The sequence below is a fragment of the Bufo gargarizans genome, chromosome 10, assembly GCF_014858855.1.
Source record: "Bufo gargarizans isolate SCDJY-AF-19 chromosome 10, ASM1485885v1, whole genome shotgun sequence".
Taxonomy (NCBI): Eukaryota; Metazoa; Chordata; class Amphibia; order Anura; family Bufonidae; genus Bufo; species Bufo gargarizans.
In genome coordinates this window covers 26,657,141-26,710,676 of record NC_058089.1, presented here as the reverse complement: position 1 = coordinate 26,710,676, position 53,536 = coordinate 26,657,141, and the positions used below count along the sequence as shown (strand labels likewise).

The window sequence follows — 53,536 nt, the reverse complement described above, 5'->3', positions numbered from 1 at the left end:
CCAGTGCCGGTAACGGTGGCACACAGATTTGTTGTAGGAATAATTGAGGAACACAAGTTGCAGTGAACCAGAACTTCCTTTTACTGAACAGTTCAACTATTTACAGTCTTTAGTTAGTTCCACATGTAAAAGGTTGTAACAGGCAGGCTTCATATAAACGGCAGGCAAAGTGCTTGCAAGATACTCAGAGGAAATAACACTTACAGATTCAGGCTGTATTTTCCTCAGATCCTGTCTGGCTTTCTCAAAGGCCCGTATGCCCCATTGCTGGCTTCATCCTTGGGTAGGGAAACCTTCCTCTGGTATATATCTCCTTGCTGTAGAATACACTTCTGCCCTTCAGCTCTCGATTTGGCTGGATAAAACTTGGCTCTGCACTGTACTTTTAAAGGAACTTCAGGAGGCAACTTCTTCCCCTGGATGCAAGCTAGAACCCTGGACTATCTAGCTCAGGCATGGCCAACCTGAGGCTCTCCAGCTGTTGTAAAACTACAACTCCCACCATGCCCTGCTGTAGGTAGCCTGGGCATGCTGGCAGTTGTAGTTTTGCAACAGCTGGAGAGCCTCAGGTTGGCCATCCCTGATCTAGCTGCATGTTAGAAGCTGCACTTCAGCTAACCTCTAGCTAAAGTTCCCACTGGCTTCTAACTAAAACACTCCTTCACTCCCCTCTCCTCAACTGGACCTGACAATATATACTAGGGTGTTCCCTAGCTCCCTCTACTGCCTAGGAGGAGGAACTACCCCTAACAGGCCTGGTACAGGTGACAACAGGAAAAATACACATTAAAACACCATATAAAATACAATGACCATGTTCCACAAAAGGTGGGGAACAACGTGACCCAATTGACCCTTGTGTAGTGCCCACATTTACCTAGTGGGACACCACATATGCGCCATCGCTGCTGAGGCCATTGATTGGCTGCAGTGGTGACCTATGTACAGAGAACGTTATCGCTGCGGAGCGCAGGAAGAAGCAGGGGAGAAAGGGCGTGAGTATCGCGTCTTTTGTTATTTTACACCGACTGCCCAAGTTTTTATTTAACGCAGACAACCCCTTTAAGATAAGTAATTAATATGTTGTGGCCACATGTAGCCTGACAAACACATCCAATGTACCATCGGTGTCTCATCTGCTTAGATTATGACAATATTTGCCAGTTTACCGGGTATACCGCCCTAGATGTAACGATTTAGGCCCCATGCACACGGCCGTGTTTCACGGCCGTGTGCGGGCCGTGGAACCGCGGCCTGGATCCCTGCTGAGAGCAGGAGCGCACGGCGTCACTGGTTGCTATGACGCCGTGCGCTCCCTGCTGCCGGCACAGTACAGTAATACACTGGTATAGATCATACCAGTGTATTACTGTATTGCGGCAGCAGCAGGGAGCGCACGGCGTCATAGCAACCAATGACGCCGTGCGCTCCTGCTCTCAGGAGGGATCCAGGCCGCGGTTCCACGGCCCGCACACGGCCGTGTGCATGGGGCCTTAACCTTCCAAAAACTTTGAATGGATGTTGGCAGTGGAAAAAAAAAAAAACCTACTTCTTCAGTAATAATTTATCCAAATTTAGTAAATATCTATATGAACATACTGTAGGTTGAGCAAGGGGATGCATCGGTCCACAGGGGACAAAAAGCAGGCTTTGTTTATAGGGCTAATTTTACTTGATGAAAACGTAGTGGCATCCCGCCAGCGTAGAAAGGGCATTCACCTCATGTTTTGCCAAAGGAAAGGCCGGGAACAAATACTCTGAGGCTTATCTTGTGCTTAGGAGCAATGCAACACTCTTTAGTCGGTTTTCTAACTATACAAGCTAGCATTGTCCTTCACAAAGACTATAAATACTGGGCGTTGCCTATTGATAATACATTGCTTATTCTGGTTCATACAAGGAATAAGTTACTGCTGGTCTTGTGGTAATACAAGCCCCAGCATGCCCTGCTCAGTGTTTTTTAGGCATGTGCAGCAGTGAGGAGAGTGATCATCTATCTGTATAGCGCCACCTGCTGTTTGCTCTTTTTCTAATTTCTCTGTCCTGCTCACTAAGATAGAAGCACGTGCTCAGTTCCATCCTTTAACTGGCATCAGCTGTGGCAGAAAGGACACACCCATGAAAAAGGACATGTCCCCTAAGCTGCTAGCTTGAAATAAATCTAGCAGAACTGGAGAAATGAATGGCGAGATCTCTGGATCCTTGTGAGGTGCAGGGTTGGTTCTAAGTCTGTTAGGAAGAGACTGGCGTGTACTATGTGATATCAATTGCTAATTGGATAACCCCTTTAATAAACACAGACATCAGGAACTATTTTAGGGTAAAGAAAACTCTAAATTGCAGTTCAGTGGTAGATATTTCTTAAACTTGTCACCGTTTCTCCTGTTAGAACAGCATCTTGTGCTCTAGATATACACTAGACCTCAGAGCTGGCCTTCAGCTATGGCAGTCGCCTTTCCTGGGGACCTAAATTGTGTAAAGGCTGGACATCTGCATGAACATATATATCAAAACTAGCAGATAATGGGAATGTAAGAAAATTGGAACTCACCAATAGAGGACAGGAACCGAATGGTGATGGTGAAAGGATGATGATACTCAGGGATGAACAGATAACTGACCCCAACTGTCCCTGAATCTTTCCCTAGATCTGACCCTGAACAGGAAGGCCCCAAAGACAAGAAACTGAGCAGAGCTGACCTACAAGCTAGGCGGGGAGCAGGTAAGTATGATGTAAAGGAGGGCCCCCGGTGTTCTGGAGGTCATTATAGGGATTGGATAACCCCTTTAAATAAGTGTTTATGAGCTCAGGAGATCAGAGATATGAGCCATCAGAGACATTTTGCAAACAGACTGATTTTTAAACCTTGTATCTCAGAAACAGCTGAACATTTCTAATAAACGCCAATTAAAAAATATATAATTTTAGCCCAAAATGAGTAGAATGCAAATCATACAAGAAAAGGCCCCTGAAGTTTTTTTTTTTTTTAAAGAGAGACTAATCAATTAGGGACTCCACTTGTAAACGAGCCTGGGCTTTGGCACAGAGATCGGCTGTCCCATGCTAAGGGTCCATTCACGCGTCCGCATAATGGGTCCGCATCTGTTCCGCAATTTTGCAGAACGGGTGCTGGCCCATTCATTTCAATGGGGCCGCAAAAGATGCGGACAGAACACCGTGTGCTGTCCGCATCCGCACTTCCGTTCTGCGGCATTTCTATCATAGTGCTGACCATGTGCAGTCCACCAAAATGCGGACTGCACATGGCCGGTGTCCGTGTTTTGCGGACTACAAAACAGTTGCGGACGTGTGAATGGACCCTAATGGATCAGCTTGACACAGATGCATAGCAACTGCCCCAAACAAACTAATAGAACAGGAGAAGAGGAAACAGCAGGAATATTCCTGATGATCGTGACAAAAGCGGCTTGTGCTATTGTAATTGGATACAGGAAGCGTCAGTTATAGAAAAACCATTTGTTACAAGCATTTTGGTTTATGCTTGTGTCTTACCAAACTCTACAAAACCACTTGTAATTCCCCATGCAACGACACGGAGCAGCAGCATCGCATGTTATTGTCATGTAGATATTTGCTTACCTGCCGTTCAGCTACAAAGGTTAATGTTTTACATCTCCCATACGTCACTATGCACAAAGAGGAAACAACACTAGGCCAAAGGGAGAACTAAAACTCCACACTAGACTGTATTGAAGGGACTCTGTCCTTAGAAAATGACCTGTTGCTTAAATCACATTTTTACGTTTAACGCATGTTTAAAGAATATTTGATGTTATTTTTACATTTCCATGTCAATATTTATATTTAAACAAACACCATAAAATCCTGCAGTTTTTCCATTGTCCGCTAATCCTAATATTAGGTGCCACTTCTTGGTCTCACACTTTACTGCAGTTATCTGCTTATCTGTCATTTTAATCCCGCCTGTAATGATATCATCTCTCTGTACAGATAAAACAGGGTCCTCCATTCATAGGAGATTGTCAGAGCTTATCTATTCTTTCCTTGTACAATGACCTCTGCACAGGTCACAGAGCATGCCTAGAAAACTCTCCCATAGAAGTTGACGAGGTCCCCACCTGACCATCGTGTCTTTGGTCCATGGGGCTAAAGAAATTTTGTAAAATGCAGCAAAAGAACACCATCAAATGTGATAGTCTGAATACACTCTACTGGCTATTGGTCTTAAAGGGGATATCCCTCAAAAAACATTTAACACCTAGCCAAAAGATAGGCGAGGGCTCCGATGGAGGGACCTCCGCTGATCACTGAGCTGTTTGCTTGGGCCCCCACTGACATTGAATGGAGGGCACCGCACATTTCTGACAACCCCTCCACTCAAACTCCTCCTAACTGCAGGGAGCATGAACTACGATGGGTTGTACCGATCAGTGTTTTTATGGCATAACCGCTTTAAAGAGCACCTGTCAGCAGGATATGCTCCATTAAACCTGGCATACTGTCTGGTAGGGTTGATTTAGCTGATTAAAATGCTACAAGTCTTGTGAAAATCAGTTGTGACGTTCCTGAGAAAAAAGGACTTTTATTCTTTATGAAATTGAGAGCTTTGGCGCACCCAGTGCTATAAAACTGAGGTGCTATGAGGGGCTAGGCCCTGACCCACGTGACACCAAAGCCTTTAGGTCATTTTAAGCAGCAGGATCATCCCTACCAGGCTGTATGCCTGATTTAGTAGGGTTAAGCATGTTGACAGGTGCTCTATAAGGATAAATGCCCACATTATGTAACTCTCAGGATGTCCCTTCACCACAGATGGAGAGTCATTGGCAGGCCGCTGATATAAAGTATAATACTGTTACAGTAGTATACAGTAGTATACATTATTTACACCAGGCACAATGCCTTGCCTAGCTCAGCTGAATCTAATGATACCTTTCATTTAGCCGTCCATCATTTCATTATGGAGACAATGACCAGTTAGATGCACGAATGGAGGGCCCAAGACGGTCTGTGCACCCTTGCTCCTCCTGCTACTTGGATCTGTCCTTCCTTCTCCTTCTTGATTGACAGGGCCAGGTGAAATAACTATGCAAGAATGTGATGCTGTCAATCAATTAGCAGGGAGTGAGGCTAGCAGAGGAAGCAGCAGAGGAAACGGTGCACAAAATGTCTTGGATCCACCCTCAGTGCACTTAACTGATTATTTGCACATGGATAAAAAGTACTGTACTTTGTCTCCAGAATGAAATCATCCAGTCTAACAGGCCCTTAAGAACTTATATTTGGGTCGCAAAATAAAATGAGACAATTTACAGTAAATCATCTTTATATATAAATATACATTGAAATAAAATGTTCACATTTAGAAATATACAATAGATCTTTGGGTAAGTGAAACAGAACAGAATCTCATAGACGGCACCGTTTTAAGGTTGACACTCAGGAAACTTTCTAGTCTGGGATTCCATGATCATGTTTTTTTGAAGCCAAGGCCATGATTGGATTTTAAAAGGGGGAGACTTTCCTTTATACGTTTCCCCCATCGTGATCCGTTCCCGGCTTTGGCTTCCAAAACTTCCTCAGAAAACCTGAACGTGGGAACCCAGACTAACACTTTTACATAGTCACTCATCGCAAGGCGTCTGATCCAATCATTTCCAGTTGAGTCACATGGTAGATTCCACAGAAGGACTTTATTGCACTTTACCGTATACAGTAGTCATTTAGTCTTTTAGAGGTTATTTTCCAGTAATGTTCTCATTAACATGCACCTCCCTAATATAAACACAAGATTTATTCATGCTGCTTCAACTATAAGTGGGAGCATTTCCGGCCGTGGGGTAATGAAAATGAAAAATGAGGCAAATAGCCTTGAGTAAATATATCTCACCGCTTTCTGCCTGCAGCTCCTATGCAGACCTATGTATCCTCATAGTTACAGACTACAAAGTGTGCGTTTGTGTAGTCTGATCCTGCAGCCATGGGTTACTCCACTTCCTCTGACCCCTCTACTAGCCTACATTATCACACAATAGTCGGGCATAGGGTAAAAAACGTACCTAACTCAGGATGACGCTGAAAGAATTTTAATTTTAAGATTTTAAGATACTTGGGAGGGATCCCAGTGCCGTTGTGGAGGCTATACGGAAAATCCAATTACCGGTAAGAGTAATTATCTTTTCTGTACGCCTCCCCAACGGCACTAAGCAGGAGGATTAACAAAGGAACCAGACTAGGGAGGGACTGCTGCCGACAAGACTTTTCTCCTCTTAGATGGACTGAGGATTCTATGTGAGTCTCGGCCCAGGAGAAGATTGGGGACGCAATCATTCAGAGAATGTTGCTCTTTGTGAGCTCTTAGGTACACTACCGCGGTCCTGTTGTCTGACAGAATTTTGACATTTTGTGAGTGGATGGTTGGGGAAAAGGCTTTTAGTGCCAGAAATATTGCTAGCAGTTTCTTTGAATTTGAGGACATAGAGAGGAGATCTGGATCCCAGACTCCTTGTACCAGCTGATTCCCGCAGTGTGCTCCCCAACCAGCTCCGCTTGCGTCTGTTGTGATGACGACTTGATTTGGTGTCCGCCATAGTACTCCCTGGTTCTGATTCTGCAGGTTCAACCACCAGCCTAGAGAGTTCTTTACCCAGGAGGGAAGAGTCACTGTCCTGTCCAGTGAAAGCGCACTTCGGTTGCAATATTTCAGAAGGAAGTTCTGAAGAACTCTTCCGTGGAACTGAGCCCATTTGACTGCCGGTATTGTTGAACCTAGGATCTTCACGATACTCCGAAAGGATACTTTCCTGAGCAGACAAAACGCTGAAACGTTTGTTATAATATCTTTCTTTTGTTGCAGAAGAAAGGATGTCATTTGATGGGAATCCAACTGAATTTCCAGAAAAACTTTTACCCTGATGGTAGATAGATCTGATTTGTCCAGATTCAGCTTTCAGCCCAGTGACTGGAGAGTTCTCAGTACTATCTGTAAATGACTTTGGAGCAGAATCTGTAATGATGCTGGGATGAGAAAATCGTCTAGGTATGGAATAAATATAATTTATTTTTGATGGAAGATGCTTTCTGCCACTAACTTGGTAAAGCTCCTCAGGGCTGATATGAGGCCGAAGGGTAGGACCTGGAACTGCAGATGGGGACAAGTTGGTTTCTCAGGAAGATTGTGAACCGGAGATACTTCTGGTGATTGGGGTAAATTGGCACATGATAGTATGCATCTGCCAAGTCGAGAGCTACCATGTAGCAATCCTGGGTCAACAAGTTGATGGTTGACTTCGCTGTCTCCATCTTGAATTTTTTGTACTGGATGAATTTGTTGAGATGTTTTAGGTTGATAATAGCTCGGAAGGAGCCGTTAGTTTTTTTTCACCGGGAATATCGGGGGGGGGGGGGTAGAATCCTTTCCCTGTCTGATCTTCTGGCACTGGGATAATCGCTTCCTTCTCTATGAAAAATAGTATTATAGACTCTAGTAAATGATTATCTTACTTTTTTAGTTTTATTTTTTTTATAAAACTTTCTGGGGGAGGAGAAGAGAACTCCAGCCTGTATCCTTGATGAATTATATCCAGGATCCAAGGAGACACTGTGATCTTTTCCCAGGCTGAGATGAACCTTTTTAATCTTCTCCCCCACTGGATCTCTTGAGAATTTATCTTGGTTAAAGAGGAACCCCTTACCTCTACCTCTAAAGGGCTGCCAGGATCTCAAGTTGTCTTTTTTTTCCTATTGATCCGGACTGCCCCTTTTTTGAGTCAAAGGAATGTCACTGTTAAAAGAACTTGGTTTCAGAAGGGAACCCCTTTTTCCTATCGGATGCCTTTACCAAAATGTCATCCAATACGGACCCAAATAGTCTGTCTCCTTCACAAGGGATACCACAAAGTTTAGAAGTGGTGTCCCCTGACCAGGATCTTAACCAAACAGACCTCCTGCCGGTATTCGAAAGAGCTGCAGATCTAGCGGACAATTTGACCAGGTCCGAGTAAGCGTCAGCTAAAAATTTTAAAGCTTGTTTCAATACCGGCAGGGAAGATATAATATCTTTTCTAGGGGTGCCTAAAAACCAAATGTTCTTCCAACTGGGACAACCATAAGGACAGAGTCCTAGCTGTGTATGTGGCTACAATACTGGGTCTCAACATAGCCGTATTTGTCTTCCAAGATCTTTTAAGAACAAACTCAAATTTTTTTGTCCATTGTATCTCTTTAATAATCCTACATCCTCAAACGGCAGGGATGCCTTTTTGGATATCCTGGCTATAGGCGCATCTACTCTGGGAGTTTTTCCCAGTGGGCTGAGTCACCTTTATTAAAGGGATATTTTCTATTGAATACCTTAGAGGTTCCTGAGCTTTTTTCAGGGTCTTTCCATTCTTCTGAGATTCATTTTTTATGTTATTGTGGACTGGGAATACTCTCTTTTTCCTATCCCCTAGCCCTTTAAACATTTGATATTAAATTGTTTGGGTTTCTTTTGACTCTTTGAGGTTCATGATAGCCCTAATTGCTTTCAGGAGTGATTCCGTTTCTTCTATGGAACATAGGGGTCTACCCGCTTCGTCTTCAGAATAGGTGGAATCAGAATCTGAAGAATCATTGCCTTCACCAAAATATAAATCCAAATCCATATGAGATTCCGGATTTGATCTGGATGTAGAGGCTTTTTGTGGTATGGTGGCCATTTTGGCTTCAATGGCGGAGCTGACCTCCTCCTTAATAAGGGTTTTAAGGTTATCCACCAAAGAAGGGGCCTCTTCTGACACAATCTTAATTGTGCACTTTTGAGTGGCCTTTTACTGTGACCTGCCAACTGCCTTTTACATACTGCGCACTTCTTCTTTTGTTCAGATTCCCCACTTTTCCCAGCATCTCTGCCCTGAAAAATATAAAAACAACCCCTCACTAAGGAGTAAAATTAGAGTGGGGAACCTCCACCAGTGAAAAGGCAACATCCATGTGCATATACAAGGAACGTGTTTCTCCCGAGAGGAGGCTTACCGGGCTGAGGGCATTAGGGTTGTCGGAAGGTTTCTCTGCTGGGAGCGACATGCTTCTGGCTTAATTTGGGACGCGAATGGCACTGCACGCTGTCCGGATCTCCGTGCCGGCGTTTTCAATGAGTTACTTTCTGGTCACTTAATACGCGGTGCATGTTCTGTCCATGTGACCTGCTCTCACGAGACTCCGGCCCTGACGGAGAGTCGCGCTACCAGCATGTCTTCCATCCCCTTTTGGCTCCGATATGAGCCGTTCTTGTCCGGAGCTGCCCCCAGTGCTGGACTTATGCCAAAGCTAGTGGCGGGAGCAGTGTCTCGTCCCGGATTCCGCTGCTCTGCTACAGCCCTCCTGACTATTCAGGGACAACTTACCCAAGCAGGAGAGAACCCTGCTTGTTCGCCACTTAGTCCCGTGGGACAGGAAACAACTCGAGAAGGTAAAGGGGAGGAGGCTTTTAAATCTTTGTTTTCCACGTTGTTTCCTGTCCCTGGGAGGTGAGGTACCCTCGTGCTTAGTGCCGTTGGGGAGGCATACGGAAAATGGATACTATATCAGACTACATACAGGGTTTGTTTGTAGTCTGTAACCATGGAGACAAATAGATCTGCAAAGGAGTTGTTGACACAAAACAGTACATTTTTTAAACAAAATATATTTCCAAAGTTGCGTCATTTTTAATTTTAGATGCATTGGAACAGTAGGAAAATATTTTTTAAATTAATCTTTTGGCTGACTAACATACATACAGGGATTCTCTGAACAGCTAAAAATATTCAAGAAAATTTCCACAGGCTGATAGAAACATGCCCAAACATGTAACAGCCACAGTGACAGCTTAGAATACACTGGATGTGTACAGATCTAGCAAAATGTAACTTGAGTATTAATGTGTTAGGCTCTATCCACACTTCTGCTACAATTTCTATATTTTTTTCCCCACTATAGGAGCAGAAAAACGAAAAGTAATACAGTGCTGGATCCATCCTGTAATGGACACCATTGGCACTGTTCCTATCATGGTCACTGTAAATCAGTTATGGCTAACCACCGGCATACAGCTGTGGCGAAACTACGACTCCCAGCATGCTCCATTTTATTTCTATGGAGTTCTGAGAACAGCCGCCAAGCAAGTGTACATCTTGGTAGTCGTAGTTTTTCCACAGCTGACGTTCTGGAGGTTAGCCCATCACAGACCTAAATCATAAAAAATACTGAAGAGGTGCTGACAATGGACGATCATGGACAAGTCACATGGAGGAGGCATACAAAAAGATGTATTTTTGTCACAGCACTTGGTGAAATTTCCATCAGAGCCTTAACTAAACTGTTGCAGCAGTCAGGCCCATTGTATGGATTATACTTACCTGCTCTAACAATAAATTGAATTTACTAGATACAAGACTTACTATAGGTGGCTTCTATTCTTCTACTGAAATAAGTTCATCAATGAGGAGTGTTAAAAGTGCAATAAATAGTCTTTGAAGAAATCTACACTCTGGACATGGTAGTATTTTCTGAATATTCAGCACCTGAAGCTGACCACACACTTGAGACACAACAGCTGTGGGCCGCCTGCTTGTTAAAAGAGTTCTACAGGAATGATTTAAAAGGTCCAAAAGCAACCTATAATAGAAGGTGAGAAGGACTGGTTGCCTCCACTTGCAGAGCTGAATGGGAGTTGAAGGTGCATGTCCTCACTACACACTACCTACACTCTGGCACCTGCATATACTACATATTGGTGAGTTTTACTGTCAGGCTGCTCAGCCATGATGGCATATCGTAGGCAACATCACATCATTACCAGAGCTCTGTAGTGAGGCCTCCTCACCCCTCCTAGGCAGCGCTATAAGCTTTGAGGCAGGTTCTCCTCACATTATGGGACAGGTGGCTGGGGTTATCCAATATCAATAACTGCCCCCCCCCCCTCCCCCTTTGTGCTAGGCCCCTTACAGGGAATATACTTACCCTGCTCCCTGTGCATGGATGAAAACATCCGGTGTCAGGGGGAGCAGCCAATGGCAGGCGGGGATGAGCCTCCCTAGCGTCACTCACGATTCTAGGGAGGCTCTTCCCCGTCTACCATTGGCTGCTCTCCGCCGACACCGGATGTTTTCATCCGTGCACGGGGAGAAGCAGCAGCGGTGGTGCGGGGACCAGGAGCGGCACAGGAAGCAGGGTAAGTGTATTCCCTATGAGGGGCCCGGCACATGGGAAAGGGCTGTTTAGGATATTGGATAACCCTTTTGATTATTCCTGGAGAACCCCTTTAAGCAGACACCATCTTCTCCGACCTCCAATATACATACAACATCGGTGCATGTGTTCTGAACCTCTGGCATCTGCTTATCTGCCCGAGAACAAAAGGATTGGGCATGTTGAAATCCAACAGCCTGATCCTTATCTCCTGTCCATCTGCTGATGAAGGTCAAGATCCCCCTCCCTTCCCCCATACACATCAGTTGGCCGGACAGTTCTACCAAACTCGTCAGGTTTGGTCAATATGCACTATATCTAATGTGTATAACCAGTTATAGTGACTATATACCATATGGTCCCAAAGATTTCCTGGAATTTAAAATAGGCGTCAATTATCCCTACATTATAGGAGCTTCTGCTCAGCATTTAATAGGCTAGTGCCTAAAGCAATAATGACTCCGAGAGTAAGGGCTGTCACCGAAATGACATTTATAGCTGACTTTTCTATATAAAGCTATGAGTCGTTACATTTATATTGCACTTCGATATACTAATACCCATGTGAGATCATGGTTCATGGAATTACTCTAAAACGTATTCAAGCTTATACTCTTCACATTCGTTCAGTTTAGGGCTTAAAGGGTTTTATTAGTAGGACATGGCTGCTTTCGTTCAGAAACAGCACCGCTCTTGTCTATAGGCTGGTTCTGGTATTGACGCTCATTCCAGTTTGCTTGAGTAGGGCTCACCAGCAGTTACCACCCAAAACCTACAATCCCTTTAAACTCCCTATAAAGTAACTGCATAACAGAATTTTATTGATTTTTAGATTTCATGAGTGACTTTGCAGAATTTGTCATCTTTCAAGCATCACTTTAGTGTCGACTGCAGATGTTAAGGTTGCCTAGCAACCACCTGACTTTCATTCTGGGTGACTACAGTTTCTATACATGAAGCTATATATTTTGAAGTGGTCACAGGATAAAGACTGCAGCTCTGTATTACACAAGCATGTATTAGGTTGCTCCCACTTACAGGCGTACAGCTTTGGGATAAAACAGCACATGAGAACGGCGAGAAGTTTAAAGGGTTTATGCAAGAATGGGGGGGGCCTCCTACTCATCCAGGGCTGCGATGCTCCACTGGGCTCCCTTAATGCCAACATCCGGTTTTACATTGCTGCAGCCAATCACTGCCGTGGTGACCGGTTCCACTTACATCATGACAAATGGTCTCCTCCTTGGCCAGTGATTAGATGTTGAACTTGAGGGAGCCCAGCAGAGCATTGCAGGGCTGGAGGAGAAGGAGCGGGGAGCCAGCACTGGGAAGCAGGTAAGTAATCTTTCCTTTACAGGTCCTGCCAAGTGGAGGGTTGCCAACCGCTTTAAAGGGTATTACTAGCCTAAAGTATTTAACACCTATACACTGGACAACAATATACTTATTCGGCTAAAGGACACCTCTCCAGATCCTGAATTGGAGGGTGGAGAAAGCCAGTCCCAAGCATCCACGACAGGCATCTTTTCTACTCCCCCAAAAAAACTGCTCAGGTATGCTGAAATCCGATATGCCAACATCAGCAGTTACATAAGAGTTGTGATGCTCCATACACATTAGATAATTGGCCAATCTTGACAAAATTGGTGGGAGTGGCCAACCCACATGTAATGAGTATGACCAACTTTACGGAAGAGTACCCCTGTAGAGATGTCTGCTGATAGAACCTGATGGAAGTAGAAAATGTGAAGAAAAAAAAAAATCTATCTAGTCAGATATGGTCCGAACACTACATGCTTTTGAGATCCAATTCAGGAGGCCAAACAACTATGACATGGCTAAACTGCAGTCTATCCATGTGGTGGACATCTAAAAGGTCACAAAATCTGAAGCTAATAACAAAAGCAGTACTTTTATCCACAAACACGTAAATGTTTCTGGATGTTCTCAGAACTGGACAGACAAGAGATAAAGATCAAGGGGGAAGGGGGCTGGTATTTTTTCTGGAATGCCCATTACTAACTCCATAGAAGATTCAACTTCATAACACACATAGATAAGGAAGTCATCATCTTTACTGTCTATGTGGTGTAAATATTGAATATGGCTTCACCCTGTCATTTAATGTTGAATTACTCACTAGGAAATACACAAGCTTCCATAGTTACTAGTCTCAGACAGGTGGAATGTGGACTAGTAAGTGATCTATTGCAAGGACTTGATTCATCTGAGATGACAAGTTAAAGACCCCTTCCAGAATTTCAAGAATTCCCTGCTTGACTACAGGAGAATTGTGAAGATTTTAAATCATTCATGTTTCTGAAGCGTTAGTCTGATGACTGACTTTATCTATGGCTGTCCCTGCCAGAAATAAACATACTGGGGACCAGAAGATGGAGGATAGGAACCAGGATGCAGGACCAAAGCTGCCGAGAGCAGATGAGTAGGACTTCTTCAGTAGGTGATGCAGGCTAGTGGCCTTCCATAAATATTTCATATTCCTGCTACTTCAAAATACTTGCGCAACTCCAGTGCAACAGCAAGTTGCACACACTTTTTGGTTGCACGTGTTGTGACTTGATGATGCTCAACCACAGTTGCCGTGTAGCCCTAACCTAAAACTTACAATTTTAAAGCATAGTATATATAAACTTCTTCAATTTGTCTTCTCTCCAATTTTCTTGAAGCCTAGAGTTATGTAATATAAACCAAAATACACCATTTCTTAATGATGGGAACTTCTCTGAGTAGATAAGACTCATCACTCTTACCCATCACTTTCCTCAGCTTTGTTTTTTTTTACCTCTCGGTTATTTTTAGCTTAGTGACTGACATAAGCTGCTTTTGGTAATTATAGTTTTCCACATCTACCATGATAATTAGACATAATGTGGACATCAGGATGAACATAGCGTAATAAGCTGATATAAGGCGATTATTTTACTTTGCATTTGTCACCCATTGTCACAGCTTTAGCTCAATTGATTATTAGCTGCCTCCATTCTCTTCTCTTATTGATTTCCTTCTTTCATTGGTCACCTCCAATGTCCTTTATTTTTTCCTTCTCCATCCTATAGATCAGGCTCAGTGACCAGACAATAGTAATCTGACCTGGCTGCATAGTTCCTTGAACCTAAATCTGAGATGTCCACCTCTCCCACAGGTTCTCTGTCTGGGACACGTGCCACTGGGGCTATCCGAGGTGGTGGAGCTTTATAGAAAGATCTTCGAACACCTGAAAATAATGGACAGTAGTATAGAAATGGATAAAAACAGACAAATAAAGCATTTCAACATAACATACAAAGAAATACTGATGTACGGTACCTAGGTCTCCATCGGGGTCAAGATCTGCTGCTTCGCTGTTTACAGTCAGCATTGGATCCTTATCATCCTGACTTTGTGTCTGAGGATCACCTTGGCCTGCAGACAGTGAAATCTTGCGAGGGAGAGCAAGACGAAGCTCCTTCCAGAACTCAGAGGCTGGAGACTATATCAAGATATGCAATAAAAAAAGCTTCATTGACTTATTTCCACAGGAGATTATAGTTATGGGTCAAGATTTTTGGACAAATCCTTCTGGTTAGAAAGGTCCTTTGACAAAAATCCGATCACCAAGCCTTTCCCTGCTGGGACCCCAGTAATTAGATATGTTACCTGTGGGAAAACTTGGCAATAAGTGTTAATTTTCCCTGCAGCAACTCCACAGGGGAAATTGAGTATTGCACATTTCTCATTCAAATGGGTTGTCTGTGTAATTCAGGACAGTGCATGTCCTCCCGAGGAGATATACTCTTTGTAACAGCTCTCCACTCTGGCTAAGGGGTGATGATCCAAAACATGGGGTCCCCTTTGATCAACTCAAGAGGGTGTAAGAAAAAAGGTTTTATAAACTAAACACAACCACATTAAAATGGATCTCTGGGACAGGGGTGGACTGGTCATAGACGCTACAGGGAAATTTCTCTGAGGGCCCTATGTATTATAGTTACACCCATAACCACCAGGTGGGGGCTGGATTATATCAGTGAATATATTAAAAAGTTTATGCTCATCTAACAGTTTCTTAACCCCCACCCCCGCCCCCACCCCCACTTCACTAATGATGAGACGTACCACAGAATCAGTCTTCCACATCAGCATTTTCAGTGACCCTTTTTGACTGTTGAGCAGTTGGATCACTTCTACAGGGAGGTCCTTGTACTGATTCTCAAACAGGATGAAGATAGGTGTCTGAGAGAGTTCCAGGAGGCGAAAGAAACCATCCCTATGCACAAAAAATATATAATCCATTAAAGAGGTTATCTCATGTAATTAACGCCTGTCTATATGCCTACTAGGGCAAATGGACATCAGAGGCAGATTCCCCAGCTCAAGACCCCTCTCTATGGAGGCCACTCAGTAGAAGCAGCTTCCATTATGGTGGACTGGACATGTCTATGTCTCAGATGGACAGCATTTCATCTGCATTGTCATCATGTAATGCCAAATTTCTCATGCAGGGAACACTGGGACATGTGTTATTGCAGCTGCATTTTAAAAGAAGTTGTCCCTAATGAAACAATTCCTTTAAAGGGTGACCTGGGTGAAGGACAAGTGCCAGGGTCAACCGTAGAACCACTGAAGTGAAAAAGAAAAAAAACTTAATTTACCCTTCTCTTGGAATGGCCAGTTTTGGTTTTTATACAGGCTCTTGACTAAAGAAAGGTTGACTATACAAACATGCTAATTGTACTTGTGGTCTCAATGGGGAGATAGAAGAAAGTCGCCATCAGACTCCTCTACAGCTTATCGCCCTGGATTGGTAGTTTTGCTTTATACACTCATTGACAAAAAAAAAAACGCACCCAGATAGAAATGTCGGATTGCTGCAAAACTCAGGCAGATATGGAAATGATTGCAGGTGTTGTCTGATTAGACACTGGGCCTTGCCACAAGAGGGTGCAAAAGTCCTTCCTCAGTAGCTCTATAAAAAGGCTCTCAGAGGGTACTTTTGAGTAGTGCACCTCTTAGGCCTCATGCACACGGCTGTTGTTTTGGTCCGCATCTGAGACGCAGTTTTGGCAGCTCGGATGCGGACCTATTCACTTCAATGGGGCCGCAAAAGATACAGACAGCACTCCGTGTGCTGTCCGCTCCAATGCTCCGTTCCGTGGTCCCCCCAAAAATATAACATGTCCTATTCTTGTCTGTGCTAAGAATAGGCAGTTATATTAAAGGCTGTCCGTGCCGTTCCGCAAATTGTGGAACGCACACGGACGCCATCTGTGTTTTGCGGATCCGCGGTTTGCGGACCGCAAAACACACAACGGTCGTATGCATGAGGCCTTAGTGAGAGATCGTTGACTGCTAGACAAGCCCCTAAGATGCACTCAAAGACATTTTGCCTAGTTAACAGATGTTGAGAGGGGACATATCATTAGAGTGAGAGAAGCAGGATGGTCGTTTCAACGAGTTGCTTACCATCTAGGCCATTCTGATCTAACTATTAGGAGTTGTCAGAAGCAGTGGTTGCGTCAAGGCACACACATGGTGAAAAGGCTTTGGACAGCCCAGAAAAGCCTCCAGTAGACAGGATCGTTTTATCTGCCAATAAGCACTAGCAACTCCCACAGCTTTGCTGTCCACCATCTGGGCACAGGTGGCACCTTCATTACACATCCCTGTCTCTGCCATTTCCAGGGGCTCATTACGTGGCCCACAATCGACAGCCAGCCACCATTACCTTCGTTTGCAGTGGTGTCATAAACGAGAAAGGTGGAGACTGCTACAGACTGGAACCTTATTGTCTTTAATGACGATTCCTAATTCTGTTTTGCATGGAGTATGGAGGCCTCATGGTGAGAGCTTCAATCTTCCTTTTGCTGTGGAGCAACACAGTGCCCTAAATGCTTGTGAGATGATCTGGGGAGCCATCGTATACGACAGTCGGTCACCCCTAGTAGTGATACGTGGGCCGCTAACAGCTCAGTGATAAGTGCAGGACATCCTGCATGTGTTGCCTCTCAAGGCAGGGCTTCCACATGCAATCATTTTCAGCAGGATACTGCTTGCCCACACAGCAAGGGTTTCCCAGGAATGTCTCTGCTAGATTGCAACACTTCCTTGGCTGCCCGGTCACCAGATTTATCGCCAATTGAGCATTTATGTGACCAGCATAGACGTCAGCTTCAGCAACCTACGAGTGTTCAGGATCTACAGGCCCAGCTGCAACATCTGTGGGCAAATATGCCACAGGACACCATACGGAACCTGTATGCCTCCATGCCCAACTCCATTGCATCTTGTTTCTGGGCTAGAGGTGCCTCTACAGGGTGCTAGAGCCGTCTTTTAATTGTACATGTTTCCCCAGTAAAGGTCTTGTTGCTCTAATATTGTAATCACTTACATATATCATCATTACATTCACACATAGAAACTTTTATTCCTTTCCAACAACTTGTTGGTGCCTTATTTTTTAAGCCAATGAGTGTAAAAATCATGGTAGACCCTTTTGAATATTTCTTACATCTGGAATCACTAAGATTTTAAAAAAAATGTAAAATTCAGAATTATCGGTAGTGCACTGTGAGGACTTAACTGTATTGAGAAGCGTAGTCAACTCTGCTTTTCAATGCAGCTGTATGCAAAAATAACATTGAGCAAGATTTTTTTAATGACTGTGAATGGTGGCATACGTTCTGCAGATTATTACACTGAAGCTAATCATTGAAAACGTTGTGAACCTGTCTAGTTATCAATTATATAACTAGTCTTCTAGAACTTTCCAGACCTGACTTATTGCAGCACTTTTCCATAATTCCTCACCTATAGAGAGTATAATATTTCCTGGTATAATAAAGCAACACCCTTATCTATGACCATGCTACATTAAGCATCATACACTCTAAGACTCACCGAACCGATGGCCATGTGTGTAAAGGATCCTTTTACTAGGGCTGATGTCAGCCTCGAATAAGTACAACAATATAACAAGTCGCTTGATTGAAGGGCCTTTTACATGGACCGATGCAAACTGTATGGGGGAGGAATGATCGTGATTATGATTGTTTGTCCCCTATTCAGTTTGCATATGATTGGCAGCACATCCCCTGTTTACACAGGGAGATGTGTTGCCATAATTTTTTTTGTTACCGTAAAAGACCCGATCAGCCAACAAATGAACCGGCTGATTGATGGGGTTTTTAGATGGGCCAACAATCAGCTGAACAAAGGTTCATACGAACGCTTGTTTTTGATAATCAGTCCGCATAAAAGGGGCTTAAGGCTATGTACACCTTCAGAGGCAAAACATTTTTTTATTATAGCATTTTACTCCTTTTTGGCCTTTATTAAAAAAAGATTAAGCCATTTTGTCACAAAGGGTTAACTGTTTTTCCAGCTGTGTGACTGGTACTTCCACTTTGTAGCGTCATCTAATAAACCTTATCTCTAAACTACTGAGAGGTGATAAACACTTATTTATGCCACGTTCTTATCACCAACTGAGCTATAATGAGTGTTTAGGAGGTCAAAAAGCAGAGATAAGGAGCCCGTCAGCTCCTGGTCTGGCGGAAAAGACAGAAAATCCAAAGGGTGCTACTAGAGCATCTCAGCTATGTACAGAAAAAAAGACGCCATATTTTTAATAAAGACAAATAAATAAAAAAAATTCGCTCAAAATGAGTACAATGCAATAATTTTAAAAAATTGCCCCCAAAGGTGTACATAGCCTTCAAGTATACTAATTTCATTTTAGTTTGTTTGTCTTATTGAACAATTAATGCTATACAATGACAGAAAATGATGGTAACCCATTTTACAAGTGGTATAACTCAGTAGATAAGCTCACCTGAAGTTATTTTGGCACCATTCCTGCTCTAGATACGCCATTGAAAGAACCACTATCAGGCGTCGGCTGCGGCTGACGTTCATAAGCAGTTCAGCGGAAGGTTCTGTATTTGAAGAGAGCAATTTTATCTGTTTGTTTATTGAGTACTTAGTATCTAAGGATGTTTTAACAGACGGTCAGAGTGCCAGGTAAAGAAAGATACATTAGGTCTTCTTTGCATGGGTGCTTCATAATCAACCAGTTATTCCGCCCTTTGACAAGAAGATGAAAGGACGTGTGGCCTCTGCGCAGCTACTTGAGGACCTACAGAAGAACGCATGGTCTACACACGTTAGAACTGGCCACTGTGGTCCATAAAAAGGGGGCTCAAGCTCAGATTAACGCTACCCCTTTGATCAAAATAAACCTTGGCATAGCACCCATATTCAAGGCCATTGCAATATTAGCACCCAATGGGAGAAGGATGCCTTCACGCTGAACCTCCCTCTGACAGATACTGCAAACAGATACTGCAAAATGGCTGAGAAATGGGAAACCACCTAATGTTACCGTGTATGGACAGGTTAAAGGGGTATACCAGGATTTGAATATTGACGGCTTATTCTCAGGACAAGCCATCAATATCTGACTAGTGGTGGTCCGACACTCCCTCCCACTGATCAGCTGTTACAGAGTACCTCAGATGCTGGAACTACACAGCGCCGTCCATTGTGTAGTGGATTGAGCTGGTTACAGCAGCACTGCTCCCACTGAAGTGAACGGAAGCAATGCTGCTGTTACCAGCTCAATCCACTGCGCAATGGACGGAGCTGTGAAATCTCTGCCCTGGAGCTACTGCAGAACAGCTGACTTGTGGGGGTGCGGGTGTCGGACCCCCACGATAAGATATTGATTGTCTATCCTGAGGATAAGGCATCCCTATTAAACTCCTGGGCATTAATCAGGCATTAGGCTACTTTCACACTAGCGTTCGATCGGATCCGTTCTGAACGGATCCGATCATAATAATGCAGACGGAGGCTCCGTTCAGAACGGATCCGTCTGCATTATTTTGGCATATAAAAGCTAAGTGTGAAAATAGCCTCGGACGGATCCGTCCAGACTTTCAATGTAAAGTCAATGGGGGACGGATCCGCTTGAAGATTGAGCCATATTGTGGCATCTTCAAACGGATCCGTCCCCATTGACTTACATTGTAAGTCTGGACGGATCCGCACGCCTCCGCACGGCCAGGCGGACAGCTGAACGCTGCAAGCAGCGTTCAGTTGTCCGCCTGTCCGTGCGGAGGCGAGCGGAGCGGAGGCTGAACGCCGCCAGACTGATGCAGTCTGAGCGGATCCGCCTCCATTCAGACTGCATCAGGGCTGGACGGAAGCGTTTGGGTCCGCTCGTGAGCCCCTTCAAACGGAGCTCACGAGCGGACCGACGAACGCTAGTGTGAAAGTAGCCTTAGACGCATCCTGTATGTTCACTTTTATATTACATTATATATAAATATCATCTACATGTTGGCAGCATTGTGAACCACTTTACATATTATATACTGATCGGGAGTTGCATCCTGGATTAGAGCTGTAAACCTAGTCCTGTGGACAGCTAGTGGAAACAGTCAGCAGTGCGATGCAACTCTGTACTGTATTCCATTCCTGGCAGACTTTTCCGCCCCCTACATCGGATTACTGCCGTTTCCTGCCTTCAGACTACAAATGAATACTGAACACTTGGCTGAACGCATACAGAGCTGTAATTGTAGTCATAGACCTTCTCAGATTCCACAGCGTGGCTCAGCCCAACTATCTCTTCATTTCTCCCATTTCAGAAAACAAAGTATGGACAAACTAGATGGATACTTGTCCTTTGATACTTTGTTTTCCCGGTTTTCCTCCAATGAAATAAGTGGTCCATTTAATCAAGCTGAATCCTCATAGGGGAGTTGGGGAAGATAGATGTCTGCTAACAGTAAGGGCTCTTTCACACGAGCGGATGCCGTGCCTGGAATCCGCTGCGAGAAGGACAGCCAAGCCCCGCTCCGGACAGCAGAGACACGGGGCATTAACATGACTGATAACGCTCAGTGCCTCTTTTACTACAAAGTCACAGTGAGATAAAGTTGTCACTGTGATTTTGTAGTAAAAAGATCACAGGGAGGCACCGAGCATTATCAATCATGTTACTGCTCCGTGTCTCTGCTGTCCGGAGCGGGGCTTGGCTGTCCTTCTCGCAGCGGATTCCATCCGCTCATGTGAAAGAGCCCTAAGGCGTGTAGAATAAATCAGAACATGCCATGTGAAACAATCAGTTAATTAATTTTATAGATTATACAAGTTATAAAATGATATTCAATGTTGAAATTAACGGGAACCTGTCACCATGAAAATGCAGTGCAATCTGCAGGCAGCAGGTTGTAGAGCAGGAAGAGCTGAGCAGACCGATATACAGTCCTATATGAAAAGATTCAGCAAAACTTGTAATTTATTCATTGAAATCTCCACTCGTCTCAGCAGTGATTGAGAGCTGTGGATCTATACACACAACTGTCAATCACTAAGCAGGATCGCCCATATGACTCCTAAGCACAGAATGAGCGGAGATTTCAATGAATAAATTAAAAGTTTTGCTGAATTTTTCTCTACAGAACTATATATCGATCTGCTCAGCTCCTCTTGCTCTATACCAGGCATGGCCAACCTGCGGCTCTCCAGCTGTTGTACAACTACAACTCCCACCATGCCCTGCTGTAGGCCGATAGCTGTAGGTAGTCTGGGCGTAGTTTTTCAACAGCTGCAGAGCCTCAGGTTGGCCATCCCTGCTCTATACCATGCTGCCAGTGCGGTACCCCAGACCTGGGGGTATCTGCAAATGCTTGCTATGTTATATTACGTATTATGTTATGTTTCTACTGTACATTTCATTGTGTGAGGTATGGTTGACATGAACGGGGCTAACCACCCTGTTCTTCATCTCTTGGTAAGAGTGGGCTGGTCCTGCTTCCTGCCAGAAGGGGAAGTTGGAGGCCAGACAGCAAGTAGATAGGAAGCACATGCCAGAGCTCCTACTCCAAAGGACTGTAACCAGTTCTCCTATGAGACCCTTACTCAAGGGAACTTTCCAGAATAAAGAACACTGCTTCCAAGAAGCTTCAGTGTGCCTAGAGTGACCATTAGTGTTGAGCGAACTTTTTTCAAGTTCGGCATCCAAAGTTCGGGTTCGTGTTATCTAAGAAGTTATGGTCCGTGGTAGCGGAATCCATAATGGAATTCTTAGATAACACAAGTTTGCTCATCCCTAGTGATCATCAAAATAACAGCTTACAGACCCTGCTGCAGGTGAGGGACTACGGCTCAGACACCCATCACCTGGACCTCTTCAAGCCAGTCAAATACTAAACCTGTATACCACCTAACCAGCCTCCATACCTCATCACCTAGCGAACAAAACTGTACTTAGTCCCTACGACTGCTGGATGTACCACAAGTTATACAGCATTTTGCACAAAGTAAAGGAACTGTTCTACACTTATTTGTGGCCTAATTCTTCAAACCACCTTTTCAATTCACCGATTCCCAGGGAGCAACAGCCTGAGGGAATACACTGTGACACAACCCTTCATCAGAGCCACTACCACTCCCATCTTCTGCACCGGCTCCTCAGACTGCGCTTCCTTTTCATTGTGACTGGTTCCCTTTGATGTCACCACCCCAAAACACAATCTTTATATGGTTAGTAGACATTAGTACAGAGACACATAGTCTAGGGAGATTTATCAAAACTGGTGCAAAGGTAAACTGGCTTTGTTGCCCATAGCAACCAATCAGATTCTACCTTTCATTTTCCAAAGGAGCTCTAAAAAATGAAAGGTGGAATCTGATTGGTTGCTATGGGCAACTAAGCCAGTTTTTCTTAACCCCAGTTTTGATAAATTCCCCCTAGGTGCATCTATATACTCCATATATATACAGAAGCTTCATGGGTAATGTCGTTACCTGTGCTGGCCAGGAGGCTGCGCTCATCCAGGTGCAGTTTGTAGCCGTACCTGTTCTCCAGCTGTGGTTTCAGGATGAAGTTGGTGAACTTTGTGTCGATGTTAGAAGGGCAAAAAGAGACGCAGGCGTCAAAGAGACGGCCATCTGTGGAAAGCACTGGGAATTACACCTCCTGAATATACATTACTGGTAACCTTCTCACTGCCACTGTGTCCTAGGTATAACGCAGTGTATCACCAGAAATTCCATCCTTAAAGGGGCTGTCCAAACCTTTACAAGTGATGGCCTATCCTTAGGACAGGCTATCACTACCTGATCGACACCAGCATCCCACAGACTAGCAGTTCTGCAGCAGCTGCAGTGCTGGAACTCTCTTCGTTCACTTCAGTGGGAGCAGCCCTGCAGTAACCAGCTCCATCCACTACACAATGGACAGAGCCATATAGGTCCAGTGCCGGAGGGGCTACAGAACAGCTAATCAATAGGGGCAGGTGGTGTCAGACCCCCGCTGATGAGACAGCAATGGACTATCCTAAAGACATAAAAAATAGAATGAACCACAAAAAAATCTATTATATTGAAGGGCATTTCTACCTTAGGCATTTATGGCATAACCACACTTCTGGGGCCTGCACTGTTCTCCAGTAGAGGTCCTCCACCCCACCTTCTTGGTGAAAAAGGTGACGGCTGCCACATCCAGGTAGGGATTGATTGGAGAGGTGGCTAAGAATGCATGTGGATCTCTGCATTCACTTCTACAATAGTCACAGAACATGCCGTGGATATGCCATGAATGCCTAAGGTGAGAATACCCCTTTAAATAAATTGTAAGTGAATTTACACCTCTGAATACTCCGGGGCCAATTTATTACAGACAAAGTCTACATCATTGGTCTATGATAACAAGATGCGCTGCCGGATGTTGGGCCTAATTCATGCATACGCCTCTGGTGATATCCGATTTCAGTATTCTTTAACGCCAGAAAACTTGGGTGTAAGAGAATAAATGTGGTGTAGAAACACCACATGCACAAAAATTTTTGCGCAAGTGGCTTAAAAAAAAAAAGTCTCAAACATGCTAGTTTTCTGCTGTAACTTAATGATAAATATATCCCTATGTTTTTATCTAAATAACTTCAAAGCTTCTGATGATAAATTTAGATGCTAAAGAAGTTCTCCACTTTGGACAATCCTTATTTGTTAGAATGATCCCTTGACAAAGAATTTAAATGCTGCTTCTTCTATTGATCATCTGGTGTATCCGTGCATAGCAAAGCTGCTGGGGCTTAGCACACCCAGATCAGCTATGCCAGTGACTATTGTCACTAGGGATGAGCAAATCGACTTCGGATGAAACACCCAAAGTCGATTCTCATAAAACTTTGTTAGAATACTGTACGGAGCGATCGCTCCATACAGTATTAGAATGTATTGGCTCCTATTATCCGAAGTTATTACTTTGCGAAGACTCTCGAGACTTTGGGTAATAACTTCATAAATTAATTTCTACTGTAAAAAAAACTTTTACTGAACTCGGGTTCGGTTCAAAGGTAGGAGCCAATACATTCTAATAGTGTACAGAGCACTTGCTCAGTACAGTATTCTAACGAAGATTCGCTCGTCACTAATTGTCACCACAGGGACTGCTTTCCCTGTAACTGGGGCTCCTATGGATGCCCCAGTTACATTGGGAAAGTACAAAATAAAGTAAAAAATGATAAAGCGTAAATATCCCACATGGGTCTTTTATGACGTCTTGGAGGAAATATTGTGAACAAAAAATATATTAAAGAAATAAATAACTAAATACAGATAATAGGAAAAAATGTACATACTGTACCAACCAAAACCATTGCCATAGCTGACCCTATACATATTATACCAATACAAATATTTCAATATTTTCATTTATATTAATATTTTTGCAGTTTTCCCCAAATTAAACGAACAAAAAAAAAAAAGTACTTAAACATATTAATAAATAGCCCTGCGTAACAAAAAAAACAAACTATAATTTTGATAGCTCAACAAAAACAAAAATGACTAAATGACAAAAAAAATCTGGACATTAAAGGGGCAGTCCAGGACTTTGATCAGACTGGCGGGGGATGCGACAGCCTAGAACTATGCAGCTCCGTCTATTGTGTGGCAGATTGAGCTGGTAACTGCAGTTCTCCCCCCATTCACCTCAATTACAGCAGTGCTGCAGGTATCGGCGCCGTCCGCGACACAATAGACGGAGCTGTGTATTCCCTGCACCAAAGTTAGAGCTGATCGGTAGGGATGTGAGGTGTGGACCCCTGCCGATCTGACACTGGAGGCCTATCCCGAGGACAGGCCATCAATTTCAAAGACTTGAAGAACCCCTTTAAGGCCTTTTCAGACCTAGTCAGGAAGGGGTTAAAAATCAATGTGCTTAGTGTGCTTTAACTCTTTAATTCTTTAAAGGATGCATTGTATATAGGAATCTCTTTGACATAACGCTATTATCTGAAGCATGGTGGGCTGCGGTCTGGGTGGGCTTGCAGCACTGCCCGTTATTATGGGAATGATACTAAGGCTAGCAAAAGAGATTCCAATAATAACATTATCTAAGAGAACTATTCCGTTACCAATGCTCAGCGCTGGGATTCAGCACAGCGCTCACTATGTCCAGATTACATAGTGGTACCTACCGTTCATTTCTGGCTCTCCATATTTGTCTCTGTACCAAAGATTGATATTTAGACGGCACTTGAGATAAAGAACCACTCCGATTACCAAAACTGCAACCACACATAGTGCAAAAATAACTGCAGCTATGTGTCCGGCTTTATCTGCAGACACAAATGGAACCAGATCATTGCTTGGAAAATAGCAGCATATTGTAAATTATTAGCGGAGATTATACTCTGCATTATGCGCGACATGTCCATTGTAATCTGAGGAATATTTAATCACTGGAATCATAAAATGTCATGTTATAAAAATGTAATATACCAAAGAGCATTGCTGTAACCTGTAAAGAGGAGCCGTCCCCTCTCCTGACATGTCAGTTTTAGTAGATACTTGCATTCCCCATGTAATAACAATTCTGGAGCATCTATTCTTATGACTCTGTGTTGTTCCTGTGAGAAGAAAAAAAAATGCCAGCAGTCTGCAGTAAAGGTACTTCTGGGTGTTACCAGTAGTGGGTGTGTCTGACTGTGTCCAATCAGTGCTGCTGGTGTCAGACTGGCAGGGACATACCCCCAACTGAAAACACCAACCTGTAGCTTTACTGCAAACTGCTGACAATTCATTCATAACTTCTAGCAGGAATAATAAAGGAATGGCACAACACAAAGTCATAAGAATAGATGCCCCAGAATTATTACATGGAAAATGCAAGTAGTTACTAAAACAGACATGTCAGGAGAGGGAGCGGGTCCTCTTTAATAAACTATTATTATGTAATGGAAAGAGAGTGAACCTCTACATTAAAGAGCGCCTTCAGGAAAAAAAAAAAAAGGATCCTATATGTGCAGTACTTTTGAAGAAACCCTTCTTGCGCTGCAGACGTCTCCTTCTTCCCAAGGCATTTTGACATGAGCAAATGATTGAGGCAATTATCAAGAGGGAGCATTCCACAGAACGCCTGTTCCGTAATTGCCCTGTGTAAAGGTGTCGTCGATCATTAGTAGCGATGAGCGGCAGGGGTCATATTCGAATTCGTGATATTTCGCAAATATTTTGTCGAATATTTGCAAATTCGTATATTTGTTATATTCGACTTTTTGGTGGGTAGGTTGGTAGTGGGACCTGCCTTTCCCTCCCCACTCCAGTACAACTATTTGGAATAGCGAATTTTAATCTCTAATATTGGCACTTTGAGAATATTTAGAATATAGTGCTATATATTCGTTTTTAGAATTTTTTTTTTTTTTCCATCTGAACACATGATTCATCCCTGCTTCTTGCTTGTGGGCCAATGACTCAAGCAAGAAGCAGGGAGGAATCGTGTTCAGATGGAAAAAAATTACGAATATTCGTCATTACGAATATATGGCACTATATTCTAAATATTCTCGAAGTGACGATATTCGAGATTAAAATTCGCTATTCGAATATTTGCGCTCAACACTAATCATCAGATGAATGAGCTGACTAAAAACAATTATTCTCCACAGGTGCGAACGATCTCAGGATACAGAGGAGAGGACTCCAGCATATAAATGCAGCTCTCACCTTCTCTGATGAGCAGGCAACTATCAGGAACAAATGGTTCATTCCCAATAACTGCCTGTTGTGTCAGCCCACGTAAAGGGCTGATTTTGGACTATTACCTACAGTAATACATGAGTAGTACAGCAGATAAGGAGTCCAGATCACTATTTGTTATTTTCCTTCTGCCCCCATTTCCTCCGCTGTCACCCCCCTTAACTACACACAAACCTTTATAATGAGGCGCAAAAAGTGTCTAAAACGCATAATAAATCTGGCATACAGCATGGATGCCAGTTTTTGGGTGCATACTTGACTTGAGACAATACCTTTAGTAAAGTTGCATAGTTTGCACAGTCCCTATCTATAAAGGCCTACAAATGTTTTGGCTGGAAATTCTCTACTTAGGACCCTCTATATTTGGCGGAATTCTCACGACAGTTTTGAGGTCCGCAAAACGCTGATACTGGCCATGCTGTTTTCACTTATGCTTTGGCGTGCTGCTTTTTTCACTTCCTATACTGTAATGTTGTCAGCCATTGCCCGATACTGTACTGAACTCACCTTTAGGTGAGTCATTATGTGTCATACTATATCACAGAATACACAGATTTCTAAGTAACCTTCTAGGAATTCTGTACTGAATATTCATAGGGACCTGAACGGACGCTTTCATGTAATAAATAAAATGATTACCTGTTTTGTGGAGAGTAAATGAGGCAGAGACGTTCTGCAGATGACATGTAAACTTCCCGTAGTCTTCCTCTGTGGCAAGATTAACATCTAAGACACTGGAGAGGAACTTCACTGAACTATTAAGACCGTTCCTACCCAAAAAAGAGTCACAATTAAGTTGTCCAGCTGTGTAAAATAGGCTCCAGAAGATGTAAAATGATAAAAGAACCCATACTCACCTAACGGATCCTCACCACTTCCCATTATCCCTCACCACTTCCCATTATCCCAATAATTCCTAATTGCTACTCTCTTTCAAAACACAGGAAATGGATGTTCAGCCAATGGCTGGCCACGGTGGTGACATGCTTCAGAGACTAGCTGAGACTGGTGAATCGACAGGGACTGGGAGGCGTCGGAATAGGAGTAGAGAGGAATGGGAAGGTTAGTATGGTTTTCTATATCTTACAGTATATATGTATATTGTAACTTAGAGTCTGATAAAGTAGTGGAGGGGGTGTATATCTCACCCAGAATGCTTAAATGGGGAGGTAAAAATAATCCAAGAAAGCTGTTTTTTTTCAGCAGAGTGTAACTTGCAGAGGCACATTTGTGTTTTATAGGCTGTATTTTTTTATAGTGGGTAGGTTGGTAGTGGGACCTGCCGTTCCCTCCCCACTCCAGTACAACTATTTCCCCTAGCCCGAGGCAACCCAGGTGTAGCTGCTGGGCTCATTACTGGGTTGGTAGTGGGACCTGCCGTTCCCTCCCCACTCCAGTACAACTATTTCCCCTAGCCCGAGGCAACCCAGGTGTAGCTGCTGGGCTCATTACTGGGGGAAGAAATACAGGACTGAAAAGTTCATTCAGTGTCTGAGTGTGGGGGCTGCAAGACACAATTGCTATGTAAAGCCTAATCTACTATAAAAAGTGGTGGGTAGGTTGGTAGTGGGACCTGCCGTTCCCTCCCCACTCCAGTACAACTATTTCTCCTAGCCTGAGGCAACCCAGGTGTAGCTGCTGGGCTCATTACTGGGGGAAGAAATACAGGGCTGAAAAGTTAATTTAGTGTCAGCATGTGGGAGCTGCAAGACACACTTGCCGTGTAAAGCCTGATCTTATACTGAGAGAATAGATGTATAGTTAGCGCCCAGGCAGGCAGGTATTTATTTATGTTTATGTTTCTGTGACAATGCATAACTTTGGCGGATGTTATATTATTTTGGAAGAAAGTAGTATATAGTTAGCGCCCAGACGGGCAGGTATTTTTTTATGTTTATGTTCCTAAGACAATGCGTACCTTTGACAATGCATGTTCCTGTGCCACTGCTCCAGAGTGAATGCATAACTTTGTTCTATTATTTTGGAATAAAATAAATATAAGTTGGCCTTTTAACTTGCCATCCTTGCCCCAAGTACTGATTGCAACTGTGTGTGTATATATATATATATATATATATATACACACACACATACTGTATATTCTTGTACGTGTAGGCCGTGATCCTGTGAACCTGTTATTAAGCATACTTAGATCAAACCCCACCTTAACTATAATAAATCATACTTTTTAATAGTGCTATCATATACATTTCACTGTCCGACCCAATTTTGCAATGTTGCGCCTCACGCTTTGTGAGTAGAATGCCATTATTTACCCTACCCTTATTTCTTATTACCACACATTCAGCAGGCTAGTAAGATGTAGGGGACAGATGGAAGGAAGCATGACTGCAGGGTCAGACTACAGAGGGTATGTTCGTAGTCTGTTACCACAGAGACACATACATCTACAAAGGCGCTATGGACACAAACCATTTTTTAGGAAATGTTTAATTTGCTAAGTTGCTCCATTGTTCATTTTAGAGGCATTAGAACAATAACAAATAGTTGTGAAGGTGGACTTTCCCTTTTAGCAATTATGTAACTAGTATAAATGCTACAAAGATAGCTAATTACTGCTATTTGTGCATATCCACATCCATTTATCTGTCCACTGTAAGCAGGGGTGCACCTAGCTTACTGCTGCCTGAGGCTAAAACTAAAACGGTGCCTCCCCACCACCACATGCCAGTTTCTTAACCTAACCCCTTTGCCACAATGAAAGCATTCATTGCCCATGGCGCGTCTGCTGCCCCCTCTTGCCCCTACCTGGTGCTGCCTGTGGCGATCGCCTCACCTGGCCTCATTGGTGGTGCACCCCTGACTGTAAGTCATCTAAAGGGCACTAAAAATGTTTTCTTTTTGAAAATAGCAGCACAAATCACTTGAAACATTTTCCTAATATACAGGGTGTCCGACGAAAAAGTAGCTCACTTTCAATATCTCCAAATCAAACTGCCTAATAGTAAATATGTCTTAGTTGTCCATAGCAACTAATCAGAGCTCAGCTTTTAGTTCCTACAAGGCTCTGAAAAAATGAAAGCCGAGCTCTGTTTGGTTGGTGTGGACAACTAAGACAGATTTACTATTAGGCAGTTTGATTTGGAGATATTGGAGGTGAGCTACTTTTTCGTGGGACATCCGGTACACAATAAGCGTACAGTGATCTCTTTCTTTAGCGCAGTGGATGGATGCTCTGCCCCCCTCCACCGCCACACACACACATAATTGCAAAATGTTTAGCTACTTGTTGCTACCACTAGGGGGCAGGACTGTATACATTTGCATATGATTTCTTTTGACCTGGCAGCAACAGTATACTCTACGTGGGCGCTATATGAAGAAATTGTAGTATTACAGCCTTATCAATTATCAATATATATTAGGAAAATTATATCAATTATATTAGGAAAAAAAAATAAAAATATGTAACTAGAGGTATTTTTACGCATATCTGGAAAAGTTCTCTCTAGAATTTAAGTGTCTGTCATTATTCTAAATGAACGCCGTAATTACATTAATTTGATGATTACTTGCATCATTTGCATTACCTTATAACTATTGTAAGTGGAATATCCCCCTCCCCACTGAACCCCACACATGTCCATACATCTACCCATTTATGTCAGGCTTCAACATGGAATTTCATGCATTATTCTTATGGCGTTTTCTAGCATGTTTTCTTAAGAACTGGACTTACAGGAGTGTCCTGTGTATTTATATGACTTTATAAGAGTCATAATTTCACCTAAGTCATATAGAAGGTATTTATTGGCAATACGCACACTAGTTGAGTTTTGACTGGAGGCAAGATGGCAGTCCTAGAGTTAAGGTGACCATGCACATTAGATAGAAGTTGGTTGTTGGCTGTACAGCAGTTGAACAAACATCTCGTTCAATGAAAGCAGGTGATGGGTGAATCTTTCTTGAAGGTCTTTCTGGAAATGTTCTTTTATGTCTTTAAAAGAACATTTCCAGAAAGATCTTCAAGAAGATCTTTCGTTCATGAACGATCTTTCTTAGAACGAAAGATCTTTCGTCCGACTATCGGACAGAAATATTAAACACGGACAGTAACGGTCTATCATTGGTCGGCTAAAGTGATTGCTCGTTGTTAAATTCGAGCCCAGGAACATTTGCTTTGGTAGAAATCATCTTTTTTCATCAACGTTAGACTAATATGTATGGCAACCTTAAGTAAGCAAGGCTGGATACTACACTAGGTCTTTTCTACCTCTACTACCAAACATGCTGTTGTGCGTTATTGAAAACTTCACCAGAGGTGGCACACGATCTTGATTTCAGGGAGAGACGTCCAAACACTATCCCTGTAACATGTGTCCTCTTCCTAAATATGTTGAGATGGTTGTCATACATTTTGATATATATATGCTTCAGGACTGTGGCATCATATGCCTTGGTAAAGTGTGAACTATGCTCTCTCTAGCCTTCACATGTGTCACGCAGTGAACAGAATACGGTTATTTTTATTATGCGTGTGCATTAGTGTTGATCGAGCACCGTAGTGCTCGGGCCGAACACATCAGGATGTTCGGGTGCTCGACCGAGAACCCAAGTATAATGGAAGTCAATGGGAGAACCCGAGCATTAAACCAGGTACCCCCAGCTCTGAAGAGGGGAGGGTGCCTGGTTCATAGGAAAATGTCAGAAATTGATGGAAACACCACCGAAATAGTTCTGGAACAGCATGAGGAGGATGTCTGAAAGCATCTTGTATTAGCAGGTCGCTGCTGGGAACGATGTTGTCCGAATAATACGCCGCTTTTACAGACTGACAATAATCTGCACATTACCGCCAAATTTTTTTTTAGAGGAAAAATTGTTAGGAAACATTCTTTCCTGTATATTTACTTGTATATAAAGTGCAAGTGCTGCCAAAAATTACAAGGAAGAGGCACTCCGATACAACCTGTACATCACATAAAGGAGGGCCTCATTCACATTGTGGTACAATTGTTCAGGTAGTGGGGCTCCTACACTAAGTGAAAGGGCTTCCAAAAATTACAAGGAACCGGCACTCCAATACACCCTTTGTTACACATAAAGAAGGGCATCATACACACCCTTGAAAAATTAAGATTGATGGCCTGCTGGTGACCCTTAAAAACATTTGGAGCAAGGGCCTGCTGATCTGACCATCTAAAACATTATGGGCGAGGGCCTTCTGCCGCTTTGGTGACTCTAGATAACCTGGGGACGATCGCACGTCCCCGTGAGGGCAACGATCCATTAGGATGTCTGCCCTATCAACTTTCGATGTTATTTTCAGCCCAAACCATGTAGACCATGGGTAAAGGGGGAATCATGGTTCGATTCCGGATAGGGAGCCTGAGAAACAGCTACGGCTACCATATCCAAGCAAGGCAGCATGCGCGCAAATTACCTATTAGGTATAATTAGGTGAGGGCCTGCAGGTGAGCTGACGCTGTAAAAGATTTTAGGTGCGGGCCTGCAGGTGAGCTGACCCTGTATAAGATTTTATGTGCGGGCCTGCTGGTGAGCTGACCCTGTAAAAGATTGTAGGTGAAGGCTTGCTGGTGAGCTGACCCTGTAAAAAATTATATGCAAGGGCCTGCTGGTGATCTGACCCTGTAAAAGATTTTAGGTGCGGGTCTGCTGGTGAGCTGACCCTGTAAAAGATTTTAGATGCGGGCCTGCTGGTGAGCTGACCCTCCAAAACATTATATGTGAGGGCCTTCAGATGAGCTGACCCTGTAAAACATTATATGCGAGGGCCTGCTGTGAGCTGACCCTGAAAAAGATTTGAATTTTTTTTTTTTTTCTGTAGACACTTCGGCTATAGCTCTACCCCCTTCCCCCTAGCAGTGGACTATAAGTATAGCGCAGTGAGAGCTAGGTATTCCATCCTGCACTCTACATATTCTACATAGGTAGAGCGCCCCCTACCTTCATAGATCAGACCATCAGTGCGGTCACGTAGTCGCATTCACTGTGATCATGTGTCATTAATACAATAGGATAGAAGTCACAGGCCTCCCTAGGGCCATCCCATGCACTCTCCTTCAGAGTTGAAAGCTCATAATCACCTCCCTCCCGACCTAATCACCTCCCCTCCTTTGCATAATAGCGGTCACGTGACTCAATGCAAGTCTCGTGACTAGATCCAGTGATCACATGACCAAGGTCCTTTGCCCACCTCAAAGATCCTTTGTAATCTACAAAGAATGCCCCAAAAATAAACATTCCAGCACAAAAACAAGTACAAGAACAAGATTGCTTATATTCATTTCAATAAAACCTAGACATCTATACATATAAAAACATTTTTTATAAAGATAATATATTTTAATCTGTATGATTTTTACTCTGTTCATGAAAAAAACTATGGGTGTGTCCAGAATAGTAACCCCACCCCCAGATGCATTTTTCGGGCGTTTTGTTTTACTATATATATGTCCTTATGTATTTCATGTGTACATCTATTTGTTTAACCTGAGGAAGGGGATCTTAATTCCCCGAAATGCTTTGTTTTTATTGAAAACCTATCTTACTGAATAAAAATAAGTTTTAAAACTCAAGTTGCCTTGATCGGAGTTTGGAGCGGCAAAAGCAGAATTTCTTCATTCTTTTACCCAGTAGTTGTAAGGCACACAGGGATCACTGAGGACACTGACACGGTCTGCTATGTACTCCTTCCCAAATTTGTCCCTCCTTGTGACACTAGGCCGCGCATAAGGGTGAGGGTGCTAGCGGGGTGTCATGAAACTGTCCCAGGCTTTGAAGAGTGTTGCCCGCCTCTGTTGGAACTGCTGTGTGTTCCCCTTGTCTCCCATCCTCGGTTGGCCAAGGAACTACGGACTCTGCCGCCAGCGTTGTCAGATGGAAATTTTTGAAGCAATTTTTCAACCAGGACCTTCTGGTATTGCACCGTTTTGCTCGTCCTCTCCACCAGAGGAATGAGAGATGAGAAGTTCTCTTTGTAGCGGGGATCGAGAAGGGTGAACAACCAGTAATCCGTGTTGTCTAAAATGCGTATAACGCACGGGTCGCGGGAAAGGCAGCCTAACATGACGTCAGCCATGTGTGCCAGAGTACCAACAGGCAAGACTTTGCTGTCGTCATCAGGAGGATCACTCTCAATCTACTCATCCTCTTCCGCCCACCCACGCTGAACAGATGGAATTAAACTTCCATAGGTACTACCATCTGTAGCGGAGGCAACCGTCTCCTGCTTTTCCTCCTCCTCTTCATCGTCCAATTTGTGCTGAGAAGACGAACTGAGGGTGGTCTGGCTATCACCCTCTGTAATGTCTTCCCCCATTTCCACCTCTTCCACATGCAAAGCGTCATCCTTAATTGTGAGCAGTGAGCGTTTGAGCAGACACAGAAGTGGTATGGTTACGCTGATAATAGTGTTATCGCTGCTCAACATCTGTGTTGATTCCTCAAAGTTTCTTAAAAAGAGGACCTTTCACTGATTATGACATTGTGAACTAAGAATACAGACATGGAGAGCGGCGCCCAGGGATCTCACTGCACTTACTATTATCCCTGGACGCCGCTCCGTTCTCCTGCTATGCCCTCCGGTATCTCCGGCCACTAAGTTATAGTAGGCGGAGATTTCAGTCACTAAGTTATGGTAGGCGGAGTCTGCTCTTGTTCTGCTCTAGCGCTGGCCAATCGCAGCGCAGAGCTCACAGCCTGGGAGGTTATTTTCTCCCAGGCTGTGAGCTCTGCAATGCGATTGGCCAGCGCTACAGAAGAACAAGGGCAGACTCCGCCTACCATAACTTTGTGACCGGAGATACCGGAGGGCATAGCAGGAGAACAGAGTGGCGCCCAGGGATAATAGTAAGTGCAGTGAGATCCCTGGGCGCCGTCTGTCATAATTGGTGAAAGGTCCTCTTTAAAACCTCACAGAGGTCAGACATCCATGCCCACTCCTCACTTGTGAATAGCGGAAGCTGACTAGAAAAGCGATGACAATGTTGCAGCTGCCACAGACCGGCTGAAGCTGTCGGTGACTTGCGGAAATGAGCACACACGCGGCGCACCTTCACCAGTAGCTCAGGTAAATTGGGGTAGGTTTTGAGAAACCGCTGAACCACAAGGTTGAACACGTGGGCTAGGCATGGGATGTGTCTGTGCTTGCCGAGCTCCAAAGCCACCACCAAGTTGTGGCCATTATTAGACACAACCATGCCCGGTTCTAGGTTGAGTGGCGAGAGCCACAGCTCAGTCTGGTCTCTTATCCCTTGCCACAGCTATGCAGTGGTGTGCTGTTCGTCCCCTAAGCATATCAGCTTCAGCTCGGCCTGTTGCCGCTACCCCACTGCAGTGCTACACTGTTTCTAGCTACCAACTGATGACTGACTGGTGCTGCACGCGGATAATTCAGAAGTGGAAGTAGAGGAGGAGGCGGAGGAGGACAAGTGGGGGGTTGGAGCCACTAACGTAGGTGCTGGCAAAAACCCTGATCGACGTAGGGCCCGGAATCCTTGTCGTCGGTAGCACCTGTGCCATCCCAGGGTACGACTCGCTCCCGGTCTCCACAACGTTCATCCAGTTTACCGTCAGGGAAATGTAGCGTCCCTGGCCAAATGCACTTGTCCATGTTTCCGTGGTTAAGTGAACCTTCCCAGTAACGTTCGTTGGTCAGGGCACGTGTGATGTTACGGGACACATGTTGGTGTAAGACGGGCACGGCACACCATGAAAAATAGTGGCGGCTGGGGACTGCGTAACAAGGGACGGCCGCCGACATCAGGCTGCAGAAGGCCTCAGTGTCCACAAGCCTAAATGGCAACATTTCCAAAGCCATTCATTTGGAAAGTTGCGCATTTAGTGCTACGGCTTGTGGATGGGTGGCTGGGTATTTGCTCTTGAGTTCAAATGCCTGGGGTAAGGACATTTGTACTATGCCCTGGGACCCGGAAGTGGATGTGGTCGCTGATGGTGCTTGCAAAGGTCCATGAGCCGGGCGGGATGCATCAGGGCCTGTGTCTTCGACAGGGGATTGGCCAGCACGTAACACAGGGGAAGAGGAGGCAGTGGTGTGACCCGCAGACACAGATTGTGGTCCCAGGCGTTCATCCCACTTATTACGGTGCTTGGATGCCATGTGGCGGATCATGCTGGTGGTGGTGAGGTTGCTAGTGTTAATGCCGCGGCTCATTTTTGTATGGCACAGGTTGCAAACTACTAGTCTTTTGTCGTCCGCACTTTCCTCAAAAAAGCGCAATACTGCAGAACATCAACGGGTTGCTCTGTGGAACAGTTGCGGGGCTGTGTGGTGTGGCCCGTCTTCTCCCTTTTGCCACCCCACTGCCTCTTCCAGCCTGTTGCGGTGCTGCAGATCCCTCCCCCCCTCAGTACTGCTGTCCTTGTTTGGCTTTCCACCTTCACAGGTTGGGTCAGTGACCTCATCGTCCAGCACCTCCTCATTCTAATCATTCTCCTGATTTATTAAACTAACCACAACCTCAGTGATTGACAACTGTGTCTCATCCTCTTCATTAACCTCTTGAAACAGTAATTGCGGTTGACTCATTGGCAACTGTGTCTCATCATCATCTACCTCATTAAACACTAATTGCCGTTCCCCACCATCATGTTCTTGTGACTGTGGATGTTCAAGAGGTTGGGAATCAGGGTACAAGATCTCAAGTCTCTCTTCAAGCGTGCTTGGCGAGAGGGCCAAATCAAGTAATGGCGATAAAAAGAGGTCCTCGGAATATCCAAGTGTGGAATCACTTGTTTGGCCAGACTGTAAATGGTGGGAAGAAGGAGGATCAGGGAGGATTGTGTTGACCAGACTCCTGGCTACTGAGACTGGACTTGGTGGAAGACAGCGTGGTGCTTAACTGACTGGAAGCATTATCTGCTGCAATCCAACCAACCACCTGGTTGCAATGGTCTGACTTCAAGAGTGGTGTCCTGTGCCACCCTGCAAACTGGAAGCTAGGTATCTTGGATGATTGTTTTTCTTGCGCCCTGGCAGCAGGCACTGTTTCTCTGCGCCCAGGGCCACGGCCTCTGCGTGCACCCTCAGCGCCACTTCCCCGTCCCTTACTGCTCGCCATCTTCATTTTAAATGTGATATATGCTTGAAAGTATTTCACACGTACAGTAGCGTAGGATTTGGAAGTGTATGTGCAAAAAAATTTACAAAGGTATTTGTGATGAGGAAACACAGTTAATGTCACAGTTCGCAGTGTCTACGGAAAAAATGTACTGGATGTCATTGATATTTTAGGGATATGTACACTTTAAACAGGAGATGTGGCTCGGATAATTTAAGTGTCCGCAGGGGACACCGTCTACGGAAAAAGTGCACTGGATGTCACTGATATCAGTATTTTGCTCAGGATGCGCTAAAAATATATATTGCCATTGTCACACACAATAGTCCTTAAAAGGACTTTTGGGTCTCTGAAAAGTTTTTTTGTATAAAAATCTTCCTATTACACTCCTTACTCTGTCTGTCCCTTCCTATGCACAGCTCTCCCTAACACTGAGCAATTTAACGCAGGTTGTGCTACAAACATATATTGCTGCTGTCACACACAATAGTCCTTACAAGGACTTTTGGGTCTATGAAACATTTTTGTAAACATTTTTTATTCAATTACACTCCCTACACTCTCTGTCCCTTCCTATGCTCAGCTCTCCCTGACTTAGAATGACCCGGACACGTGTCATCGGATGCTATATAGCACCTGATGACGCGTTCCGTCTAGCTAATAACTGTAATGCCAGTAGCCAACATGGCTACTGGCATTACAGTGAGGGCAGTACTTACCTGCACGTTTATTGGCTGCTTAGCAGCCGCAAAACGTGCGGGGATGAGACTCAAGCATTGCGCTTGAGCTCGAGCTCAGCACTAGTGTGCATATATTTGCTCATGTTCAGGAACGTTTATTGCTGTCCCTTTGAGTGCTGCTATTTTTAAGTATAACTATGGTATATTTAGGTAAGGCTATGCTGGTTCTCCATTGAGCTAAGCTCAACCAACATGGTGCTGGGAAAGTATGACCCCAGACACCAAGATTAGTGGGGAACTCTAAGGTAACCATAGAAACGCATGGGCATAGGGAAGCTGCGTTCCTCATTAGATCCTGTGGCTAATTCTATGTATGGGACTGCCTTTCCCATCAGTAGTGGTGGTGGAGGGTGTGCTTTCAAGAGCAACAGTGCCCTGTGCTATTTACAAACTGGGATGCCTGGTTCTTCTCATCAGGGTGCTGAGACTGGAGCTATGGGAGCTTATTCTGTACAGATGGAAGCCACGGACATTCCTTGTGGAAGATAAATTGGGGACCAGTGAGGTAGACCATGGACTTACACAACCAGCAGGTCTTATGGAGGCACTGCAACTAGCCACATACCCCTGTATCAGGGATGGATTAGAGTTTATCGCACCACAAAGAGATACCACCATTGCAATTTTAATTCGTAAGTTGAACCTCTCAGATAGAAAAGACTGTTGTGGACTTCATATTGTTGGCCGAAACCCCCGTAGCTGCTGCAGTGAGACCACATTGGTGTTCGGCAGTAGAGTGGACTGTTTTGTAGTACCTGCATTGTGTCTGAACCATTCATACCCATGACTCATTGGCACCCTAGTACACACCAACTGTGGGAAGTTCTCCCTCGGGTAGATTGCTACATCCCTACTTCCAATTTGGAGATGGGGGAAACTATTTTAGTTTTTACCTCAAGAAGAAAGAAGTTTAGAAGTAACCCAACTCCATGCATACCAAAATGGTCACAACAGGGGAAGTGTGTTATTATGCCCAGAAGGGTGTAGATATGGCACCTAGCCTGGTATCATTCACATTCGTGATGTTATGAACAGGTAACAGGTTCTCAACAATAAATTCTAAGGGTGTTCCTGACCTGTAAGTGAACCCATATTACCAGTATAATTACCTGTAGTTACACCACTCCTAATGATACCTTGTTGTAAAAACAAGAAGATACCCACAAACAGAACATTCTCTTACCACACAATGTCCTGAGCGGTGTACGGGTGCTCTGCTGCTTTCCCATCCTTCAGCCAGGTTACACTGCCATTACATGAGCCAGGTACTTGCAGCGTACAATTTAGGGACACAGTGGTACTCAAGTGGGGCCATAGCTCCTGATCCGTGGTCGAGGGTGAAATAAGAGTGAGAGGAAATCCACATTGTGCACCTATCGGAGAAGAAGAATATTAAGACTACAAAAGTTTCTTGATTACATGTGCACATGACATGATTCTCCAATATGAAAATTAAGAGAGCCAGACTGGAGAGCAGCTATAATGCTCACTGCTTGCAATGGAGAACCCATGAACATGCCTGGTTTAATAAGGATGATCCTGCTGGCATGTACTCTCTAAAGGGGTTATGCCATAATTGATGTAAAAAATGAAAATCAGACATCATACAGAACATGACAATCTCTTCCTAACAAAACTAGAACCAGCCCGGTCCCTCACATGGATCCAGAGATCTCCACATTAATTGCCCCAGCTGTTCTGGTAGATTTATTTGAGGCTGTCATCTCAGGGGCCATGTCCTTTCTGCTGTTGCTTTTTCCCTTTAACTGACACACCTTCTAACAGAAGTTATGCCTGGTGACAGTTGAAGATTTAAACCAAGCGTGTGCAACCACCTGTGAGGTGGACCAGAAATAAGGAAAGAAACAAACAGCAGGTGGTGCTATGCAGACACATTTTATTGAATAACTCGGCGGCTATACTAAATTTTAAATTACATGCAATTACAAAATTATTCAGATACAGGAGCTTGTTTGAAAAACGTACAATACTTTTTTAACCCTTTTAAGGACTGCCTATTCGTTACAATGAAAAACAGTATTTGAGATATTTTTTTTTTTGTTTAGCTTGATAATATACCAGGACCTGCCCTGACCTTTCAAAAAAAGGTCTAAAAAAAACAAAAAAACACACTTGAAGAACAGTAACATTATTATGCACGTCCATTACAGAAGAAGAACTCTCCAGATCACATCTCACCACCTGTGCACTTGACCCAATCCTATCCCACCTCATCCCTAACCTCACCAGAGTGTTTATCCCAGCCCTAACTCATCTCTTCAACCTATCACTAACCTCTGGTGTCTTCCCCTCTGATTTTAAACAGGCTACCATTACACCCATCCTCAAAAAGCCTTTACTTGACCCATCTTCTTGGTCCAGTTATCGCCCCAGATCACTTCTTCTGTATGCCTCAAAGCTACTTGAACAACATATCCACTTGGAACTGTCCTCTCACCTCTCCTCCTGCTCCCTCTTTGATTGGCTACAATCTGGCTTCCGACCCCACCACTCGACTGAGACTGCCCTTAGCAAAGTCACCAATGACCTACTAACAGCCAAAACCAAAAAACATTACTCTGTCCTCCTTCTCCTTGACCTGACCTCTGCCTTTGAAACTGTCGACCACTCCCTTCTGTTGCAAACACTCATCTCTTGGCATCACTGACCTGGCCCTCTCCTGGGTCACATCATACCTCAAGACCAGACGTTTAGCGTCTCCCACCACCTCCTCGTCTCATTCCCTCTCTGTTGCTGTCTCGCAAGGCTCTGTCATAGGACCCCTGCTCTTTTTTATCTACACGTTTGGCCTGGGACATCTCAGAGTCCCATGGCTTTCAGTATCACTCTTATGCTGACGACACACAAATCTACCTCTTTGGTCCAGACATCACCACCTTACTATCCAGAATCCCAAGATGTCTATCTTCTATATCATCCTTCTTCTCCTCTCGCTTTCTAAAACTTAACATAGATAAAACAGAATTCATCATCTTTCCCCCATCTTGCTCAACCCTCTCCAACAGACCTATTAGGATCAATGGCTGCACACTCTCCCCGGTCAACCAAGTCCGCTGCCTTGGAGTGACCTTGGATTCTGCCCTCTCCTTCAGACCACACATCCAAGTCCTTTCCACCACCTGCCGCCTCCAACTCAAAAACATCTCCCGCATCCGAGGTTTCCTTAACTTTGAATCTGCAAAAATGCTTGTACATTCTCTCATCATCTCCCGTCTAGACTACTGCAACATTCTCCTCTGTGGCCTTCCATCTAGCACTCTCGGACCCCTCCAATCTATCCTCAACTCTGCTGCCCGACTAATCCACCTCTCACCCTGTTACTCCTCTGCCTCTCCCCTCTGCCAATCCCTTCACTGGCTCCCCATTGCCCAGCGAATTCAGTTCAAACTACTAACGAATACATACAAGGCTGTCCACAACCTGTCCCCTCCCTACATCTCCGAGCTACTTTCCAGATACATCCCCACACGCAATCTCCGATCCTCATAAGACCTCCTTCTCTTCTCTCCTCTTATCACTTCTTCCCACAATCGCCTCCAAGAGTTCTCCCGTGCATCCCCCACACTCTGGAACTCGTTACCCCAACGTATCAGACTCTCACCAACAGTGGAATCCTTCAAAAGAAACCTGAAAACCCACCTCTTCAGACAAGCCTACATTCAGTGACCCTGCTGCCTCTATACCGCCATGACCAACTGCACCCACACCTACTGTGTCCTTCTCTCATACCATGTAGATTGTAAGCCCTCACGGGCAGGGCCCTCTCTCCTTCTGTACCAGTTTGTAACTCTTGTTTATGCTTAGTGCAATTGTCTGTATTATGTATGTATAGCCCTTTTCATATGTACAGCGCTATAGAATGAATGGTGCTTTAATAAATAATAATAATAATTTATTATTATTAATACCAGCATCACAAGTAATAAAAACATCTAAAAATAGATGAAAATTAGCTGCTTTCTATGAAAGCTGGGTGACAACAACTTTTATGGTGTACAATGGAGCTTCACTTGAATTGTTGATCATCTCTGCAGATGACTAGATCTTTTGTCCTTTTAACTCTTCCCGTCGTCCACTTGTGTTTCACATATAAACATTGATGGGATCACTCCGGCGGCGGTGGCATCCGGGATAACATGTTGTTAGTGATCTATAAACAATGGTGTCTATTGATCAATGTCCAGACGTTTCCACCGTCTCTCACCAGGACAACAGAATGTAGAAGGACTTGCATGTTCACAACCTGCTGAGAAGTCTTTCACTGCTCCCCTCTAGACCTAAGACTAGCAGTCTTCAACCGATATATACTGTGGCCCCTGTTGTATTAGTGTCTTGGAGTCACCACAGAATCCTTTGGCTGGCCAGTCCAACCTTATTAACTCCATTAAAGGGCCTCACGTCCAGGGCCAAGTCAAAGAGAAGACACACACACACACTGCCTTAGCTGTGCACAGTTCTTTCTTCATAGATTTTTGGGTTCATCTGTTAGGGGGGATTCACATCAGCGTTTTCCATTCTGTTATAGCATTCCGTTCAAATGCAATTAAAACGGAAAATAACGGAATTGCTATAACAGAAAGCCAAATGGAACACTTTAAAAGGCATTCCGTCATGGTTCCGTTATCTTGGACGGGACCAAAAGTCCTGTAGACAGTAAATAAGCAATGAAGGTTCCTGCTGCATGACAGTAAGCAGAGATCTTGAAGACTTTTTCAGCAGTTTTCAGCCCTGCTTGTTCATCATGAATGGCCTGAACTACAGTAACCAACTTTTTGTTTATATTACTTAGGACAACTTTAAATGTAATAAATTAAGCAGATGTCTCAACTGTGACCATCCATGGTATGACCAGGGCTGCCCAGCTGCACTTTGGAAAGAGGATGAGTTCTATACTGTTAGCTTAGGTCAGAAGGCAATGTCCATTGACCCATGACACGGTAAAGAATCATCCCATCCATGACGGCTAGTCATACAAGGCCGAGCTTGGACTAAATTCTAAAGTAAGACTTTGGAAAAATACTTAGTCACTAATTCAACTGATAATTCCCATGATCACTCCTGCACCCTACAATCGGCCAAAAAACAGCCATAGAGGAATGTAATGTGTGTCTGGAAACAATGGACTGCACTGTTCTGCTGTGACTGACTCCAGCAAATGCATTCCCTACTATATGTATATCATAAGAATTGCTCATTTTATAAGCAGAGGCATTCTTATTATACAACATGGCAGGTGAGATAAAATAGAACATTCTCCTTTGCTTGGCAAGTACTTGGGTTGTCCACAATGTATTTTTTTTAATCCCCCCCTCCCCCCATACACACCCAGTAGGATCTGTGAAGGGAAGTATACTTTCATCCTCCCTGCTGCTCAATTCTGGCTCCAGGGGTCCCCGGCTGTCTTCATTGTGCGGTCCCCAAATGTAAACTTCCTTTATGGACAGGGTCACATGCCACTTGGGCATTGGCTGCAGCAGGGCACGTTTACAACAACCGTGCAGGAAGTTTACAAGAGGGACCGGAAGCAAGCGTCGGGAAGCAGGTTAAAGAAGCACCCCTACAAAAATGTTTATTCTCTGACCTGTTAGAAAGACACATGATGTAATCTATAGTGAAGGAAATCTTCTTACCAATGACTGTATTTGTGAGTTATAACCTCCCTTTTGATCCACAGCTGTGTCATGTGACCAGCACTCAGACTTTCCAAATGCACAGAATTTTATGTGTAGACAGGAAGTCAATTTCTTTATGTATTCCTATGGGAGTCTCAATGTCAGTCTCATAGTAAGGAATAGAGAAGTGACTGACAGGAAGGAATAGAGAAGTGACTAACAGGAAGGAATAGAGAAGTGACTGACTTCCTGTCCTGTGTCAGATGGAGATCAGAGTGCTGGTCACATGACACAGCTGAGGATCAGAAGGGAGGTTATAACTTACAAATACAGTCACTCGTGAGAAGATTATATTCAATACCGATTACATCATGCACTTTTCTAACCGGTCAGAGAGCTATCCTGAAACAGCTGATCAGTGCTGGGTGTCAGACCCCCGCCAATCAAACTATAGGCCATAGGTATATCTGTACAGAATAAATCAAGGCAACTGGACTTACTGTAAATTTCTTAAAAAAGGTTCACTCGTTCTTCCAACGAGCTTTCTCAATTCTGAGTGACTGTACAAGAATTCTCTGGGAATAAATATGTAACTGAATCAACATCTGGTAATTATACCCAGCATGGGGTCAAAGGTGTTGATTCCATTATCCTAATTGGAGTCAGGTGATAGTGGCCTCCCAGAAAAATAGTTCTAGGTGATAAGGACCTCCCAGAAAAAGGTGTCAAGACAGCATTGTATGTGGCAGACAATAGATGTCTAACCCCCCCGCCTCTATTTACACTTGGCTTCTCCATTTTTACGCAGATGGCCTCCTTCACACCTCGTTTGTACCAATCGGCTTCCTTATCCAAAACACGTACTTGACTGTCTTCTAAGGTGTGACCTGTTTCTTTTAGATGTAAGTACATGGCTGAATCTTGACCAAAGGTTTTGGCTCTTCTATGCTGATCCATACGCTGATGAAGTTGTTCTTTTGTTTCACCGATATACAGATCTGAGCATTCCTTATTGCACTGGACTGCGTACACAATGTTGTCCATCTTGTGTTTAGGCGTTGGGTCTTTTGGGTGAACCAGTTGTTGCCTCAGTGTGTTGCTGGGTTTAAAGCAGACAGGAATGTGATGTTTATTAAAAATCCTTTTGAGTTTCTCAGACGCCCCAGCTATGGGATAACCATATTCTTGCGTCTGTCATGCTTCTCGCCCTCACTGGTAGTCTTGGTCTTCTTTCTTCTCCTTCCTTCTGTTTTGACAAAGGCCCAATCTGGATACCCACAAATTTTAAGTGCCCCTCTGAGGTGTTTGAGTTCCTTCGCCTTGGCCTCTGTGCTGGTGGGGATTTTCTCTGCCCGGTGGTGTAGAGTCTGGATGACTCCCAGTTTGTGGTCTAGAGGATGGTGGGAATCAAATAGCAGGTGCTGGTTTGTGTGTGTTGGTTTTCGATAGACCTCTATTGCCAGCTTCCTTCCCTCTTCCACTGTTATAAGACAGTCTTCCTTCCCTCTTCCACTGTTATAAGACAGTCTAGAAACGCCAGTTTGTTGTTCTGCCACATACAATGCTGTCTTGACACCTTTTTCTGGGAGGTCATTATCACCTACTGACTCCAATTAGGATAATGGAAACAACACCTCTGACCCATGCTGGGTATAATTACCAGATGTTGATTCAGTTACATATTTATTCCCAGAAAATTATTGTACAGTCACTCAAAATTGAGAAAGCTCATTGGTAGAACGAGTGAAACGTTTTCTTCAAGAAATTTACAGTAAGTCCAGTTGCCTTGATTTATTCTTTACAGATATACCATGACATGGATAAATGAGAACCTTCACAGACAGATATAGGCCATAGGTCATCAATAGTTAAATCTTGGACATCCCTTGTAAAAATGCACCAAATTTATCAAATATTATGCAACATTTGATAAATTTGACCACAATGAAGGCATCGCAGACTCCTGCAAAACCGACTTCCCTTCATGATAAATCTCTCCACGACTTTAACTGCAATTTTTTGAGGACTCTGCTGCAGAAAAAATCCACACACGTAACCAAGGGTAGTGCACAACATGGAATGCACTTCCAGCATATCTCTTAATCTCTCACTATAATCTATGTATTTTTTGGCCCTCGATAAACAGCCCCATGATGCCAATTCTCTGTAGCTCAGGAGACAACACCCTAAAATGACATTGTAGAATCTTCCACAAACGCTTTTTTTTTTTTTCGGAGTCTCCCCTTCAGCTATTAAAACTGATTCTGCATTCCAAAGTCTGCAATGGTCAGCCCTCGGGCCCTCACCGTTCTGGCACACCTGCCTCGAAGGTGACTGCCTACGTATAGAGCTAGGGCGTATATAATACAATCGTTAAAAATGTCATCTGAACAGGGTTGAGCTGCAATACCAGACACGGCCTAAGGAGAGGTGCTGTAAATGTACGCGGCCTAACTAAATCTTTGCCCCTGCAAACCTCCCCCCGCCCCCCGAAAAGAAGAGAGCGGCCGGTCGGGCATTCGTGTGGCCGCTCCATTAATATCTATGGGAATTCCAGAGATAGCCGACTACAGCGCTCTCTCCGGAACTCCCATAGAAATTAATTGAGTGGCCATACAGATGCCAGACCGGCCGCTCTTTTCTTCTCAGGGGGGCTGTAGGGGGTATGGGGCCCCCATTCTCATGATCAGGAGATCCCAGTGGTAGGAACCCCACCGATTTAATAGTTATCCCCTATTCAGTGGATAGGGGATAACTTTGAACAACCGGAATACCCCTTTAAGTACGCTTACATTTTTTTTATCCCCCTCCCTAAATTTTTCTTGCTTCTACCTGGCCAGAGTCAGCCACATAGGGCCAAATTTCTGTAAGACCTCATGTACACAACCATATTTTTTATCCGTGTGTATTCAGCATTTTTTTGCGGACAGCACAATGACCCATTTATTTCTATCGGACCATGCACACATCTGTATTTTTCACTGATCTGTACGGCCATTCCGCAAATTATAAAACTCGTCCTATTCAGGTGTGTATTGCGGATGAGAATAGTCCTTTCTGTTGGGTGTAGTAAGATGAAAGAAAAAAAAAGGGGAATCCATATTTTTCAGATCCATTCTTTGCGGACCGAAATCTAGATACTGCTGTGTGCATGAGGCCTAAGGGTGTTTCCATGTTAACGTTTTGATACCAAAGACAGGAGTTTACTTATAAAGTGGAAAAGGCTCAGAGGGAGATTTATCAAAACTGGAGTAAAGTAGCACTGGCTTAGTTGTCCATAGCAACCAATCACACCAATCCTTTCATTTTTCAGAGCTCCTTTGGAAAAATGAAAGCTGGGATTTGATTGGTTGCTATGGGCAACTAAGCCAGTTTTCCTTTACACCAGTTTTGATAAATCTCCCCCTCAGTCTTTTATTTATACATGCTCCTTGTTCAGTTCCTGGCCTCGGCCTCAAATACTACATGAAAAAAAAAACTGAACATGGAAACCGAATCTTAGGCCTTATTCACATGTCCATGACCATGATACAAAAAGGTGATAAGATGGCCAGTGATTCCTCCGTGAAGATTTCTGGGAAGAATCCATGTTTGGTCCTGCACAGCTGAAAATTTAATTTGCAGAGCATCTCCTATAAATGGTCTGTGAAACACAGCCTAAACAAGGCTCCCGTGATTCCAAAAACAAGGGGTACAATGAAGCAGAATGGAGCAGTAGTGCTCACGTCGGTCCATTTGTATGCAACACATGAGGTCGGAAGCAGGTGACACCAGATCTGCCTTTTCATGTGGCAATCACCTCCAGGTCTGTAGAAGGCAATTTGCCACCACACATGCTAGACCCAAGAACGCAAGGTTCAAATATTTTTTTTTCAGTCAAAGAAGGTGTGGGGTTCAACGAATTTCTACATATGAATTTTGAATATAAGTTGTTATAAGAACCCCATACATATAAACTTTCCCAAAACCACAGTCGTCGCTACAGGGGACAAGGTGGGGCAATTGCCCCCCCCCCCCTACGTTATTCCTCGCCCCCCTGCATGCCCCCCTCCGCTGATAACCCTTTAAAACGCTGGCCGCTGCTAGTACTGCAGCAATCTGTCAGTTTTGCCAAACTGAAAGTACTGCCCATGCTGCCCACCCGCTTCACTACGGGCTCCTCGGCAGTCAAGTGAATCTTCCCCCGCCCACCTCAGCTGCTATTGGCTGGGAGGGAGAGGGCACCTCAGCTGCGATTGGCTGCCTGTGTATTTCAGCCAAACAGGGCCTGCAGAGGCAGAAAAGAATGCGGCCCTCCCCCTGCCACCACGCCTAGAGGAAGAAGGCACGAGGACAGAGCACATCAGAACTGTAAGTACCTTTTCTATCTGCGATGCACCCCTGACCAGCGCCCCCTGTGTTACATGCACCCCTGAGAAGCCCACCCTGCGTTACCATGCACCCCTGAGCGTCGCACCCTGCGTTGCGCCGCACCCTGCGTTACCACGCACCCCAGAGCGCCGCACTCTGCGTTACCATGCGCCGCACCCTGCGTTACACGCACCCTGCTTCACACACGCACCCCCGAGCGTCGCACCCTGCGTTGCGCCGCACCCGAGCGCCGCACTCTGCGTTACCATGCGCCGCACCCTGCGTCACACGCACCCCCGAGCGCCGCACCCTGCGTTACACGCACCCCCGAGCGCCGCACCCTGCGTTATCACGCACCCCCGAGCGCCGCACCCTGCGTTATCACGCACCCCCGAGCGCCGCACCCTGCGTTATCACGCACCCCCGAACGCCGCACCCTGCGTTATCACGCACCCCCGAACGCCGCACCCTGCGTTATCACGCACCCCCGAGCGCCGCACCCTGCGTTATCACGCACCCCCGAGCGCCGCACCCTGCGTTATCACGCACCCCCGAGCGCCGCACCCTGCGTTATCACGCACCCCCGAGCGCCGCACCCTGCGTTATCACGCACCCCCGAGCGCCGCACCCTGCGTTATCACGCACCCCCGAGCGCCGCACCCTGCGTTATCACGCACCCCCGAGCGCCGCACCCTGCGTTATCACGCACCCCCGAGCGCCGCACCCTGCGTTATCACGCACCCCCGAGCGCCGCACCCTGCGTTATCACGCACCCCCGAGCGCCGCACCCTGCGTTATCACGCACCCCCGAGCGCCGCACCCTGCGTTATCACGCACCCCCGAGCGCCGCACCCTGCGTTATCACGCACCCCCGAGCGCCGCACCCTGCGTTATCACGCACCCCCGAGCGCCGCACCCTGCGTTATCACGCACCCCCGAGCGCCGCACCCTGCGTTATCACGCACCCCCGAGCGCCGCACCCTGCGTTATCACGCACCCCCGAGCGCCGCACCCTGCGTTATCACGCACCCCCGAGCGCCGCACCCTGCGTTATCACGCACCCCCGAGCGCCGCACCCTGCGTTATCACGCACCCCCGAGCGCCGCACCCTGCGTTATCACGCACCCCCGAGCGCCGCACCCTGCGTTATCACGCACCCCCGAGCGCCGCACCCTGCGTTATCACGCACCCCCGAGCGCCGCACCCTGCGTTATCACGCACCCCCGAGCGCCGCACCCTGCGTTATCACGCACCCCCGAGCGCCGCACCCTGCGTTATCACGCACCCCCGAGCGCCGCACCCTGCGTTATCACGCACCCCCGAGCGCCGCACCCTGCGTTATCACGCACCCCCGAGCGCCGCACCCTGCGTTATCACGCACCCCCGAGCGCCGCACCCTGCGTTATCACGCACCCCCCGAGCGCCGCACCCTGCGTTATCACGCACCCCCGAGCGCCGCACCCTGCGTTATCACGCACCCCCGAGCGCCGCACCCTGCGTTATCACGCACCCCCGAGCGCCGCACCCTGCGTTATCACGCACCCCCGAGCGCCGCACCCTGCGTTATCACGCACCCCCGAGCGCCGCACCCTGCGTTATCACGCACCCCCGAGCGCCGCACCCTGCGTTATCACGCACCCCCGAGCGCCGCACCCTGCGTTATCACGCACCCCCGAGCGCCGCACCCTGCGTTATCACGCACCCCCGAGCGCCGCACCCTGCGTTATCACGCACCCCCGAGCGCCGCACCCTGCGTTATCACGCACCCCCGAGCGCCGCACCCTGCGTTATCACGCACCCCCGAGCGCCGCACCCTGCGTTATCACGCACCCCCGAGCGCCGCACCCTGCGTTATCACGCACCCCCGAGCGCCGCACCCTGCGTTATCACGCACCCCCGAGCGCCGCACCCTGCGTTATCACGCACCCCCGAGCGCCGCACCCTGCGTTATCACGCACCCCCGAGCGCCGCACCCTGCGTTATCACGCACCCCCGAGCGCCGCACCCTGCGTTATCACGCACCCCCGAGCGCCGCACCCTGCGTTATCACGCACCCCGAGCGCCGCACCCTGCGTTATCACGCACCCCCGAGCGCCGCACCCTGCGTTATCACGCACCCCCGAGCGCCGCACCCTGCGTTACACGCACCCCCGAGCGCCGCACCCTGCGTTACACGCACCCCCGAGCGCCGCACCCTGCGTTATCACGCACCCCCGAGCGCCGCACCCTGCGTTATCACGCACCCCCGAGCGCCGCACCCTGCGTTATCACGCACCCCCGAGCGCCGCACCCTGCGTTATCCCGCACCCCCGAGCGCCGCACCCTGCGTTATCACGCACCCCCGAGCGCCGCACCCTGCGTTATCACGCACCCCCGAGCGCCGCACCCTGCGTTATCACGCACCCCTGCGTTATCACGCACCCCTGCGTTATCACGCACCCCTGCGTTACACGCACCCCTGCGTTACACGCACCCCTGAGCGCCGCATTTGCGTTACATGCACCCCTGAGCGCCCCACCCTGCGTTACCACGCACCCCTGAGCGCCCCACCCTGCGTTACCACGCACCCCTGAGCGCGGCACCCTGCGTTACCACGCATCCCTGAGCGCGGCACCCTGCGTTACCACGCACCCCTGTCCGCTGCATTCTGCGTTACAAGCAGAATAAGTAGTATTAGTTGCACACACCAAGAACACCCACAGGGTTATTTCACAAAAGGGTGAAGAGTTTGGAGAAGTCAGGAGAAGTAAACAGTAAAGGACAACATGGCTGATTTGAAAAAAATTCTCCAGTTCAGCTCACTTTCCTATTCAGTTATGTTGTCCTAGAGATTGTTCCCTTCTCCAAACTCTTCACCCTTTTGTGAATAAGCCTGTGAGCGTCTGTTCATTGGGCTTCTTTAGTGACATGTTTAACATATGGGATTATTTACACAGCCCTGGTGTTTGCTGAAACTGCTTTAAAGGGAACCTGTCACCGGGATTTTGTGTATAGAGCTGAGGACATGGGTTGCTAGATGGCCGCTAGCACATCTGCAATATCCAGTCCCCATAGCTCTGTGTGCTTTTATTGTGTAAAAAAAAACGATTTGATACATATGCAAATTAGGCCCCATGCACACGGCCGTGTTTCACAGCCGTGTGCGGGCCGTGGAACCGCGGCCTGGATCCCTCCTGAGAGCAGGAGCGCACGGCGTCATTGGTTGCTATGACGCCGTGCGCTCCCTGCTGCCGCCGCAATACAGTAATACACTGGTATGATCTATACCAGTGTATTACTGTACTGTGCCGGCAGCAGGGAGCGCACGGCGTCATAGCAACCAGTGACGCCGTGCGCTCCTGCTCTCAGGAGGGATCCAGGCTGCGGTTCCACGGCCCGCACACGGCTGTGAAACACGGCCGTGTGCATGGGGCCTTAACCTGAGATAAGTCCTGTCCCTGACTCATCTCACGTACAGGACTCATCTCAGGTTCATTTGCATATGTATCAAATCGTTTTTTTGACACAATAAAAGCACACAGAGCTATGGGGACTGAGTATTGCAGATGTGTTAGCGGCCATCTAGCAGCCCATGTCCTCAGCTCTATACACAAAATCCCGGTGACAGGTTCCCTTTAAACTATAAAGAAAAGTTTTCGAGATTGTTTCTCTCTTTCTCAGGTCTGAAGCAAAACCGAGGAAGAAAGGAAAACTCTTCAAAGTTTGTCTTTTAAGTATCAGGTTAGTACAATAAAAAGGTATCCCTGCATACCGCAATACTCTCGTATTTTGTAATCTTATTTATATATACTTATTTAGTTTTTTTTCAGTAGTATGATTAAGTGGTGAAAATTATTAGTGTCCCCCCATTTTTGACTGTGGTATCTTATGTGCCCCCCCCCCCCCTCCTATATATTGTTCCTAGAGTCGCCACTGCCCAAAACTACAACAAGAGGAACACATCTCCATCCAGGCTGACAATTCAAACCATAGAAATACTGCTAATGACACCTTAACCATGCATGACTCTAACATATACAGTAGGTTTGTATGATTGAAGAGTCTAAGGCTACTTTCACACTAGTGTTAATATTCTCCGGTATTGAGATCCGTCATAGGGTCTCAATACCGGGGAAAAATGCTTCCATTTTGTCCCCATTCATTGACAATAGGGACAAAACGTAATTGAACAGAACGGAGCGCTCCAAAATGCATTCCGTTCCGTTCTCGTACCAGAGAGCAAATCGCAGCGTGCTGAGGTTTGCTTTCCGTCCTGGGATGCGGAGCAAAACGGATCCGTCCCCATTGACTTGCATTGTGGGTCATGACGGATCAGTTTTGCTCCGCATCCCAGGACGGAAAGCAAACCTCAGCACGCTGTGGTTTGCTCTCCGGTATGAGAACGGAACGGAATGCATTTTGGAGCATTCCATTCTGTTCAATTACGTTTTCTTTCAATGGCGTTCATGACGGATTCGTCTTGGGTATGTTAAAGATAGCACAACCGGATCCGTTCATAACGGATGCAGATGGTTGTATTATCAGTAACGGAAGTGTTTTTGCTGAGCCCTGCCGCTAGTGTGAAAGTAGCCTAACATGGATGGCTATCATGGTCATGCTGCAGTTCTAGATAGGCAATAGTGTAATTTAATGCCAGTCCTCACCAGTCATGATCCTGGAACGTCACTTGCTTTTATCGTTGATATGAGGTGGTCTTCAAGCTGCTAAAGACAGAAGAACGTGGCATCAAGACATACCTGTATATATTGTACAGTGCGACAATACAAAGCAAGCTATGGTACACAACATCTAAAAATATGATTATTATATAAATGTGACAGCCTCAAGGTCACGTAATCAGTCCAGGAGCAGATACCACAAGCTCACTTTCACTGCCACTTCCCTTCATGGAGATATTTCGCAAGACATACATGAACTCGATGCACGATCTGTTACCATTGGCAAGAAATCAGCCACAAGAAAGAACGAAGGAAGCCAAGGGAGAAGCGGAGAGACCTAGAGAACCGAGTAAGCAGTAAATGATTACCTTCTGAGATGTCAATCCAGAGCTGCAAGAATGCACATGATCAGGAAGAGTGCACAGCATCCACCTGGAGGCTAACGGACCCAGAAACACAAACTTTCACAGAAACAGTCCTTGTTTTCAGTGCAAACACTTTAAGACGCACAGCTACTACCTCGAGCGGGCGTGCTCTTCTGTACTATGCTCCTAGCCTGGAACCCTCAACACCTGTGAGAGGAGGAGCAGGAGAACCAGGAAGTGTGTGACTACCTGGATGAAGCCCACAGCTCAGACGCTGCATTGCTCAATGATTACAAGGAACAAGCGGGGGTGTAATAAGTTACCGTGGGACCGCACAACACCATGGCCACCATCTACAGGACATATGGTCTCCAATCTATCTGCACTAGTTGCCCCTTCCATAATCCACAGTGATAATTTGCGGAAGGTCACCTCTGAGTGAAGATGGATCTTTCCTAAGCTTCTAGGTCTACCACCCT

General features: G+C 45.5%; 1 protein-coding gene across 6 annotated transcripts; it reads right to left on the bottom strand.

The window, feature by feature from the left end:
* Positions 1–10,167: 10,167 nt before the first annotated feature.
* SIGIRR (single Ig and TIR domain containing) lies at positions 10,168–53,293 on the bottom strand. 6 transcript variants are annotated; one of them, XM_044269818.1, is made up of 10 exons: positions 53,061–53,293; positions 52,678–52,737; positions 39,235–39,424; positions 27,887–28,017; positions 25,684–25,824; positions 23,009–23,152; positions 19,026–19,128; positions 15,311–15,461; positions 14,522–14,684; positions 10,168–14,429 (listed from the first exon to the last, which is right to left on the bottom strand). In XM_044269818.1, exons 2-10 carry the CDS (start codon positions 52,682–52,684, stop codon positions 14,266–14,268), a joined length of 1,194 nt encoding a protein of 397 aa, XP_044125753.1. In that variant the 5' UTR covers positions 52,685–52,737; positions 53,061–53,293; the 3' UTR covers positions 10,168–14,265. The 6 variants fall into 6 exon arrangements, with proteins under 6 accessions (XP_044125753.1, XP_044125755.1, XP_044125754.1 ...); XM_044269820.1 differs by having other exon boundaries at positions 52,678–52,734; XM_044269819.1 differs by lacking the exon at positions 53,061–53,293 and adding an exon at positions 52,945–53,054.
* Between the last annotated feature and the right edge of the window lie 243 nt (positions 53,294–53,536).

Excerpts from the sequence above, each read along its gene's own strand:
- SIGIRR (XM_044269818.1), bottom strand. Across the intron at positions 19,129-23,008 it reads CAGCCTCCTGGCCAGCACAG|AACCTTCCGCTGAACTGCTT; the intron begins GTAACGACATTA and ends CTTCAAATACAG. Across the intron at positions 14,430-14,521 it reads TGACCCCGATGGAGACCTAG|GTGTTCGAAGATCTTTCTAT; the intron begins GTACCGTACATC and ends CATTATTTTCAG.